The following is a 72,089-nucleotide window of genomic DNA, read 5'->3' as shown; positions in this document are numbered from 1 at the left end:
CTTGAACAGTATTTCAAGAGGTCTGTCTAGCTATCAGTCCACATCTTCAGCACTTGTGAAATTTCATCAGGACCTGTGTTGTGTGTGTGTGTTTGTAAGTATCTATCTGTATCTCTGATGCCAGTTCCCCCCCAGGAACTCCCTCAAGGGGTGGCCACAGCAAAAGTTTCTGTAGCTGGTGAAATCTGTTCCGCTTCTTATTCTGTAGTGCCTCACCCTCAACATGCCATTGGCACAGGGCAAATCTAGCAGTGTTTCCAGAGGCTCTTACTTAATGTTCTTACCAACTATTCTACCTGAGGTATCTACCTAATGTTCCAACCTACTGCTTCCATTTAATGCTCCCACCTAATGTTCCTATTGACCTAATGTTCCAACCTACTGCTTCTATTTAATGCTCCCACCTAATGTTCCTACCTAAATCTTATATCTAATGCTTGTGCTTAATGTTTCTACCTACTACTTCCATTTATTGTTTTATCATCTTGGGAAAATGCAGGGCTGGTGCATACAGCTTGCTGCTGGAAAAGTATCTGTTTGTACTTATTTGCACAGTACAGGGAGAGACTTCTACACTTGTGGGACCCCATCTGCTGTACTTTCTATGCTATCAATTAGTCATTTAAACCTTTGTAAACACTCAGCTTTCACTGTCTTATTGGTTTGTTTATTCCAACCATCCACCACCCTACCAGTAAACCAGTACTTTTTAACATCCTTTCTAATTTACTTTTTGCCATGGCCTCTAGTTACTCTGATGCTTCATCTCTTGAAGAACTTTTCACAATCAACATCATTTGGCTGATTTTATTTGAACACTTTCAATCAGATCTTAATGCTTTTTTAGGTGTAGTGACTACAAATGCAAGGCATAATTCAGGTTTGGTCTGATATGTCTAGTTGATAATTTACCAAACATGTTCTTGTCTTTATACATGAATGTGATTCATATATTTGCCAGCTGATAGTCTGCCTCTTTCACAATTCTAATGTGTATCTCTGGTAGTAGATTAGGCATAATGTCAACCCCTCATTATGCATGTTCCTGTCCTTCATTTCCTGCAAAGGAATAATTGCACTGAGGCCTTCTTTCATTTTCTCCCATCCTCTTTACCTTGTATTTGCTTGGACTGAATCTTATCATCCATGTATCTAACTAGTGTTAGAGTTTGTTAAAGTTCCTGTATAGGCTTATGTAATCATTATCATTTTTTCTCTCAAGACTTTGGGATCATCCACAAACATGTTTAAATATGATTTCAGTCCATCAGGCATGTGCATGTGTGCATGTGATTAACTATTTGTGAATCACAAGGAGATGGTATTGTACTCTTAGGGTCTCATATCTCGTAGTTTCTTTACATTCATTTGATATATGATATATTTTGCTTTATTGCTGTCTTCAGCGTTAGCGAGGTAGCTCAAGGAAACAGATGAAAGAATGGCCCAACCCACCCACATACACATGTATATACATACACGTCCACACACACAAATATACATACCTATACATCTCAACGTATACATATATATACACACACACAGACATATACATATATACATATGTACATATTCATACTGTCTGCCTTTATTCATTCCCATCGCCACCCTGCCACACATGAAATAACAACCCCCTTCCCCTCATGTGCGCGAGGTAGCACTAGGAAAAGACAACAAAAGCCACATTCGTTCACACTCAGTCTCTAGCTGTCATGTAATAATGCACCGAAACCACAGCTCCCTTTCCACATCCAGGCCCCACAGAACTTTCCATAGTTTACCTCAGACGCTTCACATGCCCTGGTTCAATCTATTGACAGCACGTCGACCCCGGTATACCACATCGTTCCAATTCACCTTATTCCTTGCACGCCTTTCACCCTCCTACATGTTCAGGCCCCGATCACTCAAAATCTTTTTCACTCCATCTTTCCACCTCCAATTTGGTCTCCCACTTCTCCTCGTTCCCTCCACCTCTGACACATATATCCTCTTGGTCAGTCTTCCCTCACTCATTCTCTCCATGTTGCCAAACCATTTCAAAACACCCTCTTCTGCTTTCTCAACCACACTCCTTTTATTACCACACATCTCTCTGACCCTATTATTACTTACTCAATCAAACCACCTCACACCACATATTGTCCTCAAACATCTCATTTCCAGCACATCCACCCTCCTCCACACAACTCTATCCATAGCCCACGCCTCGCAACCATACAACATTGTTGGAACCACTATTCCTTCAAACATACCCATTTTTGCTTTCCGAGATAATGTTCTCAACTTCCTCAGTCTTCAGTGCTCCCAGAATTTTCGCCCCCTCCCCCACCCTATGATTTGGTAAACAGAGAAGAGGTAGTAAAAGCTTTGCGGAAGATGAAAGTCGGCAAGGCAGCAGGTTTGGATGGTATTGCAGTGGAATTTATTAGAAAAGGGGGTGACTGTATTATTGACTGGTTGGTAAGGTTATTTAATGTATGTATGACTTGGTGAGGTGCCTGAGGATTGGCGGAATGCGTGCATAGTGCCATTGTACAAAGGTAAAGGGGATAAGAGTGAGTGCTCAAATTACAGAGGTATAAGGTTGTTGAGTACTCCTGGTAAATTATATGGGAGGGTATTGATTGAGAGGGTGAAGGCATGTACAGAACATCAGATTGGAGAAGAGCAGTGTGGTTTCAGAAGTGGTAGAGGATGTGTGGATCAAGTGTTTGCTTTGAAGAATGTATGTGAGAAATACTTAGAAAAGCAAATGGATTTGTATGTAGCATTTATGGATCTGGAGAAGGCATATGATAGAGTTGATAGAGATGCTCTGTGGAAGGTATTAAGAATATATGGTGTGGGAGGAAAGTTGTTAGAAGCAGTGAAAAGTTTTTATCGAGGATGTAAGGCATGTGTACGTGTAGGAAGAGAGGAAAGTGATTGGTTCTCAGTGAATGTAGGTTTGCGGCAGGGGTGTGTGATGTCTCCATGGTTGTTTAATTTGTTTATGGATGGGGTTGTTAGGGAGGTAAATGCAAGAGTTTTGGAAAGAGGGGCAAGTATGAAGTCTGTTGGGGATGAGAGAGCTTGGGAAGTGAGTCAGTTGTTGTTCGCTGATGATACAGCGCTGGTGGCTGATTCTTGTGAGAAACTGCAGAAGCTGGTGACTGAGTTTGGTAAAGTGTGTGAAAGAAGAAAGTTAAGAGTAAATGTGAATAAGAGCAAGGTAATTAGGTACAGTAGGGTTGAGGGTCAAGTCAATTGGGAGGTAAGTTTGAATGGAGAAAAACTGGAGGAAGTAAAGTGTTTTAGATATCTGGGAGTGGATCTGGCAGCGGATGGAACCATGGAAGCAGAAGTGGATCATAGGGTGGGGGAGGGGGCGAAAATCCTGGGAGCCTTGAAGAATGTGTGGAAGTCGAGAACATTATCTCGGAAAGCAAATATGGGTATGTTTGAAGGAATAGTGGTTCCAACAATGTTGTATGGTTGCGAGGCGTGGGCTATGGATAGAATTGTGCGCAGGAGGATGGATGTGCTGGAAATGAGATGTTTGAGGACAGTGTGTGGTGTGAGGTGGTTTGATCGAGTAAGTAACGTAAGGGTAAGAGAGATGTGTGGAAATAAAAAGAGCGTGGTTGAGAGAGCAGAAGAGGGTGTTTTGAAATGGTTTGGGCACATGGAGAGAATGAGTGAGGAAAGATTGACCAAGAGGATATATGTGTCGGAGGTGGAGGGAACGAGGAAAAGTGGGAGACCAAATTGGAGGTGGAAAGATGGAGTGAAAAAGATTTTGTGTGATCGGGGCCTAAACATGCAGGAGGGTGAAAGGAGGGCAAGGAAAAGAGTGAATTGGATCGATGTGGTATACCGGGGTTGACGTGCTGTCAGTGGATTGAATCAGGGCATGTAAAGCGTCTGGGGTAAACCATGGAAAGCTGTGTCGGTATGTATATTTGCGTGTGTGGACGTGTGTATGTACATGTGTATGGGGGGGGGGGTTGGGCCATTTCTTTCGTCTGTTTCCTTGCGCTACCTCGCAAACGCGGGAGACAGCGACAAATTATAAAAAAAAAAAAAAAAAAAAAAAAATATATATATATATATATATATATATTTTTTTTTTTCCTTTGTCGCTGTCTCCCGCGTTTGCGAGGTAGCTTTCTAAAATGGGAAACAGAAGATATATATATATATATATATATATATATATATATATATATATATATATATATATTTTTTTATTATACTTTGTCGCTGTCTCCCGCGTTTGCGAGGTAGCGCAAGGAAACAGACGAAAGAAATGGCCCAACCCCCCCCGTACACATGTGTATACATACGTCCACACACGCAAATATACATACCTACACAGCTTTCCATGGTTTACCCCAGACGCTTCACATGCCTTGATTCAATCCACTGATAGCACGTCAACCCCGGTATACCACATCGCTCCAATTCACTCTATTCCTTGCCCTCCTTTCACCCTCCTGCATGTTCAGGCCCCGATCACACAAAATCTTTTTCACTCCATCTTTCCACCTCCAATTTGGTCTCCCTCTTCTCCTTGTTCCCTCCACCTCCGACACATATATCCTCTTGGTCAATCTCTCCTCACTCGTCCTCTCCATGTGCCCAAACCACTTCAAAACACCCTCTTCTGCTCTCTCAACCACGCTCTTTTTATTTCTACACATCTCTCTTACCCTTACGTTACTCACTCGATCAAACCACCTCACACCACACATTGTCCTCAAACATCTCATTTCCAGCACATCCATCCTCCTGCGCACAACTCTATCCATAGCCCACGCCTCGCAACCATACAACATTGCTGGAACCACTATTCCTTCAAACATACCCATTTTTGCTTTCCGAGATAATGTTCTCGACTTCCACACATTCTTCAAGGCCCCCAGAATTTTCGCCCCCTCCCCCACCCTATGATCCACTTCCGCTTCCATGGTTCCATCCTCTGCCAGATCCACTCCCAGGTATCTAAAACACTTCACTTCCTCCAGTTTTTCTCCATTCAAACTCACCTCCCAATTGACTTGACCCTCAACCCTACTGTACCTAACAGCCTTGCTCTTATTCACATTTACTCTTAACTTTCTTCTTCCACACACTTTACCAAACTCAGTCACCAGCTTCTGCAGTTTCTCACATGAATCAGCCACCAGCGCTGTATCATCAACGAACAACAACTGACTCACTTCCCAAGCTCTCTCATCCCCAACAGACTTCATACTTGCCCCTCTTTCCAAAACTCTTGCATTTACCTCCCCATCCATAAACAAATTAAACAAATATATATATATATATATATATATATATATATTTGTATATATGTATATGAAAAGAGCGTGGTTGAGAGAGCAGAAGAGGGTGTTTTGAAATGGTTTGGGCACATGGAGAGAATGAGTGAGGAAAGATCGACCAAGAGGATATATGTGTCGGAGATGGAGGGAACGAGGAGAAGTGGGAGACCAAATTGGAGGTGGAAAGATGGAGTGAAAAAGATTTTGAGTGATCGGGGCCTGAACATGCAGGAGGGTAAAAGGCGTGCAAGGAATAGAGTGAATTGGATCGATGTGATATACCGGGGTTGACGTGCTGTCAGTGGATTGAATCAGGGCATGTGAAGCGTCTGGGGTAAACCTTGGAAAGTTCTGTGGGGCCTGGATGTGGAAAGGGAGCTGTGGTTTCGGGCATTATTACATGACAGCTAGAGACTGAGTGTGAACGAATGGGGCCTTTGTTGTCTTTTCCTAGCACTACCTCGCACACATGAGGGGGGAGGGGGATGTTATTCCATGTGTGGCGAGGTGGCGATGGGAATAAATAAAGGCAGACAGTATGAATTATGTACATGTGTATATATGTATATGCCTGTGTGTGTATATATATGTGTACATTGAGATGTGTAGGTATGTATATTTGCGTGTGTGGACGTATGTATATACATGTTGTATGGGGGTGGGTTGGGCCATTTCTTTTGTCTGTTTCCTTGCGCTACCTCGCAAACGCGGGAGACAGCGACAAAGCAAAAAATATATATATATATATATATATATATATATATATATATATATATATATATATATATATATATATATATGTATATATATAGAGGATGTATGCATTTTACTAACTTTTTATAATTATATTTTTACAGGGATTGAGCCTTAGTTTCCTGGGGCTATATCTCTTACCTTTACAGATTCCTTTACAATTTTTTCAGTCTTTTAGTGGTTACTGTGGTGAACTCTCACCTTGACTTAATTACCCTACAACTAACCACCAACCCACCAAGAAGAAATAAAAAACCTATCCCTGCCTCACAGTTCAGTTACAATTTTTCCAGTCTTTTAGTGGTTACTGGAGTGAACTCTCACCTTGACTTAATTACCCTACAACTAACCACCAACCCACCAAGAAGAAATAAAAAACCTATCCCTGCCTCACACTTCAGTTACCTCTATTCATGGATCCCCTCACCCACAACAAATTTAATACTAGCAAAATACACATGCACTGAAATAACTCAACAAGCACTATACAGTCGAACTCCCAGCTGGGTCATGAACCTACCAGACATACACTTCTCAGAAACCACACTCTCCAGACAAATGTAAATCTCACTCTCCCACTTATGCTGCGGACATCACCCATCAGTACAACACCACAAACAAAGTTTCAGCATATACCAAGACTGTATATGCCTATTATATGCAGCTACCATAATGAAGACACCAAGCACATACTACTCAATTGCCCTACAATATTTGCACATAGATGCAGAGACATCACAATGCCTTATGACCTGTGGTCTTGACTTACAGACGTGGCCTGCTTTCTGAGTACTGTAGGAGCCTCTTATAGGTAGACGGAACCCTATGTAGTGGATGGATCAAACCATGGAAATGTCTGTTGAGCCTAGTTCTGGATGAGGAGCTGAGGTTTTTATGCATTAGATATGATAATTAGAGAATGGATTTGAGCAAATGTGGCCTTTCTTTGTCTATCCCTGACGCTACCTCATTAATGTAGGAAATGGCAATCAAGTGTGAAAGAAAGTACATTATTTGAATATATATATATATATATATATATATATATATATATATATAGAAGTCATACATGACAGCTAGAGAGTGGATATGAGAGAGTGAGCCCATTTCTTCATCTGTGCCTGGTGCTGTTACACTAACACGAAATGGCAAAAATACAAAAGAAAATTCCAAGGCATATGAAGCAGTCAGGGAAATCATGGAAAGGTTGGTTAGGCCTGGATTTGGGTGGCAGGGCTCTGGTTTTGATGCATTATACATGACAGAGGGATTATTAATGAATGAGGCCATTTCTTCAGTTCCTGGCTTTTTGCTAACACAAGAAACACACACACACACACACACACACACACACACTCTCTCTCTTACAGTAAAACCCACATATGTGTACCTATAGAAAGTATAACATATAATGATGGCAACCTTGTCAGTTGTGAGAACCAACAAATTTATGATGTGTCATCTTTCAAAATTGTTGCAGATTTCATTATATTAGAATGCCATGATCGAGATATAATTGAGTGCTGTCATTGCTGTATTTTGCTTTGGAAATTAGTATGAAATATATTTTACATCTTGCCCATTTGTTTACATGTGGTTCTTATTTTCTAATTCTTAATTTGTACGAAAGGGAAGTGGCTAGTTATTGAGGATAGGGTTCCTAGTTGATAGATATAGGTAGCTGCTACATGCAGAATGACTGACTGCATTTTAATCATTTCACTGTGGTCATCTTAATTATTACTATTGTGTTATATGAAAGAAAAGAATCTTTTTAATTGTTTTAGGTAACAGCTACTGAGAAGTGATGATTAAACAAACAACCAAGTCAGATCACTAAATACTGAAGTTAATTAATGGTGTGCCAGCATAACACAGTTTGGTTCTTAAACACACAACAGTATTCCACTGACTTAACAGAAAAGCAGATCACTCACCACTGCTTTTTTTTTCATTTGTTTTTATTAATGAAGGTTAATCATGTATGGAAAGAAATGTAATTTATTTTGTATATTTTACATTAGATTTTAATGATAATGCTTTATATAGCCTAGCTGTCTGAAATTCCTCTCTCCTTTCACATGAAATGTTTTTGTTATATGTTGATGTTACTTCCTACTCACACTTATGAGAAAGATATAGGTCAGTGATATCCATCAGACTCTCCATTAATCAAACATAGCTACAGTGAATCTTTCTCCCTCTGTAGCATAAGTTTCTGTGTTGTAAGTGAAATTACTGTACTTCATAATCTATCAAATTTAGTATAGAGTTGTTACAAGTTAATTGGATAAACATGTATATTTAATATAGCTTTCTTTTCATAGCGGTTTACATAAGGACTACACACATATCTGTGGATTTGCTATATAATCCTTGGTGTTTTACTCAGTGGCAATTTTTTGTTTTTGTGTTAAGAATGTGGCATATTGTCCTTCATCCCTGCCACTTTGAGTTGCCAAGCTTGATGAAGTAAATTATGTTATCACTAAATTGGCTAATTTCATACCCAGCACTTGGCAACAAACATGCAGGAAATTGAAAGTTTAGATATATTTCTTCATAAATACGAAGTTCAGAGGCAACATTTAACATTTAATGTTGTTGTGTTAAGAGTTCAGTAGTTTGCATATAGTTAAAAGGAGACAACAAGTTCAACAATGGTCGTTAGTTTTTTATTAGGACCCCTTTTATCAGCAACTTGCATCTTTGAGGCAGTACTCCATGTGGGAGAAACTTAAGATAGATATCTTTTAGGATGGAATGGTCTTCAGTGATTCTGTCAAGTGGCAGAGACAGTTTCATTGAAAGTGATTGCATTTTCGCCTTATTACTGCTTGCAGACATAGTCAAGGAACACCTCAGCCATGATATATTTAGGGTTGATAGAAGTGCTCTGTGGAAGTTATTATGTTTGTATGGTGTAAGAGAAAAGATGCTTGTAGCGATGAAGAGATTTTATCAAGAGATTAAGGCATATATGCAAGTAGGATGAGAGGAGGGTGAGTGGTTTCACATTAAGGTGTAAGTGACTTCACCATGGCTGTTTAATTTGTGTATGGTTGGAGTGGTAAGGAGGTAGATTCTAGAGTCTTGGAGAGAGGGGTGAGTATGCAGTCTGTTGGGGATGAGAGGGCCTAGGAAGAGAGTCATTTGTTCACTGATGATACAGCATTGGTGGCTGATTCAGTTGAGAAAATGCAGAAGTTGGTGACTGAGTTTGGAAGAGTGTGTGAAAGTTGAGAGTAAATGAGGGACTGGATTTGGGTAGGGAGCTGTGGTATTGGTGCATTACACATGACAGGTTGTGAGTGGATGTGGCCTTTCTTCATCTGTTGTTCTTGCACTACCTCGCACACGCGCGGGGGAAGGGGGGTGCCATTTCATGTGTGGTACAGTGGCGATGGGAATGGATAAAAGGCAGCAAGTATGAATATGTACATGTACGTATATGTATATGTCTCTGTATGTATATGTTGAAATGTATAGGTATGTATATGTGCGTGTGTGGGCATGTATGTGTATGTGGGTGGGTTGGGCCATTCTTTCATCTGTTTCCTTGCGCTACCTCGCTAACGCAGGAGACAGCGACAAAGTATAAAAAGAAATAATAAGAATAATATATATACGTATTATATTTAATATACTTTGTCGGTCTCCTGCTTTAGCAAGGTAGCGCTAGGAAACAGATGAAAGAATGGCCCAACCCACCCACATACACATGTATACACGTACACGTCCACACACACACATATACATACCTATACATTTCAACGCATACATGTATATACATACACAGACATATACATATATACACGTGTACATAATTCATACTTGCTGCCTTTATTCACTCCTGTCACCTGCCCGCCACACATGAAATGACAACCCCCTCCCCTCGCATGTGTGCGAGGTAGTGCTAGAAAAAGACAACAAAGGCCACATTCGTTCACACTCAATCTCTAGCTGTCATGTATAATGCACCGAAACCACAGCTCCCTTTCCACATCCAGGCCCCACAAAACTCTCCATGGTTTACCCCAGACGCTTCACATGCCCTAGTTCAATCCATTGACAGGACGTCAACCCCGGTATACCACATCGTTCCAATTTACTCTATTCCTTGCACGCCTTTCACCCTCCTGCATGTTCAGGCCTGATTGCTCAAAATCTTTTTCACTCCATCCATCCACCTCCAATTTGGTCTCCCACTTCTCCTCGTTCCCTCCACCTCCGACACATGTATCCTCTTTGTGAAATCTTCCCTCGCTCATTCTCTCTATGTGACCAAACCATTTCAGTGCACCTTCTTTTGCACTCGCAACCACACTCTTTTTATTACCACACATATCTTACCCTTTCATTACTTACACGATCAAACCATCTCACACTACATATTGTCCTCAAACATCTCATTTCTAAAACATCCACCCTTCTCTGCACACCCCTGTCTATAGCCCATGCCTTGCAACCATATAACATTGTTGGAACCACTATTCCTTCAAACTTACCCATTTTTGCTTTCCGAGATAATGTTCTCGCCTTCCACACATTTTTCAACACTCCCAGAACTTTCGCCCCCTCCCCCACCCTGTGACTCACTTCCGCTTCAATGGTTCCATCTGCTGCCAAATCCACTCCCAGATATATAAAACACTTCACTTCCTTTGGTTTTTCTCCATACAAACTTACCTCCCATTTGACTTGTCCCTCAACTCTACTGGACCTTTCCCCCTTCACTGATGTTCCTACTTTGTTCTCTTTGTTTTCTCACACTATTAACCATCTTATTCTCCAAGGAGTAGCCAAGAAGTTTGCAATACTTGCATACCCCAAATTCTCATTTACCCTCACTCTTTCAGCCCATGCACCTTCTACTTGACCTTTTGCTGCTCTCTCTTGTATATCTCCCAGTCACTAGTACTCCTAGTGATACACCTCTCTTTTAACCTTTCACCTGCGTCTTAACTTCGTCATCCTTCCACTCTATAATTTCTCACATGCCCATCTCCCACCTTCCACATGCCACACATTTCTTTTGCCTAAGTCAACTCTGCTTCCTTAGATATTTCTTCCTTCCTACTCTCATAGCTGTTCATCTCTCATCTTCTGTGATGCTATGCTCAATCTCTCCTGGTATCTCTTCAAACAAGCTTCTCTTCCAAGTTTACTTTCACCATGCTCTTCTCACCCAAATCATTTCCTCTTTTCCAAAAGCCTGTACAAATCTTCGTCTTTACCTCTTCTAGGTAATGATTACACCGCACCAGCTGCCCCTCTCTGCACATTCATATCTCTTTTGCTCACCTATTAATTAGTATGCAATCCAGAAATGCCCACTTATTGTCTCCTACATGTATACTTATTGGTGTTCCTCTTTTTATACTAGGTATTCCCAATAACAATTCCTTTTTCAGAACACAAAACTCCACAAGCTGTTTACCATTTCCACTCACATTACTAATACTCTATACCACACAATTAAATCCCTGGGGATAGGGGAGAAAGAATACTTCCCACATATTCCCTGCATGTTGTAGAAGGTGACTAAAAGGGGAGGGAGCGGGGGGCTGGAAATCCTTCCCTCTGTTTTTTTTTTTTTTTTTTTTTTTTTTTTTCCAAAAGAAGGAACAGAGAAGGGGGCCAGGTGAGGATATTCCCTCAAAGGCCCAGTCCTCTGTTCTTAACGCTACCTCGCTAACACGGGAAATGGCGAATAGTTTGAAAGAAAAAGAAAAAAATATATATATATATATATTTTTTTTTTCCACTGTCTCCCGCGTTTGAGAGGTAGCGCAAGGAAACAGACGAAAGAAATGGCCCAACCCACCCCCATACACATGTATATACATACGTCCACACACGCAAAATATATATATATATATATATATTTTTCTTTCTTTCAAACTATTCGCCATTTCCCGCATTAGCAAGGTAGCGTTAAGAACAGAGTACTGGGCCTTTGAGGGAATATCCTCACCTGGCCCCCTTCTCTGTTCCTTCTTTTGGGAAAAAAAAAAAAAAAAAAAAGAGAGGGGAGGATTTCCAGCCCCCCTTTTATATTTTATTTTTTTTTTATTATACTTTGTCGCTGTCTCCCGCGTTTGCGAGGTAGCGCAAGGAAACAGACAAAAGAAATGGCCCAACCCCCCCCCATACACATGTATATACATACGTCCACACACGCAAATATACATACCTACACAGCTTTCCATGGTTTACCCCAGACGCTTCACATGCCTTGCTTCAATCCACTGACAGCACGTCAACCCCGGTATACCACATCGCTCCAATTCACTCTATTCCTTGCCCTCCTTTCACCCTCCTGCATGTTCAGGCCCCGATCACACAAAATCTTTTTCACTCCATCTTTCCACCTCCAATTTGGTCTCCCTCTTCTCCTTGTTCCCTCCACCTCCGACACATATATCCTCTTGGTCAATCTCTCCTCACTCATCCTCTCCATGTGCCCAAACCACTTCAAAACACCCTCTTCTGCTCTCTCAACCACGCTCTTTTTATTTCCACACATCTCTCTTACCCTTACGTTACTCACTCGATCAAACCACCTCACACCACACATTGTCCTCAAACATCTCATTTCCAGCACATCCATCCTCCTGCGCACAACTCTATCCATAGCCCACGCCTCGCAACCATACAACATTGTTGGAACCACTATTCCTTCAAACATACCCATTTTTGCTTTCCGAGATAATGTTCTCGACTTCCACACATTCTTCAAGGCCCCCAGGATTTTCGCCCCCTCCCCCACCCTATGATCCACTTCCGCTTCCATGGTTCCATCCGCTGCCAGATCCACTCCCAGATATCTAAAACACTTCACTTCCTCCAGTTTTTCTCCATTCAAACTCACCTCCCAATTGACTTGACCCTCAACCCTACTGTACCTAATAACCTTGCTCTTATTCACATTTACTCTTAACTTTCTTCTTCCACACACTTTTCCAAACTCAGTCACCAGCTTCTGCAGTTTCTCACATGAATCAGCCACCAGCGCTGTATCATCAGCGAACAACAACTGACTCACTTTCCAAGCTCTCTCATCCCCAACAGACTTCATACTTGCCCCTCTTTCCAAAACTCTTGCATTTACCTCCCTAACAACCCCATCCATAAACAAATTAAACAACCATGGAGACATCACACACCCCTGCCGCAAACCTACATTCACTGAGAACCAATCACTTTCCTCTCTTCCTACACGTACACATGCCTTACATCCTCGATAAAAACTTTTCACTGCTTCTAACAACTTGCCTCCCACACCATATATTCTTAATACCTTCCACAGAGCATCTCTATCAACTCTATCATATGCCTTCTCCAGATCCATAAATGCTACATACAAATCCATTTGCTTTTCTAAGTATTTCTCACATACATTCTTCAAAGCAAACACCTGATCCACACATCCTCTACCACTTCTGAAACCACACTGCTCTTCCCCAATCTGATGCTCTGTACATGCCTTCACCCTCTCAATCAGTACCCTCCCATATAATTTACCAGGAAAACTCAACAAACTTATACCTCTGTAATTTGAGCACTCACTCTTATCCCCTTTGCCTTTGTACAATGGCACTATGCACGCATTCCACCAATCCTCAGGCACCTCACCATGAGTCATACATACATTAAATAACCTTACCAACCAGTCAACAATACAGTCACCCCCTTTTTTAATAAATTCCACTGCAATACCATTCCACTGCAATATATATATCAGGCTGTTGGTGTTTCCAGACTTTGCATAGAAGTGGTTACTTCATGATTGAGAAGTGACCTTTGGTGAGGCTTTATCATTATCATTGGGTATAGAGGAGTCCAATCCAGTTGAGGACCCTCTTATTTCAAATGAGTCCATCATTTCTATGCTTCTATGTGAGATGCAGCCTCATGAAAGGTACCCTAGGGTTTTATGGTTAAAAACTTCAGCAATTCAAAAGTTATTTGAAACCATAACATGCTACATACCTCAGAGGTTGCATTTCTAATGGTCATAGTACCACAAGCTAGAAATGGTTTTGGAAATCCACACTTTATGAAATAAAGCTTGATGCATTTTTTCAGTCTAGAGTGGAAAAAATTAGTAATGAATTTGTGTCCAAATTATTTATCATTTTCTTATCAGACCTTCCTTGGCAATTACCTGTATGCATCCAGTTGCTTGTGTGTTTGGAATTGGCAAATTGTTTTGTCTTTAATTTTAATTTTCAGACAAGTATTAATTCTGCTTGGCAACTTGAGGTGAAGGGTAAGCAGGAACGTGTTCCAACCAAGAATATAGATTATCTGATAAGGGACTTCCCCATACAATCAGGGGTGTCTGAATGTTAATACTGTTCTGGTAGATAATTTCTTTTTTTATTACAATAATTTTTATGTATTATCATGACGTCCTTTTTTTCCTGCATGTGATTATGACAGTCTTCAGAGCTATACTAGAGTTATGTTAAGGCAGTCATTATCAAATGAAGGTTGGCAAATTTACAGCATAATGTAGCTTTTTCATAAATAAATTTTGTATACTTTGTAAGAGATTTGCAGTTATGACTTTCAAGGGTTTTACTGTACAAATGTATGTATGTATATGCACGTACCATGCAATGTTGAAATTTTGTCTGGAAAACAGACAATATACACTGATCTGAAAGGACATGGAATTTCGTGAACCTGTAAAACACAATACTCACTTACTCAAACTGCAAATGGTAATTGCAGCCACTTCATTAACATCTTGTATTTTGCTAGTTTTTGAAAGAACATAAAAGGGATTTCTTGGTATGTTGGTGATGGTCATGGTACATTGTACCTGATATTTTCATGTCTTGGTTTGACATGAACTGAAGCAGTCTTCATTAACCTATTTTCAGTACTTTCATTCATTCATTTTCATTTTGAAAATGAAATGTCAAAGGTATTTTTGACAGAGAACAAAACCAGGCTATCCAGGTGTCTTCCTTTTCTGAGCCTGACAGTCAGGCTTAAGGTACAAAAATTCTCATGTCTTTCTTAAATATTACCTTTGACCACACAGTCTAAATGGTAAAACCCACTGAATTTACTGTGAATACCAGATGTATGCAGAGTCCTGGTTACTAGCTCATTAGTTTTTTTTCTTTCCAAAATTCATTTACCACATGGCAGCATCCATTGATTCAAGTTTCTTTACTAGTATGGGGCAGATTTGTCTTTCTTTTCAAGAAATCAGATCAGTCTCTTGTTCACAGATGATAGGTTAAACTTCAGGAGGTCAGTCCATATCCGTTGTACCCATACCACTTGAAATTGGTTTGTCTCCTATATACTTTCCACAGCTTATGGCAGGTACCTATATCTAGACAACCCCAAAGTGGAGAATAACAGTTGGATTAGCTGTGAGCTAACACTGACGTATGTAAAGCAATAGCCTCCTGAGGAACAAAACAGAAAGCTTTGTGCTTTGCCATCAAGTCAACTTCACATTTTGCATTGATTTTAATTTCATATTGGTAATCATATGACATCCATCCTCATCTACCTAATATAACCAGTTTACAAACTAATGAAAGAAAACAGGTAAGCAGCAATTCAGTTATGAGACTACAGGCAGTTTAACTTACAATGATCTGAGAGTAGCAATTACCAGAGGTATCTTAGAAGCCTAGAATTTCTCAGACTGAGATGCATCAGTTTTACAAGGCATTGTTAATTAGGTGAATCAATAAATCTCAGTTCTTGCTAGACTGACACAGGACTGAGGGTGGGCTCCTTCACTGGATGGAAGACTACATTATTAGATGGGAGCAAAGACTACAGGTAAGAGGTGCATCCTCAAGTGGGCTGGGATTACCATTGGCATGCTTTAGGGCTCGGTTTTGGGCTCACTGCTATTCTCTTTATATATAAATGACTTGCCTGATGGACTAGAACTGTTTCTAAACATGTTTAAAGACAATTTCAAGGCCATGAGAGAAATAAAGAATGATGATGATTGCATCTTTCAATAATGGGACATGGACAGATTTCAAAATTAGTGAGATAAATGAATGACGAGACTCAGTCCTAGTAAGTGCACATAATGAGGGTGGGACAAAGCAAAAGAAGGCCATGGTGCAATTATTACCTTGCAGGAAATAAAGGAATCTGCTTGTGAAAGAAAGCTAGGGGATGACATTATTAATCTGTAAATTAGAGTTACACAGAAGTATTGTGAAGGAGACAAACTAGCTTCTAGAGAGTATAAGAATCACATTCAAGTATATGGACATGGACAAGTTTGGTAACTTATTTGCTACACAGACCTAAACTGGATTTAAGTATATGGACAAGGACATATTTGGTAACGTAGTCACTACATATATTAGACCTAAACTGGATTATGGCTTGCAAGTCGGGACACTGCACTTAAAACAGCATATGTATCCGACTGAGAGGGTACAGAGAAGAGTAATAAAGATGGTATCTGAATGAAGAGAATTAGGCTACAACAAGAGGTTGAGTGCAACAAACATGTCTATCATGGAGGAGAGGAGAGAGAGGGGTTAACAGCTTGTAAGTTTCTAAATCATTCGGACGGAACTGAAAAGCAAGCAGTTCTTCAAGAGAAATAGTGAACATTTCTTCAAGTCATGCCACATCAAGAGTAATCAGAGACTATGACAAATAATAGGGCAAAAAGCTAGTTAAAAAGGATATCAAGTACTGGTTTAGTATTAGGGTGTTGGATAGTTGGAATAAAGTAACCAATGAGACAATTAATGGCAATTTACAAAGGTTTAAAAGGTTACTTGATGGCAAAGAAAGTTTACGAGATGGGGCATCTCGAGTGTAAAAGGCTCTCCTTATACTGACTGCACTAATAGGAAATACATAGAAAATGAGAAGCAGCGAGGTTTGCTGGACACAATTCTTGTTTTTACTTTTGTTGGTTTAAAGCTTGGGAGATGGGCCAATTATAGTTATCCAAATTGTGAATTTATGTCGGTGGAGACTATATTTCACAAGGTATGATGGTTGCAGTTTTCTTTCTTGGTCAGCATCAAGTGCAAAAAATTTAATTGTATAACTTCAGTAGAATATATACATTGTTTGGTGGTAACCGCATATTTCTTGAGTTCAGACTGAGAGATCAAGCCTGCGAGTTATGTCTTTGTCCAATACACATTCTTTGTTACAACACATGCACATGCTTATGACATAATACAACACATGCTATTTCACTGGCATTATAGAAAGAGGCATTATCAGTGTGCATTAAGGACATGATACAAAGCACTTATAGAAAAATACAGTGTTGTGCTGAATAATTATGTTGGTTAGCTTACAGAACATGTTATTCTGTGAAAAAAATCTTGTAGATGAACTTAATTCTGCACAAGTTATAAGGAACTCTTAAGATAATTCATAAGGACTTTGTTTTTTGAATATGGATTTGGATATAATGTGGAGTTTGTTTGTGATTTTACTCCACCTAAGTCATCTTTAGGTTCTAGCATGAATATAAAGGACGAACACAAGGTGCTGGCATAAATCAGTCTAGCGTTTCTTCAGCGTTTCTCATTTTAGCGCTCTTTTATTTCCATAGAGTGTGGATATATGTTGTTTTTGGTTGATAAAAGAGAAAAGATAATCATAAATTCAAAGGATTTGTTTACTAATTACGGAGTCCTTGGAAATTTTTATTGATTATTTTTTTTTACTGATAATCAAAGTCACGGAAATTTGTTGTAGGAAGCTTTTGCTTAACCTCCACAGTCACTGGTTTTGGACATAATGATTTTGGCTGTGCAACTATTTAGAATATTTGGAAATTTGGATGGTTACATTACATGTTCTTGTTTTTCTTTTGCTTTTCTGATGATCCAGCCTATAAACATACTTTTTAGGTTTTCCCAAGTTTGCAGCTTAGATTTTCCCTGCAGTTAAACAAGAAAAGAAGTTTAATGTCTTATGGAGCATACTTCCCTTTATTCTCTTTGTGATTGTATGGTTAGTCATAGATCATCACAATAAGTGACTGGCACTTGCTTTATCCTAAAGATAACATGACATTGCTTCTGTGTTTTGTTCTCTGATATACCATTTAATTCTTCATTTCTTATGTATTTGAATTACCCCAATACAATTTCAGAACTAGGGTTAAATGTTTGTTTACAAAATGTGGCATTGATTATTGTTGCTTCCTCAGGTACCATAGTGTCATTTACAAGTGGACATCAATACAATTTCATGACAGCAGGTATCTTTTTCATGTAAAATTTATTCAATTTGAGTTCAAGGAAGCAGACAGGATTGTGGATTTTATGATAGCCAAAGATGCATTAGTTATCACTTCCATGCTACATAGGTGATTGTTCTGGTTTTACTTTTCCACCAATAAATGTGAGCTTTTCCCCATAAGTATAATAGAGATGTCCTGGACAGTACATGACTCACTCTTAAGGATTTTTTGTGGGGAAAGAGAATCACCTTAGTTTTTTCAGGTTTTAATTTGTATTCCAATTAAACTGTGCATGAGTTTGCTGCTGTAAGTGAATTAGTATTTGGACCACATGTGTAAGGAGTAGCCAAATGGGAATGTTTTGCATGAATTGTTTGATGTCCATTTTGTAAACCATGATTGTTATTGGATTAATAGGATTTTTTATTTATATAAAATAGCAGTCTGCATTTCTTAAGATTATGAATTACAGTCAGTAGACAGCATTTTCTTTTAAGGAGGGACAGGGAGGGAAATTGCCCCCTTTTGAGTTTTTATGCTCTTTGGGTCGTCTTCAAAAATGTAAAGTTATGTATGTGGTTGCTCATGTGCATATAAGGAGGCAATTTTACATGACATCTCTTAAACTCCTTTTCTATCATACAATTGTGTTTTTATCTTTTAATGCTTTCTACATTAATTGCTACCTAACCTAACTTACTCCATTCATTAACTACTCAGTTGCTTTAGAAGTATTTTTCTTATCTGTTGGAAATGAAATGCTTAAGGACAATATGTTGTGTGAGGTGGTTTGATTCGAGTAAGTAATGAAAGGGGAAGAGAGATATGTTGTAATAAAAAGAGTGTGGTTGAGAGAGTACAAAAGGGTGTGTTGAAATGGTTTGAACACATGGAGAAAATGAGTGAGGAAAGATTGACAAAGAGGATGTATGTGTCAGAGGTGGAGGGAAGAAGGAGAAGCGGGATCAACTTGGAGGTGGAAGGATGGAGTGAAAAAGATTTTGAGTGATCAGGGCCTGAACATACAGGAGGGTGAAAGCTGTGCAAGGAATAGAGTGAATTAGAACAATGTGGTATACCGGGGTCGACATGCTGTCAATGGATTGAACCAGGGTATGTGAAGCGTCTGGGGTAAACCATGGTAAACCATGAATGTGAACGAATGTGGCCTTTGTTGTCTTTTCCTAGCGCTACCTCGTGCACATGCGGGGGGGAGGGGGTTGTTATTTCATGTGTGGCGGGGTGGCGATGGGAATGAATAAGGGCAGACAGTATGAATTATGTACATGTGTATATATGTATATGTCTGTGTGTGTATATATATGTATACATTGAGATGTATAGGTATGTATATTTGTGTGTGTGGACGTGTATGTATATACATGTGTATGTGGGTGGGTTGGGCCATTCTTTTGTCTGTTTCCTTGCGCTACCTCGCTAATGCAGGAGACAGCGACAAAGCAAAATAATAAATATATATATATATATATATATATATATATATATATATCCCTGGGGATAGGGGAGAAAGAATACTTCCCATGTATTCCCTGCGTGTCGTAGAAGGCGACTAAAAGGGGAGGGAGCGGGTGGCTGGAAATCCTCCCCTCTCGTTTTTTTTTTTTAATTTTCCAAAAAAAGGAAAGAGAAGGGGGCCAGGTGGGATTTTCCCAAAAGGCCCGTCCTCTTTTCAACGCACCTCGCAAACGCGGGAAATGGCGAATCGTATGAAAAAAAAAAAAAAAAAATTTAATATATTTTTTTTGAGTTCAAGGGCGGGGCCCTACCTGTGCGTGGTGGAAAAAAAAAAAAAAAAAAAAAAAAAAAAAAAAAAAAAAAAAAAAAAAAAAAAAAAAAAAAAAAAAAAAAAAAAAAAAAAAAAAAAAAAAAAAAAAAAAAAAAAAAAAAAAAAAAAAAAAAAAAAAAAAAAAAAAAAAAAAAAAAAAAAAAAAAAAAAAAAAAAAAAAAAAAAAAAAAAAAAAAAAAAAAAAAAAAAAAAAAAAAAAAAAAAAAAAAAAAAAAAAAAAAAAAAAAAAAAAAAAAAAAAAAAAAAAAAAAAAAAAAAAAAAAAAAAAAAAAAAAAAAAAAAAAAAAAAAAAAAAAAAAAAAAAAAAAAAAAAAAAAAAAAAAAAAAAAAAAAAAAAAAAAAAAAAAAAAAAAAAAAAAAAAAAAAAAAAAAAAAAAAAAAAAAAAAAAAAAAAAAAAAAAAAAAAAAAAAAAAAAAAAAAAAAAAAAAAAAAAAAAAAAAAAAAAAAAAAAAAAAAAAAAAAAAAAAAAAAAAAAAAAAAAAAAAAAAAAAAAAAAAAAAAAAAAAAAAAAAAACCCCCCCCCCCCCCCCCCCCCCCCCCCCCCCCCCCCCCCCCCCCCCCCCCCCCCCCCCCCCCCCCCCCCCCCCCCCCCCCCCCCCCCCCCCCCCCCCCCCCCCCCCCCCCCCCCCCCCCCCCCCCCCCCCCCCCCCCCCCCCCCCCCCCCCCCCCCCCCCCCCCCCCCCCCCCCCCCCCCCCCCCCCCCCCCCCCCCCCCCCCCCCCCCCCCCCCCCCCCCCCCCCCCCCCCCCCCCCCCCCCCCCCCCCCCCCCCCCCCCCCCCCCCCCCCCCCCCCCCCCCCCCCCCCCCCCCCCCCCCCCCCCCCCCCCCCCCCCCCCCCCCCCCCCCCCCCCCCCCCCCCCCCCCCCCCCCCCCCCCCCCCCCCCCCCCCCCAAAAATCTTTTTATAAATTTTAAAATTTTTTTGGTCCAAAAACCCCTTTTAAAACCAACCGGGGGGAAAATTTTTGGGGAAAAAATTGGGCAAAGGCACTATGCACGCATTCCGCCAATCCTCAGGCACCTCACCATGAGTCATACATACATTAAATAACCTTACCAACCAGTCAACAATACAGTCACCCCCTTTTTTAATAAATTCCACTGCAATACCATCCAAACCTGCTGCCTTGCCGGCTTTCATCTTCCGCAAAGCTTTTACTACCTCTTCTCTGTTTACCAAATCATTTTCCCTAACCCTCTCACTTTGCACACCACCTCGACCCAAACACCCTATATCTGCCACTCTGTCATCAGACACATTCAACAAACCTTCAAAATACTCACTCCATCTCCTTCTCACATCACACTACTTGTTATCACCTCCCCATTTACGCCCTTCACTGAAGTTCCCATTTGCTCCCTTGTCTTACGCACCCTATTTACCTCCTTCCAGAACATCTTTTTATTCTCCCTAAAATTTACTGATAGTCTCTCACCCCAACTCTCATTTGCCCTGTGGATCAGGTGTTTGCTTTGAAGAATGTATGTGAGAAATACTTAGAAAAGCAAATGGATTTGTATGTAGCATTTATGGATCTGGAGAAGGCATATGATAGAGTTGATAGAGATGCTCTGTGGAAGGTATTAAGAATATATGGTGTGGGAGGCAAGTTGTTAGAAGCAGTGAAAAGTTTTTATCGAGGATGTAAGGCATGTGTACGTGTAGGAAGAGAGGAAAGTGATTGGTTCTCAGTGAATGTAGGTTTGCGGCAGGGGTGTGTGATGTCTCCATGGTTGTTTAATTTGTTTATGGATGGGGTTGTTAGGGAGGTAAATGCAAGAGTCTTGGAAAGAGGGGCAAGTATGAAGTCTGTTGGGGATGAGAGAGCTTGGGAAGTGAGTCAGTTGTTGTTCGCTGATGATACAGCGCTGGTGGCGGATTCATGTGAGAAACTGCAGAAGCTGGTGACGGAGTTTGGTAAAGTGTGTGGAAGAAGAAAGTTAAGAGTAAATGTGAATAAGAGCAAGGTTATTAGGTACAGTAGGGTGGAGGGTCAAGTCAATTGGGAGGTGAGTTTGAATGGAGAAAAACTGGAGGAAGTGAAGTGTTTTAGATATCTGGGAGTGGATCTGTCAGCGGATGGAACCATGGAAGCGGAAGTGGATCATAGGGTGGGGGAGGGGGCGGAAATTTTGGGAGCCTTGAAAAATGTGTGGAAGTCGAGAACATTATCCCGGAAAGCAAAAATGGGTATGTTTGAAGGAATAGTAGTTCCAACAATGTTGTATGGTTGCGAGGCGTGGGCTATGGATAGAGTTGTGCGCAGGAGGATGGATGTGCTGGAAATGAGATGTTTGAGGACAATGTGTGGTGTGAGGTGGTTTGATCGAGTAAGTAACGTAAGGGTAAGAGAGATGTGTGGAAATAAAAAGAGCGTGGTTGAGAGAGCAGAAGAGGGTGTTTTGAAATGGTTTGGGCACATGGAGAGAATGAGTGAGGAAAGATTGACCAAGAGGATATATGTGTCGGAGGTGGAGGGAACGAGGAGAAGAGGGAGACCAAATTGGAGGTGGAAAGATGGAGTGAAAAAGATTTTGAGTGATCGGGCCTGAACATGCAGGAGGGTGAAAGGAGGGCAAGGAATAGAGGGAATTGGAGCGATGTGGTATACAGGGGTTGATGTGCTGTCAGTGGATTGAATCAAGGCATGTGAAGCGTCCGGGGTAAACCAAGGAAAGCTGTGTAGGTATGTATATTTGCGTGTGTGGACGTGTGTATGTACATGTGTATGGGGGGGTTGGGCCATTTCTTTCGTCTGTTTCCTTGCGCTACCTCGCAAACGCGGGAGACAGCGACAAAGTATAAAAAAAAAAAAGAAAAAAAAAATATATATATATATTATATATATATATATATATATGTGTGTGTGTGTGTGTGTGTGGTTGAGAGAGCAGAAGAGGGTGTTTTGAAATGGTTTGGGCACATGGAGAGAATGAGTGAGGAAAGATTGACCAAGAGGATATATGTGTCAGAGGTGGAGGGAATGAGAAGTGGGAGACCTAATTGGAGGTGGAAGGATGGAGTGAAAAAGATTTTGAGTGATCGGGCCTGAACATGCAGGAAGGTGAAAGGCGTGTAAGGAATAGAGTGAATTAGAACAATGTGGTATACCGGGGTCGACATGCTGTCAATGGATTGAACCAGGGCATTTGAAGCGTCTGGGGTAAACCATGGTAAACCATGAATGTGAACGAATGTGGCCTTTGTTGTCTTTTCCTAGCGCTACCTCGTGCACATGCGGGGGGGAGGGGGTTGTTATTTCATGTGTGGCGGGGTGGCGATGGGAATGAATAAGGGCAGACAGTATGAATTATGTACATGTGTATATATGTATATGTCTGTGTGTGTATATATATGTATACATTGAGATGTATAGGTATGTATATTTGTGTGTGTGGACGTGTATGTATATACATGTGTATGTGGGTGGGTTGGGCCATTCTTTTGTCTGTTTCCTTGCGCTACCTCGCTAATGCAGGAGACAGCGACAAAGCAAAATAATAAATATATATATATATATATATATATATATATATATATATATATATCCCTGGGGATAGGGGAGAAAGAATACTTCCCATGTATTCCCTGCGTGTCGTAGAAGGCGACTAAAAGGGGAGGGAGCGGGTGGCTGGAAATCCTCCCCTCTCGTTTTTTTTTTTTTAATTTTCCAAAAGAAGGAACAGAGAAGGGGGCCAGGTGAGGATTTTCCCTCTAAGGCCCTGTCCTCTGTTCTTAACGCTACCTCGCAAACGCGGGAAATGGCGAATCGTATGAAAAAAAAAAATAACGCGGGAGACAGCGACAAAGTATAATAAAAAATAAAAAAAAATAATATATATTGAGCTTCAAGGCTGTGCTACACTCAGTAGCAGTAACAGGATGGACCTCTTTGAAGCAAAAAGTTCTTTGACAAGACTGTAATCTCTTTTGTCGACCACAGATGATACTGTACTCCTTGGCCAAAGGTGACTTTCCATTCACAGTGTAACTTCAAGATTTTCTCCCTGTGAAATGATAGTCATAGCCTGGCTTTACTTTACTGTGGACCATCTTCACTTTAAATTTTCTCAGTCTGAATTTCATAAATCTTGTAACGTGATCATTAAGAGTAACTGTTTGAAGATTTTTGGAAAGTCCATGAGGCCATTAATCCAAGTCCCCTACCCCATTGTTATCACTTTTTTTGTGTTATTCAGACGTTTTGACTTTCTTATGGATGCAGTTTACAACAAATCGAATACGCAGATTTTTTCCTCTGTGACATATAAAAATAATGTACTGCTGTCAAAAACAGTCTATACATCTGGATCAGTTTGTCAACCTAATCCCCCAACCAGGAGATTGTACCAGTGTTCTCTTAATGTGCTGCCTTCATATAGTGGCTGTCTTAAACTTCACAAATAAGCAATGACTCGCTCAGCTGATTGCCAGTGGATGTCTCATCCTTTTTGTTATGTGTATAAATGCTTGGGATTAGGATTAATATCCTTACAGTATCACACTGAGAGTAAGAGTTCTGTTGAACCATTCGTTTTCTTAGGACTTTATCTTTTCTCTCGTTACACAAGACCTAACAAATGATGCACTTCGTTTTTCCTTTATGTGGTTAGCTTAGGGTTTGAAGTATAAATTTTTAATAGTTTCAAGGATTTTTGAGTTCTTTAGACTTGTTCAAGATGCCTCATCATATTAATTTTTTCTGAATTATTTGGAATGTTTAAATGTACTTAAGTTTGAAGATTACAGTCTTCATTTTAAGTACAGTACTATATTATTTATTTTTTATTATACATAATCACTTTTTCCCATGCCAGGGAAGTAGCGCCAGGAAACAGATGAAGAATGGCCATCCACACACACTCACACACACACACATATATATTTCTTTCTTTTTCTTTGAAACTATTCGCCATTTCCCGTGTTAGCGAGGTAGTGTTAAGAACAGAGGACTGGGCCTTTTTTGGAATATCCTCACCTGGCCCCACTCTGTTCCTTCTTTTGGAAAATTAAAAAAAAACGAGAGGGGGAGGATTTCCAGCCCCCCCCGCTCCCTCCCCTTTTAGTCGCCTTCTACGATACGCAGGGAATACGTGGGAAGTATTCTTAATCCCCTATCCCCAGGGATACACACACACATATTTTTTTTTTTCTTCCAAAAGAAGGAACAGAGAAGAGGGCCAGGTGAGGATATTCCCTCAAAGACCCAGTCCTCTGTTCTTAACGCTACCTCGCTATCGCGGGAAATGGCGAATAGTATGAAAGAAAAAAGAAAATATATATATATATATATATATATATATATATATATATATATATATATATATATATATATATATATATATATATATATATATCCTCTACCACTTCTGAAACCACACTGCTCTTCCCCAATCTGATGCTCTGTACATGCCTTCACCCTCTCAATCAATACCCTCCCATATAATTTACCAGGAATACTCAACAAACTTATACCTCTGTAATTTGAGCACTCACTCTTATCCCCTTTGCCTTTGTACAATGGCACTATGCACGCATTCCGCCAATCCTCAGGCACCTCACCATGAGTCATACATACATTAAATAACCTTACCAACCAGTCAACAATACAGTCACCCCCTTTTTTAATAAATTCCACTGCAATACCATCCAAACCTGCTGCCTTGCCGGCTTTCATCTTCCGCAAAGCTTTTACTACCTCTTCTCTGTTTACCAAATCATTTTCCCTAACCCTCTCACTTTGCACACCACCTCGACCCAAACACCCTATATCTGCCACTCTGTCATCAGACACATTCAACAAACCTTCAAAATACTCACTCCATCTCCTTCTCACATCACCACTACTTGTTATCACCTCCCCATTTACGCCCTTCACTGAAGTTCCCATTTGCTCCCTTGTCTTACGCACCCTATTTACCTCCTTCCAGAACATCTTTTTATTCTCCCTAAAATTTACTGATAGTCTCTCACCCCAACTCTCATTTGCCCTGTGGATCAGGTGTTTGCTTTGAAGAATGTATGTGAGAAATACTTAGAAAAGCAAATGGATTTGTATGTAGCATTTATGGATCTGGAGAAGGCATATGATAGAGTTGATAGAGATGCTCTGTGGAAGGTATTAAGAATATATGGTGTGGGAGGCAAGTTGTTAGAAGCAGTGAAAAGTTTTTATCGAGGATGTAAGGCATGTGTACGTGTAGGAAGAGAGGAAAGTGATTGGTTCTCAGTGAATGTAGGTTTGCGGCAGGGGTGTGTGATGTCTCCATGGTTGTTTAATTTGTTTATGGATGGGGTTGTTAGGGAGGTAAATGCAAGAGTCTTGGAAAGAGGGGCAAGTATGAAGTCTGTTGGGGATGAGAGAGCTTGGGAAGTGAGTCAGTTGTTGTTCGCTGATGATACAGCGCTGGTGGCGGATTCATGTGAGAAACTGCAGAAGCTGGTGACGGAGTTTGGTAAAGTGTGTGGAAGAAGAAAGTTAAGAGTAAATGTGAATAAGAGCAAGGTTATTAGGTACAGTAGGGTGGAGGGTCAAGTCAATTGGGAGGTGAGTTTGAATGGAGAAAAACTGGAGGAAGTGAAGTGTTTTAGATATCTGGGAGTGGATCTGTCAGCGGATGGAACCATGGAAGCGGAAGTGGATCATAGGGTGGGGGAGGGGGCGGAAATTTTGGGAGCCTTGAAAAATGTGTGGAAGTCGAGAACATTATCCCGGAAAGCAAAAATGGGTATGTTTGAAGGAATAGTAGTTCCAACAATGTTGTATGGTTGCGAGGCGTGGGCTATGGATAGAGTTGTGCGCAGGAGGATGGATGTGCTGGAAATGAGATGTTTGAGGACAATGTGTGGTGTGAGGTGGTTTGATCGAGTAAGTAACGTAAGGGTAAGAGAGATGTGTGGAAATAAAAAGAGCGTGGTTGAGAGAGCAGAAGAGGGTGTTTTGAAATGGTTTGGGCACATGGAGAGAATGAGTGAGGAAAGATTGACCAAGAGGATATATGTGTCGGAGGTGGAGGGAACGAGGAGAAGAGGGAGACCAAATTGGAGGTGGAAAGATGGAGTGAAAAGGATTTTGTGTGATCGGGGCCTGAACATGCAGGAGGGTGAAAGGAGGGCAAGGAATAGAGGGAATTGGAGCGATGTGGTATACAGGGGTTGATGTGCTGTCAGTGGATTGAATCAAGGCATGTGAAGCGTCCGGGGTAAACCAAGGAAAGCTGTGTAGGTATGTATATTTGCGTGTGTGGACGTGTGTATGTACATGTGTATGGGGGGGGTTGGGCCATTTCTTTCGTCTGTTTCCTTGCGCTACCTCGCAAACGCGGGAGACAGCGACAAAGTATAAAAAAAAAAAAGAAAAAAAAAATATATATATATATATATATATATATATGTGTGTGTGTGTGTGTGTGTGGTTGAGAGAGCAGAAGAGGATGTATTGAAATGGTCTGGTCACATGGAGAGGATGAGTGAGGGAAGATTGACAAAAAGAATATATGTGTCAGAGGTGGAGGGAATGAGAAGTGGGAGACCTAATTGGAGGTGGAAGGATGGAGTGAAAAAGATTTTGAGTGATCGGGCCTGAACATGCAGGAAGGTGAAAGGCGTGTAAGGAATAGAGTGAATTGGAACGATGTGGTATACCAGGGTCGACGTGCTGTCAATGGATTGAACCAGGGCATTTGAAGCGTCTGGGGTAAACCATGGAAAGTTGTGTGGGGCCTGAATGTGGAAAGGGAGCTGTGGTTTTAGTGCATTATACATGACAGCTAGAGACTGGGTGTGAATGAATGTGGCCTTTGTTGTCTTTTCCTAGCATTACCTTGCATGCATGCTGGGGGAGGGGGGTGTCATTTCATGTGTGGCGGGGTGGCAACGGGAATGAATAAAGGCAGCAAGTATGAATTGTGTATATATGTATATGTCTGTATGTATATATATGTTTACGTTGAAATGTATTGGAATGTATATATGCGTGTGTGGATGTGTATGTATGTACATGTGTATGTGGGTGGGTCGGGCCATTCTTTCATGTGTTTCCTTGCGCTACCTTGCTAACACGGGAGACAGCGACAAAGTACAATGAATAAAAATAAATACATAAATGCCCATATACACACATATACATACATATACATATCAACATATACATATACACACATGTACATATTCATACTTGCTTGCCTTCATCCATTCCTGTCACTACACCCCACAGGAAACAGCATCGCTACCCCCTGCTTCAGTCTTTGGCTTTTGATGACATTTCCTTTATGAAAGAACTGAGCGTTAATGAGGGATAAGTTGGAGTTTTTTTCACATAGAATATAATAATAATAAAGAAATTACACCTTTAGTTACAGTGCACTGATAAGTCCCAGACTGTGGACCTATAAAGAGCAAACATTATACTCTTTTATGTGAGTGGACATCAAAGGCTCCTGTTTCAGACATAATACTCATGAGGGCAAAGCTTTCACATGTTTTCACTGTTGACTCATATTACGTAAATCACTGATACTTGCTATATGATCCTATGGCATTTTATTCCTTTAGCATAATTATACAATCCAATGTAGTGTACTTTTACTCAAGCTTCTCAGATTTATTGCTACAAACATATAATGTAAGGTATTAGTCTACAGTTTTTTAGCTACCTCCTTCAAGTTATACTTTCCAAAGTTTTTGGCTCCTGTTTTATTTGCCAACATTTTGAGTTTCTTTTCTGTTATATGTGCAAAAGTTTCTTAATTATATTTTAATTACTTTCCTGATAACTTAGGCAAAGGGTGAGTTAGTGGCCACCTCTTCTGTGCATTAACCAACTTGGTCTACTACTAGATAAGGTCACTGTACCTTTACCTCAACTGTCAAACTCAGAAAATGAACTCTTTAGTTTGAATTTTCTTAGTTAAGCCAGGAGTAAACTGATGTACACTTCTGAGTCCCCACACTTTCTTTTTTTCTCTCTTGGAAAAGTTAAACTGACATGCTAAGGTGAAGTAGCCTTATATGTAAATGCAGCCAACATGTAAGTGGTTTTGAAAAAAGAATGTATTTTGTTTCTAAGAAGCCAATAACCAGAAACTAGTCACGGGTGTCTATACATTCACTAATTGGGCTTATTGTTTAACTGTATAGTCTATCATGATGTCTGAGAAAGACATGAGAGCTGTTGTACCTTAAGCTTACATCTAACAGGGCTTGGGAAAGTCTCATACTCGACAGATTTTTTTATATGTAAAACCAGTAAAGCAAAAGTTAAAAATATTAGGGCTGCATTATATATTTTAGATTACCTGAAATAACTATGCATTTACCTCAAATTTTTTACTGCAGTTGATTGTAGACTCAGATGGCACATGATATAGTACTTTAATAAAACAGAAGCTCTTGATCAGTGGAAAAACTCCATCCTGAGGAAGAGCTTAAGCTTGTAAAGTTATGTAATTGTTTGATTTCCTTCCAAGTAAATATTTGTACAATCATTTTCTTTTAAAAGGAGTGTAGAGGAGCATGTTCATACTAAGTTCAGTGATAATCTGCAAAGATGTACTATCAAATTTTATTGGGATTGTTTCAGAGTATGCAGGAGACTTATTTGCATGTAAAAATCAAAAGTCTTCTTTTTATTATTATCACTTTCAGTGCACCTTTTCAAAATTGAGGTTTATATTGGTGAAATTTTTTGGACTAAATTTTGATTTGGTGATAACTAAGACATTTTTGAAATTTTGACTTGATTGCATCTGCGAATGTATATGAAATAGTGTTGAGTTATTTACCACTTAATACACACAGTCCACTACTAGAATGTACTTGGATGAATTCTTCTACCATAGCATGCCTCTCCTAAATATTTTGGTGTATAAAATTTTGTCATATATTTTTGTAAGGAAAATTAAACTAGAATATTTGATGGTACAGGTACATCACCGATTTTTCGGCATCTGAAGCTTCGGCACCTCCTTTGGTTCGGACAAAATTACGTGAGGGAACTTGAAATTACCGCGGCCACTAGATTAGTTTACTGGGCAGCCACAGATGGCATTGTGTGTAGGGTGCACTTATTTACGTTCTTTACACTGCACTTGTTGGTGGTGATACTGCAGTTCTGCGAGATTCTTAGCTTATTTTGCTTAAATTTAACCCTAGCTATGGTTTCTAAGACATATGAGAGTGTCAGTCGTGGTGTCAAACGTAAACCAGTCCATGTCGATCCAAGATAAAGTAGAACTGTTGAAAAATATGGACCATGGTGTTTCGGTGCATAAGCTGTGTGACTTTTACAGTATTGGTTCATCAACTGTTTATGATATAAAGAAACAAGGGGAGAAAATATTGAAATTCTATGCAGACAGTGATTCCAAGAAGCAAATGACGATTAGAAAAACTATGAAAGATGGTAAGAGTACTGAGTATGATCAACTGATGATGGAATGGTTTCGACAGTGTTGGAGTTATGGAGTGGACTTATCAGGTAGAATGATAATGGATCAGGCTTAGTTGTTCCCTAAAGAACTTAAATTACAACATGTGCGTGACTATAGTGAAGGATGGCTTCAAAGATTCCAGAAGCATCATGGAATTTCCATGAATAAAGTGTGCGGAGAAAAGCGGTCTGCAAACCACGGAGCTCCCGAGTATGTGGATGAGTTTGTGAAACTCGTAACTGCCGAGCACCTCAGTCCTGAGCAGTTGTATACTGCAGACGAAACTGCATTATTCTGGCGATGCACACCTAGGAAAACACTAACAACAGAAGACAAAGAAGACCCAACAGAATTCAAACAATTTAAGGACTGACTTACCATCTTAGGGTGCTCAAACACTTAATATTTGTTAAATTTAAATTTCTAGCAGTCCACGGTATACTTTAAACACATGGGAGATGTATAATTAGTCGGTTAGAGGTGTGTTGATGAATTATTATTACATGACTACGGTTGGACCAGCAAAATGGTTAATCCAGTAAGGCGTTGGAACCAAGAGTGCCGGAAAATCGATGGCGTACCTGTACTGAAAATCAGCTGTAGGTGGCAGCCAGAAATAGGTGACAATGCACCCACTGTCCAAGGAAGTATTGCAGCCTGGGTGTCAAAAAGGCTGGTGATGTCGATGCAGGGAGGCAGCACTGTGTTGGTCATGTAACCCCCACTCCCCTCCATCCACCTTCCTAGATTATTTTTGACCTGCCTCACTTACATGTGTGTTACAGGCATACAATCCATAATTCCACACCCTCTTCACTAAAAAGAGAAATTTGATTCATACACTTTTATTCTCCTCAACACTTTTTTTCTTCCCTTCACATAAGAATCATGACTTCATTTTCATCCACATTCTTTGGTGCTAAATTCAAATGGTGCCATCAACTGGGGAAGGCTGGATGGTTCCCAGGAACCTAATCAACTCTTATGGACACAGCTCCCAGACCTAACTTTTTCTCTCTTCATTTCTACAACATTCACAATATCAAACCTAACTTCTCATTAGAATCCTACGTATGTAGCACCATCAGTGTTGTATGGATGCGAGGCATGGCCCCTTTGAGACAAAGTACAGAAGTGGTTGAATGTTATTGGAAATAAAATGTTTGAGGAAAATATGTGGAGTGTAGAGGGTTGATAGGGTAAGAGAGAGGTGTGGATTAAGAGGAGTATGTACGAGTGTTTAAGAGGGTGCACTGAAATGGCTTGGACTTATGGATAGGATGACTAAGAGTATATAAATGTTGGGAGTAGAGGAAAAAAAGAAAAGTGAAAAACCAAGAAAGAGGTGGAAGGATGGAGTGAAAGATGTTCTGACTGTTTAGGGCCTGAATATGTAGAAGGGTGTGAGGCAAGCAAGGGATAGAGTGAACTGGAGCAGTGTGGTATACAGGATGACGCTGTCAATCCGGTGAACTAAGGCACATGAAAAATTAAGGGGAATCCATGGCAGTCTTTTGGGCATGGTTGCAGATAGGGGAGCTCTAGGTTAGTGTGTTGTACATGACAGCTAGAGTGAATGTGAGCAAATGACCATTATTTGCCTGTTCCGGGTGCTACTTAGCTATAACAGCAGACAAGAATGGAATTCTATTTTCATTCTTGATAGCCGTTTCCCATATTAGTGAGGTAGTGCTAGGAAGAAACTAAGAAAGGTTGCATTCGCTTACACCCATTCTCAAGCTGTCATGTAATGCAGTGAAAACAGTTACCTATCCACAACCAGCCCCATAGACCTTTCCGTGGTTTACCCCAAACACTTCTCATGCCCTCATTCAGTCAACTGACCACATCAACCCTCGACTGTGAGGAATAGAGTGAATTGGAATGATGTGGTATACCGGGGTTGATGTTCTGTCAGTGGACTGAACCAGGAGATGTGAAACATCTGAGGTAAACCATGAAAAGGTCTGTGGGGCCTGGATGTGGAGAGGGAACTGTGGTTTTGGTGCATTAAACTTGACAGCTAGTCTCAGTCTCTTGCTGTCATTTGTAATGCCATTTCCCACGTTAGCATTAAGGACAGAGGACTGAGCCTTTGAGGGAATATCCTCACTTGGCCCCCTTCTCTGTTCCTTCTGTTGGAAAATTAAAAAAATGGGAGGGGAGAATTTCCTGCACCCCACTCCCTCTCCTTTTAGTCGCCTTCTATGACATGCAGGAAATACATGGGAAGTATTCTTTCTCCCCTTTCCCCAGGGATAATAATAATAAAAAATGTTTTCTCTTACTTTAACACTTTCCTGCATTAACGAGGTAGTGCCAGAAAACAGACAAAGAAAGACAAATCTATTCACAAACATATATACGTACCTACACTTATATATACGCATATATATACATACATACATACGAAGGTAATGGATGAAGCCAGCAAGTATGAATATGTACATGTGTACATGTTTTTTTTCATACTATTCACTATTTCCCACATTAGCAAGGTAGCATTAAGAACAGAGGACTGAGCCTTTGAGGGAAATCCTCACCTGGCCCCCTTCTCTGTTCCTTCTTTTGGAAAATTAAAAACGAGAGGAGAGGATTTCCAGCCCCTGCTCCCTCCCCTCTTAGTCACCTTCTACGACAACCAGGGAATATGGGAAGTATTCTTTCTCCCCTATCCCCATGTATATGTACGTTGAAAATTTTTTTTTTTTCATACTATTCGCCATTTCCCGCGTTAGCGAGGTAGCGTTAAGAACAGAGGACTGGGCCTTAGAGGGAATATCCTCACCTGGCCCCCTTCTCTGTTCCTTCTTTTGGGAAATTAAAAAAAAAACGAGAGGGGAGGATTTCCAGCCACCCGCTCCCTCCCCTTTTAATTGCCTTCTACCACACACAGGGAATACGTGGGAAGTATTCTTTCTCCCCTATCACCAGGGATATATGTATGTATATATGCGTGTATGGGCATTTACGTATATACATTATATGAGTGGTTGGACCATTCTTTGTCTGTTTCCTTACGCTCCCTCGCTGATGCGGGAAACAGCGGTAAAAAAAATACATATACATTCATATATACACATCCATTCCCAATGTCACTCCACCCTACAGGAAACAGCGCAAAATGCATGAAGGAAAGGAAAAATTATACATTCTCTACTCTTCTCCCACATACATATATGCACTTCCTGCCCCAGTAGCCCTGTCTATCTTTATGGACCTCCTGTAGTCCATATATATTCTGTTCTCTTCCCCCATATACGTACATACACTTCCCTCCCCAGGAGCCCCATCTTCTTGGACCTCTTGTAGTGCTCAAGAAGCTGGCCATGTTCTCAGGTCCATTTGCAACATAATATGCTCTCTTCCATTTGGGTTTAAGTCCCAAGACTTGCATATGTTTAAACTGTCAGGACTGCTATATTTCCAAGCACTATCTAGAATAAAGTGGAGCAGTGAGGGAGGGTGCAATGTCTTGTTAACAAGTTGAATCATAGAATGTGAAGTGGTAAAGTACATTATACATGACAGCTTGAGACTGGGTAAATGAGACCATTATTCTGTTGTTCCTGATGTTACCTCACTAATTGGGGAAAGGAAATTAGAATATGAATATTAAATACATTTACCAGATGCAGCTCACGGTACAACACCTGTATTATTATTATGACTTGAAACACAAGACTTAGTCTGATGGTGAACAGGAATTTTGTTGTAATTAGCAAGCTGGTCTTTAGACCATGAGCTGACCCAGGTTGTGAAGTAAGAACTTATTTCTTCACTTATTCTTGTAGGTCCTGATCAAGTGATCTGTGAAATGCAGTCTCTAAGAAGTACTGATACTATGTTGAGGTGGTGAGCCTTCCTGAATTAGGACCCTGTTCCTTGGCTGGGTAGGAATGCAGTTAAAAAAGTATTTATCCTTCAAGCTTATCAGGAACTAATATCAGTTGCTCTTCTGAACAGACATTTTAGGAAATTACATCAATAATTGGAAATAATATTTATTAAAGGTAGTGAAACTTCCAATGAATGTAAGAATATTTGTCCTTACTGCTTAAAATTAGTTATAGCTCCTTATACAACATACCAGTAGTACTGGTCCTTTCACATTAGCAATTAACCCTCAGAAGATGCTAAAGTCCTTGAATCCATATGTAGCACCCTTTTTCTTCTTCTGATGTTGCAATGCTACCTGGGCTTCTTCCTTCCTGCAGATACAACGATGAAATATTATAAGAACAGTTTTGCTAAAATTGTAGTCAACAAAGAGGTATGAAAGAGTGAAAAAGTCTGAAAATATGTGATTGGTCATTGTTCAAATTAAGACTTATCTAATTAAGTGCCTAATCTCAGGTTTGATGAGCATCTGACAATAAAGGACCAGGAGGTGATATCTGGCTAAAGTATGTGAAAATATAAGTTGGAATGTAGATATACTGCTCCTGACAGAACCTTATCAGAAATATCCGTTCTTAAATTTCAATGGAGAAATACGAAGAGCCATGATCTCAAAAGATAATATTCCCAGAAAAAAAGGGAAGTTATTTGAGAGAAATACCACAATGGATGACAAAAAATATAAAAGGTTTTATTTGACATAAATGCCTATAATCAATTAAAAGTAAGCTGTGATAACAAGTCATGAAATGCATATGCTAAATATAAAAGTATATATGAGATGGAAATGAAATATTTGAGGTGCATTGATCATGTAACAAATGACAGGGTTAGACAGAGGTAGGATAATAAGAAGAGTATGGTTAAGGGAGCTGAGGATGGTGTGCTGAAATGGTCTGAACGTATGGAGAGAATGAGTTAAGAAAGGTTGATGAAGTGGATATATGTGTCAAAATTGGAGGGGACCAGGAGAAGGGAGATGGAAGAATGTAGTGATTAAGATTATGACTGCTCAGGGCCTGGACATGCTGAAGGGTGAAAGGCATGAATGGAATACAGTTAATTGTAGAAATGTCTGGAAAAGTCTGTGAGTTCTGGTTGTGTATAGAGGAGGCTGTGGTGTTGGTGCATGACACATGATTGCTAGAGAATGAATGTGAGCAAAAGGAGTCTTTTCTTTGTCTGTTCGTAGCACTAACTTGCAAATGTGTAAAACAGCAAGGTAGCGCCAGGAAACAGACAAAGAAAGACCCATCCACTCATATACACACATATATACATACATGCACATACACCTACATATACATATGTACATACACATACATTTTATTTATTATACTTGATCGCCATTTCCAAGCCAGTGAGGTAGCGCCAGGAAACAGACAAAGAACGGCCCATCCACTCATATATACATATTTATACATAAACAACCATACACATACATATACATATCAATATATACACATATACATACATATAGATACACATACACAGACATATACATATATACACATGTACATATTCATGCTTGCTTGCCTTCACCCATTCCTGGCGCCACCCCACCCCACAGGAAATAGCATCGCTACCTCCTGCTTCAGCAAGGTAGCACCAGGAAAACAGACGAAAAAGGCCACATTCATTCACACTCAGTCTCTAGCTGTCATGTGTAATGTACCAAAACCACAGCTCCCTATCCACATCCAGGCCCCACAGGTCATAGAGTGTTGTGATGTGTGAGTCTTCATGCACCAAGTGCAGGGCAAGTGAATAGTAAAAGCTTAGCTGTCTTCTTTATGGTAGTTGCATCATGGGCATGAAGGTTCTTGAAGTATGTTGAAATGACGTGTCTAGTTTCGTAGTGATGTCCAAAGCATAAGTGGGAGCACGTGGTTCATATTTGTCTGGGGAATGTTTCTGGTAAGTGTGTGTCCCCAAAGGAGTGGAGTTTAAGGGTATACTACAAGTAATAACAAAGAAATGATGGACTTCTTTACAACAAGAAATTCCTTGACACAGCCTCATCAAAGATGACTTCTCACTTGTGATGTAACCACAAGCAGTAGTAGTCTGGCAACCCCCCTTTGTATCCTATATGATTCATGTGTAGAGGCCATAAAAATCTCCAAAATCACTTCATTTCATCATCATTAATAATTACAAGCTCTTCTGAAAGAAACTTACGACACAGTTGCAGCAGCCAGGTCTAAAAATTTCCCCACTCCAGATCGAAAAACTTTCAGCTTATCATCTTGAATCTTGGGACGTTTTTGATTTTTCAGCTCATCTTCCTCAGCCTTACGCTTCTCTAAGTCAATTCTTCTCTCTTCTGCAAGCTGTTGGTAGTGCTTAGAATTACTCAAGACGTTCTTTAGGCAAAGCAAATTTATCTTGACCATAACGTGTATGAGGTGTTGTATGGGAGGGTATTGATTGAGAGGGTGAAGGCATGTACAGAGCCTCAGATTGGGGAGGAGCAGTGTGGTTTCAGAAGTGGTAAAGGATGTGTGGATCAGGTGTTCGCTTTGAAGAATGTATGTCAGAAATACTTAGAAAAATAGATGGATTTGTATGTAACATTTATGGATCTGGAGAAGCATATGATAGGATTGATAGAGATGCTTTGTGGAAGGTTTTAAGAGTATATGGTGGGGGAGGTACCCTGCTAGAAGCAGTGAAAAGTTTTTACTAAGGATGTAAGGCATGTGTATGGGTAGGAAGAGCGGAGAGTGATTGTTTCGCAGCGAGGGTCAGTCTGCAGCAGGGGTGTGTGATGTCCTCTTGGTTGTTTAATTTGTTTATAGATGGCATGGTTAGGGAGGTAAATGCATGAGTTTTGGAGAGAGGGGCAATTATGCAGTCTGTTGGGGATGAGAGGGCCTGGGAAACGAGTCAGTTGTTGTTCGCTGATGATACAGCTCTGGTGGCTGATTCGAGTTAGAAACTGCAGAAGTTGGTGACTGAGTTTGGAAAAGTTTATCAAAGGAGAAAGTTGAGAGTAAATGTAAATAAGAGCAAGGTTATTGGATTCAGTAGGGTTGAGAGACAAGTTTGAATAAGAAATTTGAGAGGAAGTGAAGTGTTTTAGATATCTGGTAGTTATCACAGAGAGCTAAAATGGATAAGTTTGAATGAACAGTAGTTCCAAAAATATTATATGGTTGCAAGGCATGAGCTATAGATAGGGTTGTACACAGGAGGGTGGATGTGCTGGAAATCAAATGTTTGAGGACAACATGTGGTGTGAGATGGTTTGATCGAGTAAGTTATGAAAGGGTATGAGAGATGTATAGAAATAAAAAGAGTGTGGTTGAGAGAGCAGAAGAGGGCATGTTGAAATGGTCTGGTCATATGGAGAGAATGAGTGATGAAAGATAGACAAAGAGGATATATGTGTCAGAGGTGGAGGGAAGAAAAAGCCAGAGACCAAACTGTATGTGTGTGTGTATATATGTATATATATATATGTATATATATATATATATATATATATATATATATATATATATATATTTATATTTATTTATTTATTATACTTTGTCGCTGTCTCCCGCGTTTGCGAGGTAGCGCAAGGAAACAGACGAAAGGAATGGCCCAACCCCCCCCCATACACATGTATATACATACGTCCACACACGCAAATATACATACCTACACAGCCTTCCACGGTTTACCCCAGACGCTTCACATGCCCTGCTTCAATCCACTGACAGCACGTCAACCCCGGTATACCACATCGCTCCAACTCACTCTATTCCTTGCCCTCCTTTCACCCTCCTGCATGTTCAGGCCCCGATCACACAAAATCTTTTTCACTCCATCTTTCCACCTCCAATTTGGTCTCCCTCTTCTCCTTGTTCCCTCCACCTCCAACACATATATCCTCTTGGTCAATCTTTCCTCACTCATCCTCTCCATGTGCCCAAACCACTTCAAAACACCCTCTTCTGCTCTCTCAACCACGCTCTTTTTATTTCCACACATCTCTCTTACCCTTACGTTACTCACTCGATCAAACCACCTCACACCAAACATTGTCCTCAAACATCTCATTTCCAGCACATCCATCCTCCTGCGCACAACTCTATCCATAGCCCATGCCTCGCAACCATACAACATTGTTGGAACCACTATTCCTTCAAACATACCCATTTTTGCTTTCCAAGATAATGTTCTCGACTTCCACACATTCTTCAAGGCCCCCAGGATTTTCGCCCCCTCCCCCACCCTATGATCCACTTCCGCTTCCATGGTTCCATCCGCTGCCAGATCCACTCCCAGATATCTAAAACACTTCACTTCCTCCAGTTTTTCTCCATTCAAACTCACCTCCCAATTGACTTGACCCTCAACCCTACTGTACCTAATAACCTTGCTCTTATTCACATTTACTCTTAACTTTCTTCTTCCACACACTTTTCCAAACTCAGTCACCAGCTTCTGCAGTTTCTCACATGAATCAGCCACCAGCGCTGTATCATCAGCGAACAACAACTGACTCACTTCCCAAGCTCTCTCATCCCCAACAGACTTCATACTTGCCCCTCTTTCCAAAAATCTTGCATTTACCTCCCTAACAACCCCATCCATAAACAAATTAAACAACCATGGAGACATCACACACCCCTGCCGCAAACCTACATTCACTGAGAACCAATCACTTTCCTCTCTTCCTACACGTACACATGCCTTACATCCTCGATAAAAACTTTTCACTGCTTCTAACAACTTGCCTCCCACACCATATATTCTTAATACCTTCCACAGAGCATCTCTATCAACTCTATCATATGCCTTCTCCAGATCCATAAATGCTACATACAAATCCATTTGCTTTTCTAAGTATTTCTCACATACATTCTTCAAAGCAAACACCTGATCTACACATCCTCTACCACTTCTGAAACCACACCACTCTTCCCCAACCTGATGCTCTGTACATGCCTTCACCCTCTCAATCAATACCCTCCCATATAATTTACCAGGAATACTCAACAAACTTATACCTCTGTAATTTGAGCACTCACTCTTATCCCCTTTGCCTTTGTACAATGGCACTATGCATGCATTCCGCCAATCCTCAGGCACCTCACCATGAGTCATACATACATTAAATAACCTTACCAACCAGTCAATAATACAGTCACCCCCTTTTTTAATAAATTCCACTGCAATACCATCCAAACCTACTGCCTTGCCGGCTTTCATCTTCCGCAAAGCTTTTACTACCTCTTCTCTGTTTACCAAATCATTTTCCCTAACCCTCTCACTTTGCACACCACCTCGACCAAAACACCCTATATCTGCCACTCTATCATCAAACACATTCAACAAACCTTCAAAATACTCACTCCATCTCCTTCTCACATCACCACTACTTGTTATCACCTCCCCATTTGCGCCCTTCACTGAAGTTCCCATTTGCTCCCTTGTCTTACGCACTTTATTTACCTCCTTCCAGAACATCTTTTTATTCTCCCTAGAATTTAATGATACTCTCTCACCCCAACTCTCATTTGCCCTCTTTTTCACCTCTTGCACCTTTCTCTTGACCTCCTGTCTCTTTCTTTTATACATCTCCCACTCAATTGCATTTTTTCCTTGCAAAAGTCATCCAAATGCCTCTCTCTTCTCTTTCATGAGAGGCAAGTGTTTTGGGAGCAGCTGAATGAGTGTGTTTGTGGTTATGATGCACGAGACCGGGTTATAGTGACGGGTGATTTGAATGCAAAGGTGAGTAATGTGGCAGTTGAGGGAATAATTGGTATACATGGGGTGTTCAGTGCTGTAAATTGAAATGGTGGAGAGCTTGTAGATTTATGTGCTGAAAAAGGACTGGTGATTGGGAATACCTGGCTTAAAAAGCGAGATATACATAAGTATACGTATGTAAGTAGGAGAGATGGCCAGAGAGCGTTATTGGATTACGTGTTAATTGACAGGCGCGCGAAAGAGAGACTTTTGGATGTTAATGTGCTGAGAGGTGCAACTGGAGGGATGTCTGATCATTATCTTGTGGTAGCTATGGTGAAGATTTGTATGGGTTTTCAGAAAAGAAGAATGAATGTTGGGGTGAAGAGGGTGGTGACAGTAAGTGAGCTTGGGAAGGAGACTTGTGTGAGGAAGTACCAGGAGAGACTGAGTACAGAATGGAAAAAGGTGAGAACAATGGAAGTAAGGGGAGTGGGGGAGGAATGGGATGTATTTAGGGAATCAGTGATGGATTGCGCAAAAGATGCTTGTGGCATGAGAAGAGTGGGAGGTGGGTTCATTAGAAAGGGTAGTGAGAGGTGGGATTAAGAAGTAAGATTATTAGTGAAAGATATATATATATATATATATATATATATATATATATATATATATATATATATATATATATATATATATATATATATATATATTGATTGAGAGGGTGAAGGCATGTACAGAGCATCAGATTGGGGAAGAGCAGTGTGGTTTCAGAAGTGGTAGAGGATGTGTGGATCAGGTGTTTGCTTTGAAGAATGTATGTGAGAAATACTTAGAAAAGCAAATGGATTTGTATGTAGCATTTATGGATCTGGAGAAGGCATATGATAGAGTTGATAGAGATGCTCTGTGGAAGGTATTAAGAATATATGGTGTGGGAGGAAAGTTGTTAGAAGCAGTGAAAAGTTTTTATCGAGGATGTAAGGCATGTGTACGTGTAGGAAGAGAGGAAAGTGATTGGTTCTCAGTGAATGTAGGTTTGCGGCAGGGGTGTGTGATGTCTCCATGGTTGTTTAATTTGTTTATGGATGGGGTTGTTAGGGAGGTGAATGCAAGAGTTTTGGAAAGAGGGGCAAGTATGAAGTCTGTTGGGGATGAGAGAGCTCAGTTGTTGTTCGCTGATGATACAGCGCTGGTGGCTGATTCATGTGAGAAACTGCAGAAGCTGGTGACTGAGTTTGGTAAAGTGTGTGAAAGAAGAAAGTTAAGAGTAAATGTGAATAAGAGCAAGGTTATTATTAGGTACAGTAGGGTTGAGGGTCAAGTCAATTGGGAGGTGAGTTTGAATGGAGAAAAACTGGAGGAAGTGAAGTGTTTTAGATATCTGGTAGTGGATTTGGCAGCGGATGGAACCATGGAAGCGGAAGTGAATCGTAGGGTGGGGGAGGGGGCGGAAATTCTGGGAGCCTTGAAGAATGTTTGGAAGTCGAGAACATTATCTCGGAAAGCAAAAATGGGTATGTTTTGAAGGAATAGTGGTTCCAACAATGTTGTATGGTTGCGAGGCGTGAGCTATGGATAGAGTTGTGCACAGGAGGTTGGAAGTGCTGGAAATGAGATGTTTGAGGACAATATGTGGTGTGAGGTGGTTTGATCGAGTAAGTAATGTAAGGGTAAGAGAGATGTGTGGAAATAAAAAGAGTGTGGTTGAGAGAACAGAAGAGGGTGTTTTGAAGTGGTTTGGGCACATGGAGAGAATGAGTGAGGAAAGATTGACCAAGAGGATATATGTGTCGGAGGTGGAGGGAACGAGGAGAAGTGGGAGACCAAATTGGAGGTGGAAAGATGGAGTGAAAAAGATTTTGAGTGATCGGGGCCTGAGCATGCAGGAGGGTGAAAGGTGGGCAAGGAATTGTGTGAATTGGATCGATGTGGTATACCGGGGTCGACGTGCTGTCAATGGATTGAATCAGGGCATGTGAAGCATCTGGGGTAAACCGTGGAAAGTTCTGTGGGGCCTGGGTGTGGAAAGGGAGCTGTGGTTCCGGGCATTATTACATGACAGCTAGAGACTGTGTGAACGAATGGGGCCTTTGTTGTCTTTTCCTAGCGCTACCTCGCACACATGAGGGGGGAGGGGGATGTTATTCCATGTGTGGTGAGGTGGCAATGGGATAAATAAAGGCAGACAGTATGAATTATGTACATGTGTATATATGTATATGTCTGTGTGTGTATATATATATGTGTACATTGAGATGTATATTTGCGTGTGTGGACGTGTATGCATATACATGTGTATGGGGGTGGGTTGGGCCATTTCTTTCGTCTGTTTCCTTGCGCTACCTCGCAAACGCGGGAGACAGCGACAAAGCAATATAAAAATAAATATAAATATATATATGTATATATTTAGATATCTGGGAGTGGATCTGGCAGCGGACAGAACCATGGAAGTGGAAATGGAGCATAGGGTGGGGGAGGGGGCGAAAATTCTGGGAGCCTTGAAGAATGTGTGGAAGTCGAGAACATTATCTCGGAAAGCAAAAATGGGTATGTTTGAAGGAATAGTGGTTCCAACAATGTTGTATGGTTGCGAGGTGTGGGCTATGGATAGAGTTGTGCGCAGGAGGATGGATGTGCTGGAAATGAGATGTTTGAGGACAATGTGTGGTGTGAGGTGGTTTGATCGAGTAAGTAACGTAGGGGTAAGAGAGATGTGTGGAAATAAAAAGAGCGTGGTTGAGAGAGCAGAAGAGGGTGTTTTGAAATGGTTTGGGCACATGGAGAGAATGAGTGAGGAAAGATTGACCAAGAGGATATATGTGTCGGAGGTGGAGGGAACGAGGAGAAGTGGGAGACCAAATTGGAGGTGGAAAGATGGAGTGAAAAAGATTTTGTGTGATCGGGGCCTGAACATGCAGGAGGGTGAAAGGAGGGCAAGGAATAGAGTGAATTGGATCGATGTGGTATACCGGGGTTGACGTGCTGTCAGTGGATTGAATCAGGGCATGTGAAGCGTCTGGGGTAAACCATGGAAAGCTGTGTAGGTATGTATATTTGCGTTTGTGGACGTATGTATATACATGTGTATGGGGGTGGGTTGGGCCATTTCTTTCGTCTGTTTCCTTGCGCTACCTCGCAAACGCGGGAGACAGCGACAAAGCAAAAAAAAAAAAAAAAAAAAAAAAATATATATATATATATATATATATATATACATATATATGTAAGTGTTTGGGTATTTATGTATATATATGTTTTTATGTATATTCATTTATTTATTTATTCATTATACATAATCGCTGTTTCCTGTGTCAGCGGGGTGGTGCCAGGAAACAGATGAAGAATAGCCCATCCATTCATATAAATGGATACATACAAAAATGCCCATATACGCGCATATACATATACATATATACGCATATATACCATTCTTGTTTCACGTTTATAACTTTTTGAGTTTTAATTTTTATTCATTAATTACTTCTGCCAGGAGTGCCAGGAGAGCAGCTCTAGTTAACTGTATCCAGCCTTCATTTCATACATAATTTTGTGCATAATATTCTAGATGAGTTCATGATGATAGCTTAGCTTGTGATAGCTTAGCTTGTTGTGGTGACCCCTTGTAATGCAAATTCATAACTCAATTTACAAAACAGTCAGTTGCATTACACAGTTGCACCATTATGATTGTTTTGTAAGATTTGCTTTAAGAAATTCATATATAAATTATTCTGTGACTCTCATAATTCAAAGCACCAGAATATGAAATCATTAAAGTTAATGGGAATAGCTTTATTTCATGGTCAGTCCATTAGCATTTTTCTTAATTATATAATTCAATTAATTGTTGAAATTAAGAACACTACAGTGTTAGGATGCAGGAATGAAGTAAGATTGTAACAAAAACAAGATATGAGAATGCTTTCATCCATTCTTGTTGATACCAACATAGGAAACAGCAATCGCTACTCCCCACTTCAGCGAGGTAGTGCTAAGAAAACAGGCAAAAAAGGCCACATTCATTCACGCTCAGTCTCTAGCTGTCTGTGTAATGCACCGAAACCACAGCTCCTTATCTGCAACCAGGCCCCACAGACCTTTCCATGAATTACATCTATATATATGTACTTATGTGTATATGAATGAATGGTTCTTTCTTCCTCTGTTTTCTGGTACTGCCTTGCTAATGCAAATGATGATCAGGAAAATAAAACAAATAAAATAGTAATACAAATGTATGTGAGAATAAAACAATCAAAATGAGGTTTAACTCAATACAGTACTAACCTGGTGATCAGCTTCCTTGAAAGGGTTCACAAAAACAGAAGTTTCATGAATTATAATATCTTCAATTGGAGTATCTTTGTTGTCTGTTTCAATAGCTTCCATAGCAGATAGTGTTGCCAAACCTCCCACCACACGTCCAAATATGGTATGTTTGCCATCAAGGTGGGTACAAGATCGATAAGTGATGAAGCTGCAAAGGAGGTAAAAATCAATAAGGTTATATGTGGTTACTTAGTATAAGTATGATCCATCGCTAGTAGGTAATATTAACACTGCCTTAATGATAATGTATGTTTCCAAAGTTTCTAATCTAGTCACAAGTAACTATACAATAAGTACATCCAAAGGCTCTGCACTCAAAAAAGCCTTATCCTGCATTTTTTTGTGTTGTGCTGAAATATAAACACATTATCAGAGTGAAAGTAGTAAGTGAATTATAATTCTGAAGTGATTTTTTCGTTGTTTTATCAATATCTTAAAATTATAAGATTACATATAACTGTGAACCTCAGCAATGTAAAAATGTTTAAAAAGTTATTTGATGGTAAATAAGGTTCAAGAAACAGGGCCCCATTATCACAGAACTCTATCCTGTACATATACTGTACAAATAGGTAATTACTCCTACTCTGATGGTGCCTGGCCAAGGAAGTAGGCACTAACTATCCTGGTGGCTACATATTATACTGAATCCTTATACCATTATCAACTCCCTGAGACTAACATACAACCAAACGCTCTCCCCTTCTCTTCTTCCACTACTTGTGCTCCTCCATTCACTTTCTTAGATTAATACATACTTGCCTCCAAGCAGTCTGGACAAGAAGGCCTGAATAACTGGGACTTCAGTGTATAGAGAACAAATGTTGTTGGTAAGGGTAGAGTATAAATCAAAGGGAGAGGATGAACCATGCTCACTTGGCCTGATGATGTCATACTCACCCACTCAACTTTGCATTTAGTTTTTAGCAATCATGATTGAAATCCCCACCACGTTCCTTGAAATGTGTCAAAAATTAAAATGTGAACACTGTCAGCAAAACTATATACTCTGAACCAGGCAGAGAGAAAAGTGTATAAAAACCTTTTGCCGTTAGTAAATTATCTAGGATAGTGGTTATCTCGGGAAGCAAAAATGGGTATGTTTGAAGGAATAGTGGTTCCAACAATGTTGTATGGTTGCGAGGCGTGGGCTATGGATAGAGTTGTGCACAGGAGGGTGGATGTGCTGGAAATGAGATGTTTGAGGACAATGTGTGGTGTGAGGTGGTTTGATCGAGTAAGTAATGTAAGGGTAAGAGAGATGTGTGGAAATAAAAAGAGCGTGGTTGAGAGAGCAGAAGAGGGTGTTTTGAAATGGTTTGGGCACATGGAGAGAATGAGTGAGGAAAGATTGACCAAGAGGATATATGTGTCGGAGGTGGAGGGAACGAGAAGTGGGAGACCAAATTGGAGGTGGAAAGATAGAGTGAAAAAGATTTTGTGTGATCAGGGCCTGAACATGCAGGAGGGTGAAAGGCGGGCAAGGAATAGAGTGAATCGGATCGATGTGGTATACCAGGGTTGACGTGCTGTCAGTGGATTGAATCGGCATGTGAAGCGTCTGGGGTAAACCATGGAAAGTTGTGTGGGGCCTGGATGTGGAAAGGGAGCTGTGGTTTTGGGCATTATTGCATGACAGCTAGAGACTGAGTGTGAACAAATGGGGCCTTTGTTGTCTTTTCCTAGTGCTACCTCGCACACGAGGGGGGAGGGGGATGGTATTCCATGTGTGGCGATGGGAATGAATAAAGGTAGACAGTGTGAATTGTGTGCATGGGTATATATATATATATATATATATGTATGTGTCTGTGTGTGTATATATATGTGTACATTGAGATGTATAGGTATGTATATTTGCGTGTGTGGACGTGTATGTATAAACATTGTATGAGGGTGGGTTGGGCCATTTCTTTCGTCTGTTTCCTTGCGCTACCTCGCAAAAGCGGGAGACAGCGACAAAGCAAAATTGAATAGATAGTGGTTAAAGTTATGTCAAAAAACATTTTTCCTTGGTGAAGTATGTAATTCCAAGCAGAATTTTCTATTATTGTAAATCTTCATGCACACATATCCCTATTTAAAATGCCCCTTCAATATCCTATTCATTGATATAAATCATATACAAACAACTCACAATTGACTTTTGTTGGTATCAGGTCCAGAGTTTGCCATTGAGAGTACACCTCTGCCCTTGTGAGACAAATTGTGGCGAAATTCATCTTTAAATGGTGTTCCCCAAATAGACTCGCCACCTTTCCCAGTGCCTTCTGGATCTCCACCCTGTATCTAAAATAATGCAAATTAACATAATATTAATGATGCTAAAGAACCTCATATAATGCAGATTTTAAAGCCGTATGACTCAAACTAAATACTGAAGTGTACCATTTACGTATAAATATGTGGGTTTGAAAGATGAAAAGCCATTTCTCTGCCACAGACAGAGCACTATGAGCATTTAAAGAGATCCCTTGCTCAGCAGGGATTAACCACCATTCTCCGCCTCCCTTAGTTTGAGGTAATGTATAAGGATTCACCCCTTTTGCTCATCATAATACATAATGGGCCAGCACTAGCTAATCCACAGGACTTGATGAACACATAGCTACCTGTTCAGGCCTATGGTGTTACAGTGCAAAGGTAAAGTGACACCAAGTGACTTCATACCTGCATTTATTTACGACACAGTGGTGAATGTGCCTTGTGCTTAATGCTATCCAGAATCAAGAAATAGTTTTTCAAGAAGGAAAGAGACGAAGGGGGTTAGGAAGAAAAGGGAACATCAAAAGGTAATCATAAGGCTCTCCCTACAGAATAATGATGCTTCTTCATCCTTCATGTCCTGCAAGGTGCCAGGTTGCCATGTAATACCGTAATTTTTCAAGCACATTTCAGCCTACTTGTCCATTTACTCAAGTACGTTTTGTTGATAAGTAACAGTAGTTTTTACTTTTTATCTTCAAGAAATTTTTTCCAGACTGCTTGCGACCAATAATACAAATATCTCAATCTGTTTCTTTACTTCTGTTAAAGGCCCATATCTTTCATAAACCAACCCTGTTGTATCAAATATATGCTGAAGCTTGCTATTTTTAAACATGTGAAGTCTCCTTTAACCCTCCAAGTACTCAAAATATCTTGTTCTTCCCATCTTTATGAAATTTACTATCCCATCACATCCAGTTCAACTTTGTTTAAATTTTCATAGACTGGTGCTTTCTTTTTGTTATTTTTTAATGCTTTGCTTTTCTTATCTCTTCTTACTTTTCTCATTCCCTGTTCCTTTGTTTATATAATCTGTTGAAGCATCCCATACTATTTTGACACATGCTAATTTATTTTGTCTTGAGCAAGACTGCTGTGATCCCAACATAACAGAAAGGAGACTGTCATCAACATGTGGGAAAAATTCAGGACATCCTATCTTTCTTTTTATGTTCATCAGTGGCAATATAAGTAGAGATGAGTAAATAAGTTAAGCAATGTTATACATCAAGCATATACGTATGAGCAGCTCCCTCACCATAAAATGACGAATTGAACGATGAAACTTGGTTCCGTTGTAATATCCACGCTCACACAGTCTTGTAAAGTTCTCTGAGGCTTTTGACACACTGTCACAGTACACCTCCAAGTTCAGCGTACCAAGGTTAGTTTTCAAAGATATGTATCCTGTAAATATTAAACTGTCAATTAGTACAATTCAGGGAAATGCTGTTTCCACTGCAAAAGATAATAAAAATGGCCAGTACAACATTTAGTTGGAAGTGATATTTTTTTCTATTGAAAAAGGCAAGGAGAACAAAAGTTATTGCTTCAGTTACAAAAAAAATAAACTTTTTCAAACTTGATCATCATTTCCTGTGTTATCATGGTAGTACCTGGAAATGGATGAAGAAAGACGCATCTGCTCACATACATATACATAATAAGTACATACATATAGATATACATACATGCATATACATACACACATATATACACATGAAAACATTACTGCATCATGAATGAACTTATGTAATCTCAATTTCTCACTAATGTGGAAACCATCAAAGGTATAGTTAAACTGTACCTTATTCACTCACAATAATAAATTTCACTGTACTGTAATAACATATCAATTTATGTATATAGTATAGTAGTACAACTGTATGAAAGTTTGCTCATTCTGGCTACTCTGAGCATCGTTTCAGTCCTGTTGTGTCTCCCATGATATCATCATCTCTCAACCTAGGCTGTGATTTGTGACACATTTGTTTCATAAAACCTCACCTTTTATACTGACTTAACAGTGTAAGATATGCCAGACTAATATGTAAATGTTATTGTAAGCATGGTACATACTATAATGTAAGTAAAATCTTGTGCACCTCCACTATTGCCTTCAAACCCAACTACTACCACCATGGCTTCCTTCACCATTATTTCCAGCCCCACAATCACTGCAGATTTTAATGGACTGCCAAGAACCACTCTAATTGTGGACCAACTGCCCAACTCAGGATATGAACCCAAGCAGACCCATAATTAATTCACAGTCAACAATGACAATCACAAAGCCATCAAAGGAGGTGGGAAAGTTCTTAGTTTTAAAATGAGAAATAGTAGCAAGTGAAATTTAAAGGCCCCAAACTTGATTATGTATGCTCCAAAGCAAAATCATACTGAGATCTGCATTTTCAAAACATGTTACAAGACGAGAGAATGACAGCATGATTAGTTTAAGCAAATATGAAAGAAGTAAAGGAACACAAAGTTAAGCCACAAATTAATGTACCTAATTATGTATTAAATCAAGTCATTTATGTACCTATGATCCTATCTCCTATGTTTTCTTGCCCCATTCTAACTCCAGATATGTCCATTATCTATTTCATTTTTTTTTTTTTACAAAGGCCGATATGGCATGGGGAAAAGCATGTGTCAATCATGGTCATCTCAGATAAAGGGTAATAAAAGTGAGTGAAAAAAAATTCAGCTGAAATTATTTCATGCTTACCAGGTATTGGTATATCCAACTCTTAAAAGTTGAAAGGTTATATGAAGAAGAAAAGACAAAAGGCAGAAGAAAGTTCTACTGCATTGTGTGAGGAGAGAAGGAAGTACTGTTATCGTGTGTCAGTCACCAAAGAGAAACTAAGAGAAGCAGCCAGATGTATGCTGTAGGTCCAGATCATATGGGAAAAGGCACAAGCAGACAGCTCATGAGAGCAGTAGCCAAAATAACCCTGTAAGAGAGAAAGGGAAGCAAGATCAAAGAATAAGGAAAGGAATGGATGAAAAGGGTTGACAGCAGAGGAGTTGATTATGCATAAGACTTTTGATTTCACTCTGGCTAAGAGATCCCAGTAAATATGGAACAGCTGTTCAAACACACAAATAAATAATAAGTGACATCCATACAACATTGGCAGATTTTGTAATGTTAAATGTGTGGTATTTCCAGATAAGAGTGTAAAGTATGGTTATACCTAACATACTTTATCTAATACAAGCTAATACCTTTTTTCTTAACCCGCTGGTATCTAACATCATCATCTTCTAGTACTGCAGCTTCATGTTTAGTCTCCACATCAACTGATGTTGATGTAAAGCTAGCTGCTACTTTCCCTGTTGAATAATGGGCCTGCGAACACAAAATTCCATGAGAGGCATAGCTGTGGTAATGGGTTCAGATATAATAATCTTTAAAAAAGTGAGTAGTAGTGCAGAAGTACTATCAAAGCCTCAAAATTTCATGTTTCCAGATATTGCAAAGCACACAAAAATAAGCACATAACATAAATTTTCTGAAGAAGAACACATATGTCAGTAGGAGAGGTCCATGAGAGGGACAATAAGAAGGATGGCAAGGAGATTGAGATTATTAAAATGTAATAATTCAGGAACTACAATATGTAAAATAATGAAGTTGAGAAGTTATTAAAGTAACAGTCATTACATATAAACCTACAGAATGCACAAGACCAACAAAATAAACCAGCTATGGAAAACAAAAAGTTATAAGAAAATTCTTCCTTTTTCTTTTCATACGTATTCGCCATTTCCCGTGTTAACGAGGTAGCGTTAAGAACTAAGGACGGCCTAAGAGGGAAAATCCTCACTTGGCCCCTTTCTCTGTTCCTTCTTTTGGAAAACTGAAAACTGGAGAGGAGGATTTCCAACCCCCTACTCCCTCCCCTTTTAGTCGCCTTTAATGACATGCAGGGAATATGTGGGAAGTATTCTTTCTACCCTAGCCCCAGTCCTGTGCTAATGTTTCTGTTGAAAAACAGTCAGCCAGTCTTACATATAAAAACACCTTTTTAAACCACATTTTTTTTTCAACATTTTCTTATTAATGTTCATCAGCATATATAAATATCTCTTTAAATTGATTTTAAGTGCATTGAGTTCATTAACTTGTACTGCTGCAAAGATTGTTGATTCCCATTTGTAAGTTTATGATGTTCTAACCCTTTCAAAGTCATCAATTTCTTTCTCATGCATACATCAATATCCTTAAGCATCCTTCTAGTCATTTCATTCTCTTATCTCCTATTCATTTACACCAGATATTCAAAACATTAATTTTCTCACCGCATTAAATCTATCTGCAACTCTTTCCTCAGCATCCTCTTTCTTTTCTGTCTCTTTGTATACACGGCTGAATTCTTCCAGAATCTGCTGTGTGTCTTGAGATACGTTTTTCAAGCGCATTGATGCATCTGAACGAGCTCGAATAGTTTCTGTAAATAGTAAAGCAATTAAAAATATGTTCTGTATACTACATTATGAAGGTGTGCAAGAAATCATCTTCAGGAAAATAAGAGTAAACTTCAAAAACAGCCAGATGAACATCAGCTGGCAGTAACCATCCAGTTAGGATGCCCTTCCATGGAAAAATGGTTCCCAAAAGTGTTTGTAATTCATATCATCAGCTTCATCTCTAACTCCCACTTTATTACTTCTCAGTTCTACAAGATTCTTTTGCTAACCCATCAATTTAATCTTGAATGTTTGTGGACAGAATACCAACAGTAGACATGTGAGTAAGGTAAAAGAAAAGACAGCTACCTGGTTCAAAGAAGTGCAACTTGACAACCATTAAAGTACTAGCCTCCCAATACCCAGGCAGGTAGTAACAGTAATATACCTCCCTGGCTTATGGCTGCCTCCCAACCACTACCAGCTTGGAAAGATTACTTACAAAAATGCAATATCATTGCAATTTTCCTTGTTTCAAAAATGCAATAATATTGCAAATTTCCACATATAAAAATGCAATTATTGCAATCTTACACTATTCTAACAACAACAAAAAATATGCTGCATTACTTACCCTCACTCTCAACCTTAAGGTTGTTTTTGATATGGTGAAATTTGCTGATGTTGTACTTGCTCAGGTCTTGAGGGTCTTGAATGATGATAAGGTCAGCTCTGGTAAATGGCTTGTCAGTCAGAAGCTCCCTCCAGTTATTGACCTTAATGTTTAGTTGCTCCACAGCCTATGTAGTTTAAAGAGCAAAAATAAGATATGACATGCAAATAATTTTATGATAATAATTTAAAAGACTATATACCTTACAATGAGGATATAAGAGCAAAGTTCCTTTGCATAAGGTGATTTTCATAGGAATATCAACAGTAAATGGCTTAAGAGAGACTGACAGGGATACAGTTTACATTAAAACTATCACAAAATGGGTTGCTAGTCTTTTATGAGACTTATTTAAGATGACCTAGAACAATTAATTGATATGAATGACTACACTCCTGCCATCAAAGTTGCACTGGAAGTGCATATCGTAAGGAGGATTCGGTAGAAAACAAACCAAAACCCCATCCTGCAGTGCATCAACCCTAAAACCCTAATTCACTTGCATTATGAATGAGGAACTGCAAATTATATGAATTGTAAGATGATTATAACAAGGTACAATTTTGTGAAAATAACCTATTCTGAGTATGGAGAAAGCAAACCTAAGGGCCTAGAATAATCACTCCCCTGTCACACTAAAATTTGCAGTAATGGTGATACTGGTTTAAGGTTTATCGTTTGGTGTACTTTAACAAATTTAAGTAAAAGAAAAGAAATCATGACCAAAATTAGTTTCACAAATCAACAATTATCATAGATATGTAGATGCAACCAGCTGGCTGCTGGCTGTGAATGGCTTGTTCACCTTGGTGGTTTTTAAAGTACATAAACTTAAAACATATACCTTTATATTTTAAACTGGAATTATTTACCAAGGGAGTATGTATAAACACAGTACAGCACAAGAGTCCAACAACACACCTCATATGAAAAAACATTCCCAGTAGTTTTCACTGCAACTACGTGTGAAGTGTTGGTAAGAGGTTTATACAACACGGGACAATGGTACTCTCCAGTGTTAGCACGATGAAAAGTTATCTTTATCAGCTGCTTTTCACTCAAAGGCTGTAAAAGAAATATTCATAAATTATTTATTTGAATAACTGTAAGTGAGGATTAAGGATCAGTCTGAATGACATGTACAAAAAAGTTAAATTTGGATATGACTTTCATTGCAAATATTTATGAACTAATTTCCAAAGAAAAACTATTTGCTCAAGCCATCATTTAATTTATGCCTTAAACTGTATATCTTTTTAGCATTCAACCATACAACCTAAAAATACTATACACAAGGATGTCTTTCTTTATTTCATCTATATTCTATATACAGTGCTTCTTTTTGTATTCATCAAGAAGGCTTAAACAGAACCCCTTCCACACAATAAAGACTTTCCATATTTCTTCAGGCTCCTCTCAAATATATACCTCCATACTCCACTCTTCCACTTTGCACTTAATCTTCCTCTAAATCTCCTGCCACTTTTCCCATGATTCTGCAACCATTCATTTCCTTAAGATGTGGATACAACATAAGTTCATCTTTGAACTTGTCAGCAACTTTCCCCTTAATACTCTATCTCAATGAAATTTCTGAATTTCTTTTTCTATCAGTCCACTTAATTGATACCCATCTTACTTGCTTGTAACCCACTAGCTATTTCTATTAGGCAATTTATGTCATCCTGAAAGAGAAAACCAGTGAACAAAAGAAACATGAGTGCTGCCCTCCTTGAGAATTGAGCAAAAACAAGTAAAATATTGATGTTTCTAAAAAAAATATGAAATAATTGTGACATTATGATATGAGGCACACCTGCAATACATGCAATGATGAATGAACTTGCTTTAATCATAGTTACTTCACTTTAAGCTTCTCGCAACTTTTCTCAGATTAACTACAATGCAATAATTTTCAATGTAATTTTACAAGTTTTTTGACTGGGTGAAAGCCCTTTGGAAATTAGCTACTCAGGTATATAACCACAAAAAGATCTGAATACATTATACATCTCACTTGAACCAACACCTCTTACCACTATTTGTTTTTAACTTAACAAAGTCATAATTTTACACATACTTTTTCCAAAGTTAAGCACAACTTAGTTTTTTCTGTTAGAAAATTTCTTACCTCGCCTGTAACAGGATTCACCTTGAACCTGCGTATAAATGGAAGAATAGCTTCAAGATCATACACATTTCCCAAAGGGTCAATGTATGGATGATTAAAAGGCATTAGGGAGACAGCACAGTGGGTGAGGGGAAGCCTTCGAAACTCTGCTTTTGACCCTGAGTGTGATGAGGTCTTATATCCCCCATACAGAGTTGACCACTCTGTACAGGTCAGGTACCTGGAAAATTTTTAAATAATGAATTAATGCATGTTACACACTATCGTTAAAATGAATGAATTAGACGGTTTCTCTTGGAAGGAAACAAAATTAAACAAAAGAAAATACTCAAAGTAGCAGTTACATATGATGGATTATATAAACTGTGCAATTGATTTAAAGATACTATCCTAATTAGTTTACTAATTTTTATGAATCCCAATTAACAAATACATTTATAAATAAATTTCATTTTATGTTACTATTTAACCCCAGGAAAATCTATTCCAGGGCTCCTACAACTTGAAGGATACACTGCAATCAGTACAGGGAATAGGTAAACTCTTGATCTGTGATGGTTTTTGAAAAGACTATACTCCACTGATATAACCTTGCTGAAGATAGTTTTTCATTCGCAGTGTAATCATAGGCATGCAGAGGCCAGTTAAATGTATATGGGGCCTGATTGTGAGTAAGAAGTTGTGGTTTCGGTGCATTACATATGACAGGGGGCCCTTATTGATTTATTCTTGGTGTTACCTCCTAACACAGGAAACGGGCAACAAATATTACATACAGATATCCTCCTTAGCCTGGAATAAGTTGGTGGAGAGTTTTTCTATAATTACAACAAACTACGTAAAGCAGCTAATACAAGAATAGCCATTTTTCAAAGCTGGGGTCAATGTGGAGCTAAAATGGACTTTTACTCATTTATGTCCCTGACTTAAAAAGAACCCTCTTTCGTTCATTATCTTTTATTTATTAAAAATCTTGAATATGTCAATACGAAGTTCCTTTAGCCTTTAATACGACAGTGTGGTTCATCATAGAGCTTTCAGTCTTTCTCAATATGCAACACTACCAAGCCCCAGCACCATAGGTGAAGTTAATTTCTTTACAAATAAAGTGACAAAAGGATATAAAAGATGTAGCCTACATCGTTATACATACATTTTATCCTTCTGATGCTGTCTTTTCCCCATTCTGCTGGTTTTTGGTAAACTTTTAAAGCGACAAGAAATATATTGAACAATGTTTACATATCTCGTCCAGCCCCTGTGTTCGAACCCTTGCTTTAATTGATATTAAGTCACTGAAAAATAATTGCCATGATATTTTTAACAGTTTAATCATTATAAATATCATAAGATTGAGTTATCTAATCTCTCTAATTTTCGTTGTGTAATTTATTGTAATATAGATATTAAGCAACTGAATCGTAGGCATGGAATCAGACACATATTGTGATGTAAACATTACCAGGAGAAAAGAAACGGTGCATTTCTATCAAAATTTTAATAATGAAAACTTTTTTCTGTTTAATAGTTTGAGTGCACCGTATTGTGTGGCTTGTTTTATGGTTTTTCCATATTATCACAAAGCTTGAAAATTTTTGTCCTTATTTCTATATCTTGTAGGATTAGTGGTTATATATCTCCACAGATATCTATTGTCATGAAATATGAGTAGACAGAATTCATGTGTCATACTAAGATGATTAGATATGTGCAATAGATAAGATTGTAGACAATAGTTATTTAAATTTATTGTAAGAGTAATATGGTTGCTGAAATGGTGTCGTTTGCGTATAAACTCCCCGTTTATCTTGAACTTCATTGTAGAGAAAAAAGCGTTATTTTTTTTCTTAATGAGAGTTACGCAGGTCTCCACGAAAACTGATTTTATTTCGTCTTGAAAGTTATTCTTTTACAGTCCTCTATCAAATATTTTCATCTGTACTGGATGCACGTGAACGTAATTTTTCTCGGTCAAAGTTTATAAATGCTGCTCGCTGTTCACTATGCCTGAAGTGTCTTGAGGTTTTGGTCGTCTGAATGAGTTCCTAAATGGAAAACTGAAGTACTCATGTTTTGTAAATTCACTGAAGGATTAGGTTAGAATAATTGCCAATTTACTGTGCTGGATTTTTCTCGGGGGAGAGAGGAAGGGTCGCTGCAACCTTCTTTGATACATGGAAAAACTAATTTTTGTGCCGTCACACTCAAAAGTTGCGCTCCCTATAGGTAAAAGATTACATTCTCTATGGTGTCACTTGGGCTAGGGGGGCACTTATATCACGCCATGGAAGCTGATGTGATATCAGTGGGTTACACCTCAGCCATTGTGGCACTCATTTAGAATTGCTGAAGCTTTCTTTGGCGGCAATGGCACCCGTTCAGGAGGCTGCATTCTTTCTTTTTTTTTTTTTTTGTAAATGTCTAGTTCCGCGATTGTGTTTTCACACCCCTTTTGTGTGAAAATAAAGGATGCACTTAAAGTCTTTTTTTTTTTCATTATTATCACGTGATTGGTAAGGCCTAGCTAGAAGAGAGCAATACTGTTATTATGACTGGATTTTTATTGTTGTTGGGCCCCGGGGATAGGAGGCTGATGGCTGCCGTATTAAAAACAACAATATCAAGGGAAAAAGCGGAGAAGCATGACCAGATGTGAAGCAAGGAAACACGAGAAGAAGGATATAGAGGAAAGAAGACTGTAAGGTCAAAGATGTGGACGTACAGGGGGTAATAACTCAGTAATGAGTATTGTCATAAAAGCTTAAGATTTCGTATGTAGATATGACTACAGTAAAAGAAAGTTAAACTACACAAAACACATTATAATGGGAAAGCTATGGAGTAGTTTTACAGAATCGGTAAGACTTCTTTCGGAAAAGATAAAGCCCGCCAAAAATTAATGTTCTGAGAAATCTTTCAAAACTATTAAATTATTTGATATTTTAATAATGAGACTTATACTGGATAAAAGCGATAAGGTTTTATTGCTTACAATGTGGTATATAATTTCTGTGTATTCTAGATTTTATGGACGAATCTCCTGTTTCAAAGCGAACGTTTGGCGTCTCCGTTGCGTCTTTATTTTTTGATCGAAGGATTTTATCCGTTAACATCATGAAGCTCGTAAGGTAAGAATGTTCCTAATCTTAATAAAATGAACCAGCAGAGATTATAGACTGTATACAAGGTTTCTATTCCAGTAATTTCAGACGTTTTGTTTCAGCAGTATCTCGATAAAGATACCGGGTCAATCAAGTAGTGGATCACAATGTTTTGATGGTCTTAAGGGGAGTAACACCCTCGTAGGTTATGTTGTAGAATCGTGTGAATATATTTTAATATATGAAGGCTAGTTTAATAGAAAGGCAACGTCGTTTTATCGCTGGGAAACCATGTTTTTGTTAAGTTAAATTGGCGTGGGTGTTTCCTTAGCTCGTGAGTTGAGCCCGCCGGATCTGAATAGCAATCTTTTAAAGAGTAACTAGATAGAAAGAATATGAGTCTTTTCGTAATTCGTAACCAATTATGGTTCATGAATAACAGAGCATTAAGATAGTTTAATGGCAAATATGGACACAACTTGTAAATTGAGCTTGAGATAAATATTTACATTGATACGTAATGTTCATTAGGTATATAAATAGGATTAGCTTAATATTTAATCACGTCTGGCAAGTGCTAATCAACCCGTGGTTTATTTTCGTGTTTGTTATTAGTATCTGTTGCATATTATGGAATTCTCTGTTTGAAGAACCTAAGTTTCGCTTGTCAGCTAGAACTTGGTATATTTTCATTGTATTTCTTTATAAATCTGTCTTGTCCCTCAAAAAACCAGCACAATTTCTGTTTAAGCTCACCCCACACTTGTTACTTCTATTTATATGGTAGGATTAGACATAGGCCTCGAGTATCTATAGTAGTAGTATTTTTTTTAAGTGTTAGTGTAGGCAAGCCCCTTCAAAATAAATCAAGAATAGTAACAAGCCACAGAAAAAGACCATATTCAAGGGGGATATATGTGTTACCACTTTATATATTGAATATATATATACTTTCCTGAAGTGTTGACAGTAAAGCAAGTGCAGTTCCTTCAGAATTATATATGATTCCGTATTAGTGTATAGATGTACCCATTAGTTATGTCAAGATTATTTGTTTTTGAAAATACAGTTGCAAAAGTAAATCCTTGAATGCATTAAAGAATACTTTGAAGTGAAAAGAGATTATGGGAAATGAGAGAACATGTATTGCATTGATTAAGCTCTGTGTGACACATTTGTCATCCTATAATGTTTTTTGTGTGACAAATGGTATGTTTTGTTTTTAAATATATATATATATATATATATATATATATATATATATATATATATATATATATTGCAGAATTCGATTGTTGAAGGAAGTACTATATATTTAGAGATCTTTCTGTCTCTGAAAGGTGAAGTATAAGTTTGCATGACATGGTTTCTTTTTTAATCTTGCCCAGGTTTCTAATGAAGCTGAGCCACGAGACTGTAACAATTGAATTGAAGAATGGCACCCAGGTTCAGGGTACGATTACAGGTGGGTAGAAACAAGATTTTTGTAGTTGTGAGTGTCCATTAATCTGTATATTGAGAGTTTTGAGCTGGAGACAGTTGCTCACATTCATATGCTAGATAGCTTGTCCATCTACATCTCATTTTGTCCTTTATTTTTTAGTACTGTCGATGTATCTTGGACCCTGTCTCAAAGATTCATGACAGTGGTGTACGTGAATGAATTTTTGTACCACTGAATGCTTCTAGTCAACTCTGCTTGGTTCATTACAGGAGCCCACTGCATTTCATTGTTTATAATAATCATTCACCAGTTTAGAAAGTGCTCTAGTAAAGTATGATTATACGTAAGGTATTGGTAAATTAGTGTTACAGGCATTTACCTCCATGCAGGTGTGGATGTGGCGATGAACACTCATTTGAAGAGTGTAAAAATGACGTTGAAAAACCTTGACCCAGTTAGTTATGACACACTGACCATTAGAGGTAACAACATCCGCTACTTCATTCTGCCAGAATCTCTCCCATTAGAAAATCTGCTGATTGATGATGGTCCCAGAGCAAGGAGAGGTCGCGGTGATCGTGGACGAGGCAAGTGCTAAATATGATTGGTCATTAGTCACAAAGTATTTTTCAAATCTTTTTATATGTTCACCATTTCCTGTCTTAATAAGGTAGTGTTGGGACTAATGAAGAAAATGGCTTTGTTCACTTATATCCATTCTGTAGCTTTCATGTACAATGTACTGAAACTAGAGTTCCAGTTATTTCCATGGTTAGTATTACAGTAATGGACTTTGAAATGTAGACATGTTCACCAATCAACTGGAAGTCACTTTTATATCCTAATACTGCAAGAATCAAAGTTTTAACCATGATGGTATGCATTGTACTGTATTTAAGATATTGAGTACAAACTATCTTTATTTTATTTTCCATCATTTAACTTAGTTCTAACCATGTTTAAAGGTTGTCTCCAAGTCTGAGAAACATTTGTAGTATTTGAGATATTCAGATAACATATATGTTTGAGCCTTTTGATAATTCCATTGCAAGTCTGAGAAACATTTGTAGTATTTGAAATGTTTTGATAACTTATAAGTTTGAGCATTTTGATAATTCTATTGTGGTAAGTGAGAAGGTTTGTCAAGGCATTTAGAAAAGGAAATTGTATGGTTAGGAAGAGAGTGGTAAATGTGAGTGAGCTTGAAAAAGAGGTTTGTGTAAAGAGATACCAGAAGAAATTAAGTTTAGAATGGGAAAAAGGTGCGAGTAAATGAAGCTAGAGGAGTGGGTGAGGAATGGTAAGTATTTAGGGAAGTCATGTGGACATAAGAGAAATCTGTGGTATATGGGAGGTGGACATGTGAGAAATGTAATTGTGTGGTAGGATGAGAAGTTAAAGTTTCCAGTGAAGGAGAAAAGAGAGGTGTATGAGCATTTCATGCAGTGTCATTGATTGGGAGATGCACAAGAGAAAGCAACAGGACATCAAAAGGGATTGAAAAAGAGGGTTGATGAGAGCTGATATAAGTGTGTATCAACAAATTTTATGACAATTAAGAAAATATTTTTGGAGGAGGTTAATATTGTGAAAAAAAAAAATTGAATATCGATGAAAGGGGCAAATATGTAAATGACAGAAGTGAATGTTTGAATTACAACGATGCAAGCTTGTTAAGTATACCAAGTAAGATGTATGGAAGAGTGGTGATTGTGGGGATGATGGCATACACAGCATCAAATTGAGGAGAAACATTGTGGCTTAAGGGGTGGGAGAGGATGTGTTGATCAGATTTTTGCTCTCAAGAATCTGTGTGAGATACGTGGAGAGAAGGGTTTATCTTTACCATTAAAGGATAAGAGAGCGGTGTCACAATAAAAAGACTTTGGTTGAGGGAGCTGAAGAGATTGCTGAAATGGTGTGGATGTATGGAGAGAATGAGTGAGGGAAGGTTGACAGAGGATGTATTTGTCAGAAGTGGAGGGAATGAGAACAGGGAGACCAAATTGGAAATGGAAGAATAGAGTGAAGATTTTGAATGACAGGGGCTTGCACATGCATGAGGGTAAAAGGTATGCACAGGATAAAGTGAATTAGAATGATATGGCATACTGGGATGATGTGTTGTCAGTGGACTGAATCAGGGCACGTGAAGTATCAGGTAAATCGTGGGAAGGTTTGTGGGGCCTGGTTGTGGATAAGGATCTGTGATTTCACTGTGTTACACATGACAGTGAGAGGATGGATGAGAGTAAATGATGCCTTTCTGTGTCTCCTCCTGATACTACCTCTCTAAAGCAGGAAGTAGCCATCACGTATGAAAGAAATGTTGTAGCATACTCATTTAATGCAAGACTTTAGCTTGTGGAAGCTATTGCTCTATCCCTGATGATAATCTTGTGTTGCTTTATTTTATAGTAAATTTATTAAGGTGCTGCATTCCATTTTCAGGTCTTGGTGGTCGTGGTCGAGGCCGTGGTGGACGTGGTCGAGGCCGTGGTGGCCCACGAGGCAGAGGTCGAGGTGGACCACCACGCCGTTGAGCAAGCATGTAATAAGAACATGTAAATTCAGCCATTTTGTACAAATTGTGGCAAGATATTTGTGAATTATTTTTGCTTCATTTTGTTTTTGAATGCTATCATTGACATGATTTATGGTACAGTAAACCCTCGACATAACAGACAAATATAGGGATGGAGTGTACGTTAACATAGAAAGTCTGTTTAATGAAATGTTACCTAGTTGAAGTGTAGTTGAAGAAAAGTTTTTTGAAAGAAAAAGGAGGCATTTGGGCAGTACTTACAAAGGAGTGCAGATGACTGGGAGATGTATAAGAGAAAGTGGCAGGAACTCAAGAAGAAGGTGCAGTGGTTGAAAAAGAGGGCAAATGAGAGTTGAGTTGGGAGAGCATCATTAAACTTTAGGGAGAATATAGATGTTTTAGGGGGTAATTATTTCTAGAATTATTATTGGTTATTTCAAGGGTTTACTGTATTTTGTTTTTAACTAGAAATTGTGAAATAGGAAATATACTTACTGGCCCAAGAGATCTATCAAGACAATTAATTTCTTAAAGCTTTTGGGGCATCTTAAGTGGTCTAGAATGATGCTATGTGTTCATGGATTTGAGAAAGTTTCATTTGTTTAGGGAAAGTGTAATTCATAAATACTTGTTAATATATGTGAACCTTGCAGATAGAAAAAATCTGCACGAGGCTTAGGCACTTTAGCCAATTTCTTTCAGGAATTGGAAGTATTTTAAAATGCATTCCTCTCATTCGTGAAAGTTTTCATGTAAGGAATGGTGATTACTTGCATGATAAGTCATTACATTGCACTTAATTATTTGATTACGTTCAATATAAAGTGGATTTTTTATTAAGATCTTTTTGATTATCCCCTTCTTGAGTTGGCAAGTTTTAGCAACTTCGTCTTTAACAGTCCTTAACAGCAACATTACATGTTCGTAGATTTCATTTATTGAATTTTTAAAAGTACTGTTTTGCAGAGAAGGAAGCGTTGGCTTCAGATATTTATTCTAAGTTTGCATATAAGTGCTTCCAGTGTGTCGGCAAAGTTCATTCATAGGCAGTATCCACTGCTTAACTTATGTGTGAGGGGCTCCCACCAGGCAGAGTTTTTGAAGCTTTTACCCCCTTTCATTTCATATTACTTGCAACCACACACATTCTGACATTCCAGCCCAAGCCTTCAAGGATTAATACTTGTTTGACTCTTTCTTGTTTGAAATGGTTATAGAAGAGGGGAAGGTTTCCAATGTTGTAGGCACTCTGTGAGGGAGCTGAATCAACACTATGAGGTGATCTGGAAGTGGAAGTATTGTGTATGTAATCGTGCAAGGACTCGCTGGAAATTAGATGTCATATACCCATTGCTATGCTTCAAGGTTAGGGCTTGGTACTCGATTTTCATAATTAATATCTTAAAAAAGTGAAAGTTGTGCTTGACCAATTTTATATAGAGATGGAGTTGAGATGATTAATAGATATCCTTGGGGATTGGGGAGTAAAGATATAACTGAATTATGGATTTTTTACTGCATATCATTCGAGGAGACTGATTGCAGGAAGCAGACTGAATGGCAGGAGTAGGGTTCAGAAACCTTCCTTTCCATGTGTCACTTGCTGAAAACACAATCAAAGGAAAGCCAAATGAGGATTTGGCCTTAAAGGGTCTGGATGGGATGCCTGAATGTGTATGGCTATAACCAGGTTGAAAAATAGAGATTATTGATATCCTTAATGAGAAAGCTGAATGTTCTGGTTTTTAGTGAAATGAGGTTGATGGGGAAGGGATTAGAATGTTTCAGTGTGTAAAGTTTGGGGTTAGTAGGAGGGTAAGGCTTGTATACAAGTAGAAAGGGAGGAAGATGAGTTGTTCCCAATGTAGAAGGAGCTGTGTCATTTCTGCAGCGTTAATTTTTTCTTTGAGCTTGGGAAACCTAGTTTCACATGCATGCAACAAAACTGGAACTACTTCATAATTACCACTTGCATTCTACATGTCCATGTTGTCAGGGCATCTTCAACTCCTCTTCTTGTTCATCTTGACACTGCCTTCATTTTACTTTTTTTTTTTTTTTTTCTATTCGCCATTTCCCGCATTAGCGAGGTAGCATTAAGAACAGAGGACTGGGCCTTTGAGGGAATAACCTCACCTGGCCCCCTTCTCTGTTCCTTCTTTTGGAGAAAAAAAAAAAAAAAAAAAAAATGAGAGGGGAGGATTTCCAGCCCCCCGCTCCCTTCCCTTTTAGTCGCCTTCTACAACACGCAGGGAATACGTGGGAAGTATTCTTTCTCCCCTATCCCCAGGGATAATTTTACTTCTTGATTGTGGGAATATTTTTTCTACATTCTAGCTATCTTCTATACTTCTGATGCACAACTCCAATCAAGGGGATGTTCATGGTAAAAGTCTCCAAATTCATTTTCATTTCTTAATTTTTCACCATAAAATTTTTATATGATTTTAAATATAAAGTTCAAATATTTTCTTTCATTTGATATTCACTCTTTTATATAGATTTTGCATATTGATGTCTATCCATTGATAGTTTGTTCCCCCAGAATGTCCAAACACATCATAGTATGCATGCTCCATCTCTTACACCTTGGACCAGTCTCCTCATTACAAAGCTCTATGCTGTCCCGGGATGCCTGCTATCTTCCTCTCACAGCTTTCTTCTACCCTGTCAGTGATTATTTTCTTACAAACTTATCATCTTGTATCCTCCTTGCATGACTAAAACCTGTAAAGGTATTATAATTATTGACCCACTATGTGACACCACATCTTGTCATTCCATCTCACTCCACTCTGTTTGTTAACTTTACAAGGAACTCCCCAATTAAATAATTTACTTCAGTAGCCTGAATCCTAAAACTTTTAGCTTTGAGCTACATCTTGTAGATACCTGTAGTTAGGGCCGACAAGACTATACCTTTATTTATTTTTGATTACATTTAAGGTCACATTCTCTCATTTTGATATTCATTCCTACCAAGGATCCAGTTGCTTTCCTCTTAAGACATCTATTCCCCATGGTTCCTCCTTATGTCATGTTTGTGTGGTACAGAACCTGAATACTTGAATTCTTTAACTTCTTTTAACAGTTCACCACCCCATCGAACCTTACCTTGAGCCCACTGTTTTTTATTATTTATTGTGTATGATATTACAGAGTTTAACACTTCAACCACCCTTTTTTCAGATTCTCTCACCTTAGTGCTAGCAGGGAGGGAAATGGGAAATATGCCAGGGATAAGCTGACACATTCAAAAAAGCATTGATTAATAGTTGAAAATTGTTGCAGATGAGCATAGGACTGACAGTTATAAGTTTGGTGGCATAGAAAACAATATCGTTGATCAAGCATGATAAACTGTGAAAGCCATGAAACGTCTCATAGGTTCCCATGGGTAGGAAAGTACACACTACTAAAAATTTCTCCCCAGCGGTATATCTTCACTCTCAGCTAATACATCGAATCATCTGCAGACAAGTATTTATCCAATTTATTTATCTTTTTTTCCTCTTGGTCATTTCTGGCTTTCATCTCTTGTTGGACCATCCATTTAGTACTGTACTTGAAGAGCCAGGGTGACATCACATTACCTTTTCTAAACCATATGTATTTAAGAACACAGCTTACTCTTCACTTTTAGTTTTTTTTTTTAATTGATTTTTGTTGCATCCAAAAACTTTTCCTCTAATGCCATAAATTTTCATCCCATTCCAGAGTGCATTCAAGTCCATTTTGTGAAACACTTTTCATAGGTACATTTTGTGAAACCTCTCCATAGTATATGAATGCTGTATTTTTCCTCTTTTTTTTCCCCCCCCACAAAGCTGTATAAGTTTTTGCTACAATCATAAACATTTGATTCACTCTTTTTTTTTTTTTTTATCCAAAGCTTTCCCATCTTGTAAGGTGAATACCAGATGCACATATCATCTTTTCATTAATTGTACCTGTCAACTTCACATATGGGCCTCTATATGCTGTATCTTTTACTACAAGTTTACACATTTGAATTTACTGCTTTCATTGCTATTAAGTGGTCTTTTATAATCTTTGACCTTAATTAGTACTGTAGTCATTCTTTATTACTCTATTTATCTTAAAACAGCTTTCTAGTACTGCATTATTTTATCAGCCCTCTATTTTTCATCCTTTTTTTTTTTTTTTACTACCTGCAACCTTGTACACCTAAATCATTAACAAGTTTGTCAAACTTCTGTCCTGTTACACTTGAATTTTAGGTATGTGACAAACATCCCTCTGCCTCTCTTGACTACCAATCCGCCACATAAAATGTATGGTGTTGTTTCGTGGAATAGATGTTTTAAGTGCCACACACAACCTTATACTTACATTCAGTAAGTTTTGCTTTCATCAACTATGGTCACAGAATCAGTCATAAGTTATGTATGTATACTTAACCAGATCTGATGATGTGAAGCATGTGTCAAGCATAGATGTTTGAAAGTGCTGAATGCTATTTTATGCAACTTGATACAAGTTCATTTTTATAGATCAATCATTATAATGGGAAAAGAATCACAGGGCTTGGATAAACATTTTTGATGTTATTAGCTTAAATTTCTGTAATTTCATATACCATCATCAGAGCCTATAAAGAAAGGATAATGTGCATTTAGTATCTTAGGAGTTTCTGTTGAATGCATAGTCTCTTGAGAAAATGCATATAAAAGCCCAAGGTAAAATATATCGAGAAAGAATGAATAAAGAAAAAAATAATGAATACCCAAAAATCTTAACCTTAAGTAACATACATTAAAATGTGAATATTTAACAGTTCTAGTTTGTCCTAATTGTAAAAGTTATACGTACTCTGAACTTGATAAAAAATCTAAAAACACAAATATGTTTTTAGTTTTATTATGTTTAGAAAACCGTCAAATTTTAGAAGTTTTAATGTTAGAATATTTAATTGCAAAATGTATAATATGTATCTAAAAAGATTTTGCCTATGTTGAATGTCACATCTTAATGTATATTAGTTGTGGTAGAATTCTTTATTATTTTTAGTTTTTTCTTTTGATACCTCTCGATTATTCATTTCATGGGCTTTTATATGTATTTTCTTAAGAAACATTTTAGACTACAGAAATTCGTAATGTATATATTACATGTGTACTGCTCTTTCTTTATGTTATTGGCTTTGATGATGGTATCCATAATTACTGACATGTAAGCCAATAAGATAAAAAATGTTCATCCAAGCTCTAGGGTTTCTCTTCCTACATAAACTGCTGTTTCAAAGCGACAGAACCATTGCCGTGTTTTGCCGTCTGCATACCTAGTTATCAAATTGACCGCTCCAGCCTCGGGCAGGATGAGAGACCTTGTTTGGTTAGGTGTGACCGGCCTCTAGCTTTTAACATCTCTTCTGTATGTCTCAACTGTGGATGTTAATAGTCCCACTTGCTTACACAGCACCAGTTGGCAGAAAGGACTAAAAGCGCGATCAGGATCTACATACGCCAAACCTAACGTAACTTAAAGGGTTGTGAAAGAAAATTGGTTACCGCTTCCCGTAACTGGCAAATAGTTGTTTGTAAGAATACAGAATGCTTGAAGGTTAGCATAAACAGGAAACTAACTGCTTGGGGCTCACGAAGTTCAATAAACCCACAGTTAATGTTACTACCCAACAGCAAGAACACAGAATTTACCCTTGATTGCCATGTTCGTTTCGAAACAATTTTATGGCAACGGCTTTAGATGTTAAAAGTTTCTGCTACAGACCGCGAAGAGGAGACCCGTGTGACGGAAAGGAAATACGGATATGAAATAATGATAGTATTTTCGGTTAGACTAATGGTTTCAGAGCTAGGGAGCGTTTGCTTATCTAGTGACGTTCGCCGTGTTGTTAAAGAAACTGAATATGTATGGATAAAGCTAACTAATGAGTCGAATTATCAAATTCTTATACAAAAACTACCTTTTCCAGACATGTCATATTCTAAGTGAAAAACGTATTTGATTTCAGCTTGCACAAGCTTCCACAGTTGAATTTTAGTGCACCACATTATCTGGCGCTGTTAAATACCTGACGAAGAATTTACTATCGAAATGTTGTTCCAAGTAGGTTTTAGTACATTTACCCAAATGCTAGTGTATGCACTGGTATGCAATAGCCCTACTTAAGGACTAATTTGAACAATACCTTAATCTTTGCTAAGCAGTAATGTAAATCACGATATGTATCTTTTCAGTCGAAGGATTCCTGAGGCGAATGACTTAAAACTGATAAGAATGATAACTTTTCTAAGAATAGAAGGATTTGGACATCATATAGGCTCAAAGCAACTTGTTGACAGTATAATCCATAGTTTTGTTTTCTTATTGTGCTGCTATTTCCTGAAAGTACCAAGGTATGCGGGACATGAAGGAAAACATTTTATTTTTGGATTTGAACCGAGTATGGAGATGCCATGAAGATTCTCTTTGCGAAAGGGATGAAAAAAATCTATGAAGAATTGTATAGTGTATACATGAGTATTTGCCATGCATAAATCTCTGTAAAAATACAGTTTGAATTAAGACCAAGATGGTATTTCCCAGCAAAGTCCTGAGCTCCGTGGCGTTGCCGCTGGCGGGCCTACTGCGCAGTGTTGTCCCGTCAAAACAGTGAAGCAAGCCAAAGTGAGAACTCGAAGCATTAGTCCGTGACGCGTATTTTCATGTGTGTAACGGTGACCGTGGAGTGAATTGTCCCAATACCTGGTAATAACGCACTTGAACACCTGCTTCACGCGGCTGTTGGGACGTCACAACTAAATAAGGTACGTAAGTGTGCTGTTCAAGACGAATAATGCTCGAGCCTTTGTTGTCAACTGGGGTTATTCTGGCACGTGAAGGTCTCGGCCGCTCCCAGGATGTTGTCATCCACTCGGTTTGTTTACAAACCTCTAGCCAACGTGTCTGCCAACCCAGGCACTTTTGCTGGGAAGCCAGGCAACAACAGGCCTTGTGGAGAATTCCATTGTTCTGGAAGATATGCCTAGGGCTTCCACGAATCGGTATTTAAAGCATTTTCCTTTTTGGAGTTTAGTTGAAATCGGCTTTGCTTGAATGGTGCTAAAGAAAACGGAAGCGTACACTCGTATATTTGGATCAGCTGCTCAGTTCTAGGCCTTAAAAGTACATTTATATAAGGAAATCAAACAAAATCACAGCCCCTGTGGTCTGTTATTGCATGCAGTTGTGCGTGACTAAAGTGAATTAGTGTTCGTATCCGTATGTCATCGATGCACAGTGGCAAATACACAGGAACTAGTATTGATATTTTCTAGGCAAGGACATTGATTACCCTTGGTTCGTACTAGACGCAGTATGTTACAGCTGAGCTAACATTTTGCATTGGAAAAGAAGTGACATTTAGTTATTGTCAGCTTAGGAGCCGCATCATTGTGTAAATCGGACTATGCAGGTTACCAGTTCCCAGAATGAAGCTTGCAGTGTAATGTAAACAAACGCTCCATTGAAGGTTAGGTCGAGTTGGGTTGTACAGTTGTGATATATATTTTCATACAGTTTGGTTGGTATTTTGTATGATTAGTCTCTTATCCTTCATTCTAAAAAGAAAAGGGAGTTTCATTATACGGGGACAATAATAACCCTCCGAACGAATTGAACTAAAATTGTACATAACTGGTGTGTGTTGGGATTGAGTTAGGGTAGCTGGATGAATTAAGGTAGGTTAGATTTAGGAAGGACCATGTAAGACTGAGTTGGATTTGTCGTCGGTAAGCTAGGTTGAGTTGAGCAAGCTTGAAAAGCAATACCTCATATTACTAAGATTTAGATTTGATTGTTATTTTGCGAAATACATATGCCTTCAATGAATGCTCTTGTGGTTTCAATGAGTAATTCACCGTCACTTGTAAGTGCCCCTAGTTTACTGAAGACCTTTGTGAAGTTATAAAGGTGGTGATCTCATGTCTTTTTCTTTGAATGTATCATCTAGATCATGGGAGCACTTTTTTTTTTTATCACAATGAATCCATTTTCAGAATCAGTGAGGTGCGCATATTTGGTTAGGACAGCGGTCTGAGGATAGTAGACAATAAAGAATGGAATTGAAAGTAGGAGGGAAGGAGAACGAAATGGAATGGAAGAAAATAGGAAAACAAGATCATGGATGAAATGCTGTCGTAGAATGATCATTTTTTGTCTTTTTTGTTCAGTTCTATCGTTTGGAAAACAATACAGGAGGGGAGGATTTTCATTCTTCTTCTCCCGCCTCTCTTAGTTAACTTCGAGTCGGAAGATACCTGAGCAGTATTTTCTCCCGTATCTCCAGGGGTGTATATATATATATATATATATATATATATATATATATATATATATATATAGAGAGAGAGAGAGAGAGAGAGAGTTATAATTATTTTTACAGGAAGGTGGGAGCTTTACTCGTGGGGCCCCTTCTTTTGAACTCTTCTATCATATTTTTTTTTTTAACTTCTGTATGCTGTCCACCTTTACATTTTCATCATTCACTCCATTCCATTCATCCACCACTCAAACCATGAATGGACTTCTTTACATCTTTTCGAACAAGTTTCTTGCCTAATTTCATGTTATGGCCTCTGGCTGTTATGTCGTTGTATCTTTTAAGAGTTGTTCACTTGACTTTATCAAACTGGTTTGAAAACCTGAAGGTTAGGTCGCTCCTTACTCTTCTCTCTAACATGGTGGGCAAATTTAAGGCCTCTAACCTTTCCCCGAAACTCGGCCTCTTAATTTTATCACCATGTTTGTTGCCCTCCCGACTCTCTTATTTGTTCTTTGTGCTTCTTGAACTCGGTGACCTCAGTTGAGGCTTTCTGTAGTTTTGGCAAATTGAAGTTAGGATGTAAACTGCATTTCGATTATTTTATATCACTGTGATTGTATGCTTTTCAGATTTTGCCAACATGATTTGTATACTGTTTTCCTAAGCTGACACTAGGGATAGGTTAGGGAGTATGTCTATTCTTTTGTCTCTCTTGCACGGAATTCTGCCATTAATTTCTCACTGAATGCTGTTCATATCGAGTCTTACGCTGTGTCTTACGTCCTTATTATCCTGCATTCGGGAGGGTTGAATTTTATCAGTCATGTACAAGACGAAGATTTGGGGCGCTTGTTTATGCAATCCTCTTTGCTTTCTGCATCCTTCATAACTTTGTTACTATCCACAATCATGTTCAGATGGGAGTTCAAACCTTCCGGCAAGTCATTTTGATTATGTGGAACAGCACTGGTCCCAAAGCAGATCCCTGAGGCACGCCTGAAGATCCATTACTTTACCAACCTCTCCTGTGTGGTAGTGTCAAATGCTTTCTGGCTGTCAAGGTAAAGATTCTACCCAGCCTCCTGTTTTGCCTGAAACTGAGCTAATCCTGTCATAATTGTTTACTTATATATGTGAAACAGACCTATTTGATTAAGAGACGGGGCAATACGAGTGTTAAAACTCTCCGCAGCGCAAAAATAACATTCACCCAAGAGTATTCTGTTTTGCTGGACTAATGTGTCTCGTATCGGTAGTTCGAAAGCTGTAGGTGGCGGGATTACTTCCCCCGACGTATTACACGCGTGCAGTCGTGTCGTAACTATAGACGCAACGGAAGGCTGGGTTTTGTTTTTTCTTTTAGTTTTGTTGTAACTATAGATGCAACGGAAGGCTGGCTTTTGTTTTTATTTTAGTCATGTTGTAACTATAGATGCAACGGATGGCTGACTATTTTTTATTAATTTTAGTCTTGTAACTATAGATGCAGTGGAAGGTTGGCTTTTGTTTTTGATTCTTGTAACTATAGATGCAACGGATGGCTGGGTTTTGTTTTATAATTCAGTCTTGTAATTATAGATGCAACGGAAGGCTGGCTTTTGTTTTTTATTTTAGTCTTGAAGGTCCTGGTCTTGGATGTGGTTCCTTCACTTTTTTGTGATTATTAGAAAGGGATTTTGATGGTGAAGGTAGAATTATCATGGTTGGTGTTTTGAGTGTTGTATTGTCAGCCATATGGTAAATTTTTTCAGTAACATTTAAGGCCATAGACATTTTAATGTCCTCGCCTCTCCATTTCCTGGTTCTTGAATAAACAATCGAGACGACCTATCGGATGAAGTTGTTGAGTGTAGACCAAACGGTCGTAACGAGTGAACTTGTTGACTAGACCAGACGATCGTAACGAGTGAAATTGTTGAATGTAGACCAGACGATCGTAACGAGTGAAGTTGTTGAGTGTAGACCAGACGATCGTAACGAGTGAAGTTGTTGAGTGTAGACCAGACGATCGTAACGAGAGTTTTTGAGTGTAGGCCAGACGATCGTAACGAGTGAAGAAACTGAGTGTAGACCAGATGATCGTAACGAGAGTTGTTGAGTGTAGACCAGACGATCGTAACGAGAGTTGTTGAGTGTAGACCAGACGATCGTAACGAGAGTTGTTGAGTGTAGACCAGACGATCGTAACGAGTGAAGTTGTTGACTAGACAAGACTATCGTATCGAGTGAAGTTGTTAAGTGTAGACCAGACGATCGTAACGAGAGAAGTTGTTGAATGTAGACCAGACGATCTTAACGAGTGAAGTTGTTAAGTGTAGACCAGACGATCGTAACGAGTGAAGTTGTTGAATGTAGACCAGACGATCGTAACGAGTGAAGTTAAGTGTAGACCAGACGATCGTAACGAGTGAAGTTGTTGAGTGTAGACCAGACGATCGTAATGAGTGAAGTTGTTGAATGTAGACCAGACGATCTTAATGAGGTGTCAGTGGAACATCTACTGAACCAGTTTAGTTCGTTGTATCTGCTCACGGCGTTGTATTGGTGCATCAGACGCCAAGAGGACATATAGATGTATATCTTTATATTCATTTTCTTTAATTCTTGAAGCGAGAAGTGTACTCTGAGATGGGTGCTGGTGACACTCGGAAGGCCTTTTTCAGTTGAGGAGACGCTTGTATCCGTGGAGCGAACGACCCCAGTCATAGTGGAGCGTTGGAGTTAAATATTGACCGAGTTGGTAACAGAGAAGTGGGATTGCCCCCCCACTCGA

At 38.9% G+C, this 72,089-nt stretch overlaps 3 protein-coding genes across 5 annotated transcripts in view; 2 read left to right on the top strand and 1 right to left on the bottom strand.

The window, feature by feature from the left end:
- Positions 1-34,513: 34,513 nt before the first annotated feature.
- LOC139757798 (RING-type E3 ubiquitin-protein ligase PPIL2) lies at positions 34,514-55,248 on the bottom strand. Its single transcript, XM_071678619.1, has 11 exons — positions 55,093-55,248; positions 53,940-54,159; positions 52,730-52,873; positions 51,770-51,935; positions 51,028-51,176; positions 49,951-50,074; positions 47,972-48,120; positions 46,583-46,734; positions 44,404-44,593; positions 36,604-36,755; positions 34,514-34,733 (listed from the first exon to the last, which is right to left on the bottom strand). Exons 1-11 carry the CDS (start codon positions 55,122-55,124, stop codon positions 34,649-34,651), a joined length of 1,563 nt encoding a protein of 520 aa, XP_071534720.1. The 5' UTR covers positions 55,125-55,248; the 3' UTR covers positions 34,514-34,648.
- Positions 55,249-56,963: 1,715 nt separating this feature from the next.
- On the top strand, positions 56,964-61,869 carry SmD1 (small ribonucleoprotein particle protein SmD1). 2 transcript variants are annotated; one of them, XM_071678617.1, is made up of 4 exons: positions 56,964-57,067; positions 58,429-58,505; positions 58,874-59,071; positions 60,936-61,869. In XM_071678617.1, exons 1-4 carry the CDS (start codon positions 56,967-56,969, stop codon positions 61,025-61,027), a joined length of 468 nt encoding a protein of 155 aa, XP_071534718.1. In that variant the 5' UTR covers positions 56,964-56,966; the 3' UTR covers positions 61,028-61,869. The 2 variants fall into 2 exon arrangements, with proteins under 2 accessions (XP_071534718.1, XP_071534719.1); XM_071678618.1 differs by lacking the exon at positions 56,964-57,067 and adding an exon at positions 57,201-57,241.
- Positions 61,870-67,662: 5,793 nt separating this feature from the next.
- Ypel (Yippee-like) overlaps positions 67,663-72,089 on the top strand; it is a 317,923-nt gene continuing 313,496 nt past the window's right edge. For both annotated transcript variants that reach the window (XM_071678610.1, XM_071678613.1), the window contains exon 1: positions 67,663-67,820. The gene's annotated coding sequence lies outside the window, so the exon portion shown is untranslated. The remainder of the gene's footprint in view (positions 67,821-72,089) is intronic.

Source organism: Panulirus ornatus, chromosome 28 (genome assembly GCF_036320965.1).
Source record: "Panulirus ornatus isolate Po-2019 chromosome 28, ASM3632096v1, whole genome shotgun sequence".
NCBI classification, from domain to species: Eukaryota; Metazoa; Arthropoda; class Malacostraca; order Decapoda; family Palinuridae; genus Panulirus; species Panulirus ornatus.
Note: the sequence above shows the minus strand (reverse complement) of the source record. Positions and strands in the feature narration are given on the sequence as shown.

Excerpts from the sequence above, each read along its gene's own strand:
- LOC139757798 (XM_071678619.1), bottom strand. The coding sequence starts at position 55,124 with ATGGGGAAAAGACAGCATCAGAAGGATAAAAT. Across the intron at positions 50,075-51,027 it reads TTGCAGATAGATTTAATGCG|GCCCATTATTCAACAGGGAA; the intron begins GTGAGAAAATTA and ends TTGTGTTCGCAG. Across the intron at positions 44,594-46,582 it reads GATACCAACAAAAGTCAATT|CTTCATCACTTATCGATCTT; the intron begins GTGAGTTGTTTG and ends CCTCCTTTGCAG.
- SmD1 (XM_071678617.1), top strand. The coding sequence starts at position 56,967 with ATGGACGAATCTCCTGTTTCAAAGCGAACGTTTGGCGTCTCCGTTGCG. Across the intron at positions 57,068-58,428 it reads AACATCATGAAGCTCGTAAG|GTTTCTAATGAAGCTGAGCC; the intron begins GTAAGAATGTTC and ends AATCTTGCCCAG. Across the intron at positions 58,506-58,873 it reads GGTTCAGGGTACGATTACAG|GTGTGGATGTGGCGATGAAC; the intron begins GTGGGTAGAAAC and ends ACCTCCATGCAG.